Below are 68,396 nucleotides of genomic sequence, written 5' to 3'. Positions count from 1 at the left end.
AATTACACGAGGATAAACTTGGCCATTCCTGGTCGTCATCTGGGTGTCCACAGGCTTAGCGGGGTGTGGTTTATTCACTTTCGAACAACCTGGCTTAATTATAGCTGCAAGAATTGAGTTAGCTGGTAAGTGGAAATCTGTGGAGGGGCCTGGGCCAGAAGATTGGCTAAACCTGACATGGGAAGCAGTCTATATGGTGAGCTGGGGAGAAGATAGATCAGGGATGGGGAGGGAGCCTCCCCAGAGGTTGTTGGCAGAGGTGTTCCATGGCTTCCTTGCACCCTTGGCAAGGAAGGAACTGTACTGGCACAAACACACATGCCGTCCCATGTGCCCTTGGAGGCCCAATGGGCGCTTGGGTGATTGGGGAGGGGCCCTGCAGGGTTGCTGAAACGGCCCACATCAGCAGCCACATTCCTCTGCCAAGGTGCCCAGAGGAGCCTGCATGCCTCACCTGGCTGTCCAGAGCAGTGGAGGAGTGATCCAGGGAGCGTGCTGGTGTGCTCCTAGCCACTCCAAGCCAGAGTGATTTTTTGCACACACACACCTGGACCTGCACCCTTTGCAGGTACCAACCTGACCAACCCCTAGGTGCGCCCTTGGTTGTTGGGTTCCAACTCTCAGCAGGACCAGTTGTCAGGGATGGTCAGAACTGGAGTCAACAACATCTGAAGGACTTCCCAGTCCATGAGGTAGAGTGCATTTGTAGAGTCAAAATTTATTGATCTTAATGATGTAAGAAATCTGAATATGGCCGTAAATAAAAGCTTGCTGCAGCTGTAACAAGAGGTTTAAATCTGAACATGTATGAATTGCACGCATTAGGGACATCCCTCTGGCCCCCCAATTCATAGCTCCCTTTGTAAGATTCATTTTGTGCCATCCAAGTACTGTGTACTGTAGCTCTTTCTGGAGTCCGAAACAAATCTACAGCATTTCAGAGGTTTGCTCCTTCTTGGGAAAATAATGACTGTGCAGAGGACTACTGAGGAGCAAAGGTTCAACATAATACAATGGCCCGTCATTTGGAACAGCATAATTATTACTTTTTTGTTGTTTGTTTACCATATTCCCCCAGCTGTCCTGCAAACTATCTTCCTTTCTCGCTGGGCAAACACCAACACCTCAAACTGCTCTCCCCTTCAGAGGAAATATATACACATAAGCCCTCCTCTTTTCCCCCTCTCTCGTTCTTGCCGTCCTTTTATTTGTTGCTCTTTCTCTTCCATTGAGTACAGGGGTTGGCACAGAGCCATCTTGGCAACAACCTGCTTTCACTTGCTAATCATTCTAAATATTGAAAATCAACGCCTAGAATAAACAGCTCTGCAATGGGGCCCAGTCTTTGCTCAGTTTGGAAATGCTAATCTGCCCAGCTTTTGTTTCCTTCAGGAGGATTTGACGCCTTGCCTTCTGAGCAGGTCACAGCTGATGGTTCCCCAGCCCCTACCCCCCCTTTACATTTTTTTTTCTCATCCTGAAAATTCGTCCCCTTCTAACATTACTCACTAGGGTGGGAAAAAATAAGGAATGGTGCAGGGGAGCAGAAGGGCTGGACACATGGTGCATAGTAATGAAGAAGTGTCCAAAGTTGAGGAATCCAGCTTCCACTGCGGAGAAGAATCCAGAAATTCAGATATGTTGTTCAAATGTCCCTTTGCTTGGCAAAACGAAGCCAGAGATTTCATGGGAATTGGCTCTTTTCTTTTCTTCATTCCCCTTTGTTCTTTTTGGGAGTACTTATGCCTGTTCTCATCCGTTGGATAGTCGAAATTTTAGGCTCTTAAAAAAAGCAGCAAGTGTCTTGGACTACAATTCTAATCCAGGATCAAACGGGAAATGTTGAAGCTTAATAGCTTCATTGTTCAGTTTTGGTTGGTGGGGCGTTCTAGCCCAGCCTGCCCGCCCGCAACTGCCATAGGATTTACTAGATAAGAATTGCTCTCATATCTGAAGCTGAAGGCCATTTCACACATTATGCAGAAGCAAACTCAGGTTGGCCACTAAATGTGCGCTCAACAGATTGCTGCAGGCAGAACTCCCCAACAAGTACACCTGCAAGATAATGTACTGGTTACATCTTAACTTAGGGGAGGTGGCTATGGAAGGAATCCAACCTAGCACTAAGGAGATTGTTCCAGCAGCATAAGGATTTCAGCTTGCAAGCGGAATGATCTCCTGTCTACTCACGTGCTGTGTTCTGGGGGTTTCCTTGACCCATACACTGAGCCAATGGGGAAGTGCAATGGGGAAGTGCAGGGGTGGGAGAAGAGATGGGAAAGCCCCATTGCACTAGGAGAAGTCCTTGCATTGGCTTCTGCTAGTGGGACTCATTAGTTGACTCTAGCTGAGGCAGGGTCCGAATGGAATCTATCTTCCCCAACTCCTGTAGCTCAGTGGTAGAGCCCATGCCTTGCATGCACCTGGTTCCAGCTTCAATCCTCCCTGGCATCTCCAGATAGGACTGAGGAAGACGTCTGTCTGGATCTGGAACCCTGGAGAACTGCTGCCAGTTCGTACTGGGCAAGATGGACCAATGATCTGACTTGATATAGAACAGCATACAGCTACAAAATGAAACTGGGTCTGTAAAGCAACAATATAGCTTGCCTCGGATACAACATACATTTGACTTATTTTCGGTGTTGTATCAGCTCACAACGTTTGCAAGTGACACAATTAGCGCAAGAGACAGACAGTGCAATCCTAAGTCTGTCTACTCAGAAGTACAAGTCCTAAGAGTTCAGTGGGTTTGTTCCCAGGCAAGTGTGTGCAGTGTTGCAGCCTCAGTGACCTGTCTTGGTGTCTGATTTGAAAATAATCTACCACTGAACCATGTTTATTATCCTGCCACTTCTAAAAAAGACCCAGCACTGAAAAAGATCTCGTGACTTCCCCAGGCCATTCATACTGTTGTCAGAGCTGGAGAGCGGATCTAGGAAGGATCTATTAGTGTTTTCTATGTTATTATCAATTGCTTAAGGTGGTGGTTAATGACATGTTAAGATTACAGGTGTTGGTCTGCCGTAGTTAAAACAAAATTAAAAAATTCCTTCCAGTAGCACCTTAGAGACCAACTAAGTTTGTCATTGGTGTGAGCTTTCGTGTGGAAGTGTGCATGCACACGAAAACTCATACCAATGACAAACTTAGTTGGTCTCTAAGGTGCTACTGGAAGGAATTTTTTTATTTTCTTTTGACATGTTAAGATATATGCCCAAATAGCAGCTTGTTTTGTTACAATGCATCCAAAGCCTAAAACAACAAGTCATCTATTAAAATGAAGATGGAGCACACACATGCATGGGTAGGGTTAGTAACTTTTAATTTGCCCTTGCCTTGCCTTTAACAGCAGCTTGCTGTATAGATATCAGCAGGGGGTGGTGCTTATCCGTATAGTGTTGTGAAAAGTGTCACCTGTTGATTTCTGCAGTTAAAGCTGTTAAGCACCAGAGAACAGACCAGTATGGTCAGCTGGCAACCTTTCAGATAGGTAGCTTCAAAATTTCTAGGCCCTCTTTCCTCCAAGAAGGATTCAAATCATAGCTGTAAATACGCATACTGATCCAGGGCATTGGAAAACAAAATCAGACGTCCCACAGCTGCTTTGGAGAAAATACTTTGACCCGAAACACTGCTCTCTATAGGGACAAAAAAAAGCCTAGCACACAAGCACTGGCACAGTGTATTCTCTGCAAATCCCCTGGGTTGGAAACTCCCTATCTGGAGACAGTGCTCTGAGCTAATGATGTTGAGATTGGGTCGAGCACACACGCTTGCCACAGCAGATGGTGTTATTTCTCGTGCTCAAGTTTGCTAGGCTCTGTAAACTGCAGATCTGAAGCACACTTGAACCTAAGCTGCAGGTTAGCAGCTTTGATTTGAAGGGCCAAATTAAAATGAAATGCCACCAGCATGGGGCACTTGTGGAGGCCATTGTAAGCATTCAGACATACATGTATAACATGATGTCGGAAAATAATTATCATGCATACATACCTGAATTTTAAAAGAATCAGGTTGGGGTTTCTCATTTGGGGGGCTAAGGCTTCTATTATGATTTTGGGACTAGTGACAGACTGTGTAAGGTCATGGGTTGCCCCTGAATTTGTATGAAGTGGGGATGGAGCCAATTTAAAGCAAATAAACAGGTATGTGTGCATGTGGAAAATCAGGAACTTCCATTGTTCCCTTGAGAGGCTGCAACAGAAGTAATATTATGTGGGAACTAGCAACTGGGAAAGTATCCCTCTTGTTAGGAAGATTTTGTTAATGCCATCCAACAGAGGAGAAATAGACATAAAGAGTGAAGAGGACAAGACTGATTTACTGTCACAGCCTGATCTAGGATTTAATGCATGACAGTGTTCTGGAAAAGAAGCCAGCTGTGAGCTGATAGGCTCTGGATGCAGGGAACCTCCGTCTGGTTCCTAGCTCTGCCAACTCAGTCTCTATGCAACACCAGAGGACATTAGCCCTTTGATTCCCAGATGGCAGTCTAGGACCATCTAGGCTTCCTATACTGAAGTTCTCTTGCGTAGCCAAGGGCAGTGCTAAATTTTGTGGGCAACAAGACATCTCTAGAAGTTCACTCCATTCAAATACAAAGCACCAGACACTTCCAAAAGGCCCACCAAGATTGCTCCTGTGACAATGGCAAAAAAAAAAACCATTTAAGTGGGTGAAAAGAAATTCATGGCAAGTGATAGGCACAGTTACGGTACCTGCTAATGACTGCAAACCAAACCTCTTTAAAAGCACAGAAGCTTCCCCCCCCCCACTGTTGGCAACTCAATATGGAGGTATTGCCTTCAAGCCTGTGAGAGATCTCTCCTGTTTGTGGCACACCAAACTACGTAGATTATCATTGGCTGTATTCCGTATTCTGATTATACATGGGAGGCAACACTCAGGGCTAGGGGGCTAGGGGGCCTTCTGTTCACGATAGCAAATAAAAACCACTCAAGTTATTGGCTTCTTGGCACCCCTCATTCCTAAGTATCCATTATAGCACCTGTCTTCTCATGCTATTCGCCAGTGTAATTATTATCCTTTGCAGACTTTCAGCACTGCCGCACAGCCTTCCTTATTTATGGTCTGTTTGTGAGCACCCTGGATTCAACAAGTGAAGGGCAAATGTGACTCGAATGCTTCCTGCATCAACTGCTGAGCGTAGGGGCTAAAACCAAGGTGGGTTGAGAGACAGATAGCCAGGTGAGGTTCCGCCACGTCACTGTGCTCTGCTGGCCTGCTTGGCGGTAGTTGTGATGCACGTCCTGCAGAGTGACCTGCCCTAGGGAGCCTGGCTCCTTAATTACTTCGCCTCCTTCCTTCCGCGCACCTTTGGGAGGCCAGAGAGGTAAACAAATATAAACAACATCCATGGCACCCGACGTGCTTCTCGGCAGAGGCAAATGTGTGGCACAATGAGGCTGGCAGGCCAGGGCATGCCCATGAAAGGAAGAAGGGGCTGGGGAGAATGAGGCTACCAATGACCTGAAGCCACAGGTGCAGCCTGTCCCTTTCACAGCCAGCATGCCAGAAGAACAATTCCTGTCAGCTTCAGCTCCCTCTGCCCACACCCTGGTAGACACAGTTGTAGTGAACATCTCATGCACCTGTTGGCTCAGTAGGTGTGTGTGTGGCGGCCAGTGTATTATCAGATCCTCTAGAGAAGGGTTCAGCAACCTTTTTCAGCCGTGGGCCGGTCCACCATCCCTCAGACCATGTGGTGGGCCGGACTATATTTTGAAAAAAATAATAATGAACGAATTCCTATGCCCCACAAATAACCCAGAGATGCATTTTAAATAAAAAGACACATTCCACTCATGTAAAAACATGCTGATTCCCAGACTGTCCGCAGGCCAGATTGAGACGGCGATTGGGCCACATCTGGCACGCGGCCCTTAGGTTGCCTACCCCTGCTCTAGAGGAGGGTCTCAAGCTATCCCTCCCTCCCTCCCTCCCCCTTGCCTTGTACACTGGCAACACCCTGACGGGTTCCTCCATTTATTTACTTATGAGATTTATAAACTGCCCACTGTTTTGAAATATTGTGGTGGTATGCCAAAAGAGAAATAATAAATGCGAAGTTAAAACAATAAGGTAAAGGGGCCCCTGACCATCAGGTCCAGTCATGTCCGACTCTGGGGTTGCAGCGCTCATCTCGCTAAGAATGCATTAAATCTGTCTGTACTCTGTCTTTGTGGTATAGCCACTTTCAGCAGTTCTATGGTGAGAACTGTTAGCTGTCTACTGGGTGCCCCTTCAGGATAACGGTAGTTCCTAGGGGGCGAGGGAGGAAATCCTTTGACCCGACAGATAAATTAGTACTGAATTTTAGTGAATGTTAATTCTGGAACAGTATTTTTCACCACCAGTCCCAGGAAAATATTTTCCCCACTTCCAAAATGTGCCCCGACGTCACTGTCTGTCACTGCATTTGTAGGTGGGAAGGCCCTTCTTCATAAAGGACAAATGGTCTTCCTCGTGGAGCCCCCCCCCCTATCCAAAGGAGTGTTACATATAGAATGCCAGAACGAAAGAGAGATGAAATGTGATAATTTGTGTGAAAGATGGACTTTCTTTGGAACTGCCCATCTTGAGATTGAGGAACACTCAAGGTGAAAAAGTCTGCTTGCTGGTGGTTCCTATCTTTCCACACACCCCGCAAAATGGGTTCTGGTACATTATTATATGCTCAGCATGGATGTATTAACATCTGCCCTGCAGGGTTTCAAAGATGAAAATAGAAACACTTGTGTGTGTGTTGGTATTCTCACTTCAAGGATTATTGCTTGAGCCCCCACTGCGTTACACGTTGCTGAAGGCACTTCTCGGCTCGTGGTTTATGCTGTGTTTATTTAATCTGCAATATTGCCTGACCTTCCCCAGCTTCCAAAGGAAGTCTCTTTAAATGCATGCACTTTCTTAAGAATGTTTAATCTTGCAGTGGATCTGCTTGTATTTATGACACAATAGCAGGCACTCAAAACACATTTACCAACATTTGCTATCTGGGTAAGTAGCAATGGAGAATACAGAAGGAAAATGGTGAACTGACATTTTTAGTTCATGCAGGGTTTGAAGGATGAGGAGATGTCACAACTTGTGAAACTTTATGGTCGTCCACATGGTGCCAGTGTGCAGTTTCCATCATTCCTGACCATTGGCCATACTGGCTGGGGCTGACAGGAGTTGGAATACAACAACATCTGAAGAGCCACTGGTTCCCACCCCTGTTCTAAGGCAGGGGGTTGAAGAGGGGTCTCTGTGAATGAGTAAGTGTGCCTATTCCTCTGCTCACTAGCAAAGCCGACAAAGGATAAGTGTGCAATAGAGGGTCACTGCAGGGATTCGGCTACAGGAATCTGTAAGGCATGCATGCCTCATTTGCTTGGTTTGCAGGAGGCAATGCTTTGCTGCGGCAACTTTCGCCATGAGACACATTAACAAGGAAGAGTGTATAAATATCCAAAGGTCACTTTGCTCCACTGTATCAGAATATGATGAGCAGCTGCTTTGATCCATTCGCAATTTATGAATGATCTGGCCACACACTCAGGTTGTGCAGGGCACGAGCTGGAAAAACCTGGGGAAATTGCACGCAGATATCGCACTGCAGTAAATAAATGCTCAACCAATCATCATCCATTTACTCATACAAGTTGTCCATTTTTTTTGTTTTGGTTGGTTGACAATTGTTTGTAAATTGCAAAATCGGAAAATTATTTTTTAAAAAATTATAAAAAAGAGAGGGAGAAAAACTTCCTTCTGTCTACTTTCTCCAAAACAAACGAACAAAAAACCCCCAAACAAGTGAGTTTAATGTGGGCAGGTGGGCTGCTGTCAGGAATACTTCCCACCACATGGCAGTTTACTGGTGGAACCAAGTTGGAACAATAGAGATGCCGCAAGAGGTTCTTTGAAGAGATGCTTTAGTTGAGATTTTTGCATTGCAGAGGATTGGACTAGATGACCCCCAGGGTCCCTGTCCAACTCTAAGATTATATGATTCTGTAAGCTAGGTGTTTTGACAGCTCTGTCCACTTCTCCATGATAGTCTGGAGGACCAGCAACAGAAACAGTACAACTCCAGCAAACGTAATCCCTAGTGTTCAATAAACATTCGTATTTCCCATTCTGTTGCAAGTTGTTATCCAAAACATTTAGTGTGTACCAGGCTGGTGAAGGATGATCTAGTATTTATCATAACAAGAGGGATAAAATTCTGTATTATATTGGTGTGGCTTTTGAACTCTGAGCATTGTTTCTTTTCCCTCCCTTAAATCAGGGATGCTGTTATTGTCCACATGGGAGAGAAGAACTGAAATTTTCCAATGTTTTGAAAACCTTGAGCTCATGATTTTCTGGGTAAAGAGTAATTGCCCTAAAAGATGATGACCCAGGTGAGGTGGATAAGATTAGATTGCATGGGGGGGGGGAGATGGGAAAGTGGCACAGTGGGCTCTCAGGCAGCCTGTTCTCACGCTTTGTATCACTGGGGGAGGCGTCATGAGGTCACGGAAGGAGCGGGGATTGCAGGGAGACTGATGTGTCCTTGCTTGCAGCCCAATAATGAAGGTTTTGTGATTTTATGTTAAGCCACGTGAGGTTTAAATAGTTCTTGAGCTTCTCTCCCTCCTATTTGTCAAGCCCAATCATTGTTAATGCAAAAAGAGGAAGAGGCATTTGCAAAGCAAATGAGCATGCTGGTCAATTTAGGTTTTCACAAGTTAGAAGACAATTAACGAAGGTTCTGCTGTATAAGCTGTAGCTATAAGTGAAAATGCCCTAAGTTTCAGGCAGCAAAAAGTCTTGATCGGGCCCTGGACCATGTGCAGAGCTGAGGTAGAAAATGACAACCGTACAGGTTGGGAGATAGAAAACTGCTCTAGGTGCTAGTTGCACAGGAAGAGAACAGGACCCTGTGTATTGTGGAAGACCCAGATCTAAATGACTTGTGGACATTGGTTTCATCTAAATATTCCCAGCTTCAGATATGAACTGCTATGGTTTCATCTTGAAATGCAAAGTTATCTGCTAGCTTTGGATAGGAATGGAAGGCAAAGAAAGCATCTTTCAATTTCTGCATTACTCTATTTGTCACAACAAAGTGGAATACGGTGACATATCAGCTGTGCCTTCACCATTGTGTGCCCATCAATCTCAGCTGCGTCAATTAACTGGGGGAAATTCTCAATCTGTGATTATATGCTTTAGTTGATCTACTAATTATCTTGATTAAATCTTGCCTCCATAATTATTTCATTTTGCAGCAAAATAGGATCCCAAATGTGAGGATCAAATGGTTGTGGCTATTTTTAGCCACACAATAAGATCAAAGTGAATGAGTCAGCCAGAAAGGCCCCCTTGTCCTCCGACAACATGTGGGGATTCGTCACACGCAATCCTGATCTGAAGACGCAGCATCGCCCACAAATGACAAGAGTCTCAGTAAACACCCCAACGATATTATTTTCTTTCTTGCACAACGCAGTGCCTTTTGGCCAAACAGTACTGACAAACAGGTTCCCTAGTCATTGTATAGATGTGGTGGCATGCAAATACACTTGCCTACAATTCACTTCTCATGGTGGCAAATGAAACTGCTGCTCTTTGAATGAGAACCAAAGAAGTACAGGCACACCCTAATAGATATTCATCAGGCATGCCCTTCCTTGGCTCTCTGAAACAATATGAAGTATGCTTTGGCCTCTCTGTAAGGCTGTCTGGTGGTCTAACAAATTTATTCGCTTCATGCTGTGAAAGGAACTGAAAAGCTCCACCCTACTTTCATATTCCCTCTAAAAACCTTGAGCCTAATGAATAAAATTATAATTATTTATTAAATTTGTATCCCACCCTTCATCGGAAGATCTCCTGGCAGTTCACAACATAAACGTACAAAATGAGAACACAAAATACAGAATAAAACAAGCCAATAGACCTCCCTCCTGCAAGCACCTTTTAAAAGGCCATAGAATGTTAAAAGGCCTGGTTCTAGAGAAATGTTTCTGCCTAAATATATATTGTTGTTGTTTTTTATATAAAGAGGGCGTGTTCTGAATCCACGTCCTCTGGGCTCCATTGTGATTCCCGTGGCATCATTGGGGCGCGTGTCACAGTGGGGTGTTTACGGCCCTCTGAAAACCTCCGGACCCTCCAAACCACTTTGGCTGCTTACTGGAGGCAGAGGGAAAGCAGAGAGGGTCCTACCGATATTTGTGAAGTGCTATGGGTGTGTGGACAAGGCCATAGGCTCTGGATGCTGTCAAGCTGGTAACATGTTCTGAAAGGGTCTCCCTGAGCAAGACTTTCTCAGTGGGATTATCTTCTCCTTGTTCCCATTGGTGGCATCTGCACGAAGCAACTGTTCCTCTCCCTCCGAGCCCAATCCTCACCAATGCTTAGAGGGAGAAAGGTAGTCATGAGAGCAAATAAGGACAGCAGCAACAAGGAGGAGGAGAAGTGGACGTACTGGGATCAAACTGAATATGAAGCAAGCAGTTCAGACCCAAGATGCTGTGGAATTCTGGAATTCTCTGGAATTCTGGTGAAGGAAGCCCCAGAGCTGTTACGTTTTCAACATCAGTTGATAGCTTTTCTTGCAAGTCTCCCCAGTTATCTATTTTTTTCCATTTCCAGTCCTCCCCCCATTTATTTTTTATTTTGACAAAGTAATAATCAAGAATACAAATGTGCACCCCACCACCGAGACTATTCCATTGAAACTATCCAACCTCCAAAAATTTCAACACCTCTTGAGTTGGTTTGACCCCTTTCCATTTTAACAGTATATATTCTACAAGCACCTTCCACATCTCCTCAAAATCATTTCTTCTGCGTATATTCCCCGTCTTACCTTAATGGCACGTGTTAATTTATCATTAATAGCTATATCCCACACCTCTTTATACCATTCTTCCATTTTATATTCTGCTTGCCCCTTCCACTTCCTAGCTATCGTAATTTGTGCAGCTGTCAATAAATTTGTGAGCAAGTCCTTCACAGTTTGTGAACCTTTCATCACAACGTAAATAGATAATAATGCTACCTCTGGACTTTCGGTCAGCTTTAACCCAGTGATTTCTGTTATCTCCTTAAACACCCTTTGCCAGAAAAATTGAACATATTTACACCCCCACCACATGTGAACATAATTCCCTGTTTCCTGGCATCCCCTCCAACATAACACCGAATATTCCTTGTTTATTTGATTTAAATCTATTTATTTTCATTCTTGGTTCAATACAGTTTTGTGATCTGTATTATGTTTTATATTCTGTGTCTGTACGTTACTCAGGTATTCTCTGTCTGATTGCGGAGCAGTTTATATGTACAGTGTGGAAAAAGTGAATAGAGAAAGGCTCCCCCCCTCCCCGCCATAACACTAGGACTCAGGGACATCCATTGAAACTGAATGTTGGAAGATTCTGAACAGAAGAAATAAATTCTTCACAGAGTGCAGCTATGGAATTCACTCCCACAAGAGGCAGTGATGGCCACCAACTTGTATAGCTTTTAAAAAAGGATTAGAGAAATTCTTGGGGGATAAGGCTATCAACGGCTGCTAACCCTGATGGCTATATTTCACCTTCACTGTCAGAGGCAGAATGCTTCTGAATACCAGTTGCTGGAAACCATGGAAGGGGAAGAGTGCTGTTTTGCACAAGTCCTGCTTGCAGGCTTTTCTTGGCATCTGGTTGGCCACTATAAGAACAGGAAGCTGGACTTGGAGGCCTGCTGGCCTGATCCAGAAGACTCTTCTTATGTTCGTATAAATTCTGAAATTTAAAAATGAGATTGATGCCCTCAGCAGAGGATGTTGTCTTGCCACAAGTGTCAACTGTCTGGTTCCTTTTGTAAATGGAATGGTGGAGGGGCGCCATTTTGTCCTTTACCTCAGGCAGCAAAATGTATTGGGTTGCATACTATGTTGCAATAGCCCATGTTCTTAGATGGCATTGGTGTGACATGTGAAGCATGATTCAAAAGATTATATTGTGTTAGAATGATATATGATAATTATCGTAGCCACCACATTTGTGGTAGTTGTTACAGCCTGGCATATATAGATGGCCGAAAGGGGGGGGATCTCAGGCCTGGATCTCCCCCTCTGAAAATCCAGGATTTTTGCCAGAGTTATTAGGAGCAGGAGCAGCCCCCTTCTGCCCTAGCAGTTCAGCACCTTCTCTGTGTGGCTTGAAAGAGGCCAGCTGTGGGGTAGCTAATTTCCGCTCTTTTCTAACCCTCCTTCTCCTCTTCCAGCTGTGACTTTGTTGCTGGGCTCCTGTGTGGCAAGAATTTGGCTCTTCACCTTTTATCCTCCAGAGTGTTTCTTTAAGAAGGATGAAATATGTGGTGCTTTGCTCCCTCCCCTCCCTCCTCATGCTTCTCTGGAGTAACAGCCTGGTTTCTTCTCAGGAGATAAAATGCTTTGGCCAGAAATGAAAAAAACTCCGGCCAGTAGCACAACAGTAGCTCCTGCTTCCCTGTTCCAGTCCTGTCCTCACCCTTTCCCTAGTCAAACACTCTGATGCTTATGGTCAGATAGTAACCAGGAAGTCCCTCCCCAAGGGGCTTGAGAACAAGCAGAGAAAAAGAAAAGAATGCAATGTCACAAAAGGAAATGAAGCAGGCATTCCTTGCCTCACAATCTGTGTTCAGGTAAACCTCAACTAGTTGGACACCAGCTAGACAAAAGCACGATACCCAGGAGTAAAGAGGTGTGGGTGTAAAACAGGGCCCACACCTCTTAGTTATGTATGTGGAGTATACAGGAGCGTCTCTACCTCCATCGTTCTGCTCGGACACTGAGGTCCAGTGCTGAGGGCCTTCTGGCAGTTCCCTCGCTGCGAGAGGCCAAGTTACAGGGAACCAGGCAGAGGGCTTCTCGGTAGTGGCACCCGCCCTGTGGAACGCCCTCCCACCAGATGTCAAAGAGAAAAACAACTACCAGACTTTTAGAGGACATCTGAAGGCAGTCCTGTTTAGGGAAGCTTTTAATGTTTAATCAATTATTGTATTTTAATATTTCTGTTGGAAGATGCCCAGAGTGGCTGGGGAAACCCAGCCAGATGGGCGGGGTATAAATATTATTATTATTATTATTATTATTATTATTATTATTATTATTATTATTATCATCATCATCATCATTATGGCCAGGAAAACACCATTAGGCCATTAGGTTGGTTTGTACATAACCTAGGGTGATTTGTAGGGCTGAGGGCCCATGTTCCTTCCTTTTGCCCCTTATGCAGGGGTGCCATCTCCTAGGGGCTGAACTATTTTGCCCCCCCCATTTTTGGCCCCCCTCAATGGCAGCAGTGGCAGCAGCAAGGGGAGCTGTCAGCCACTGAGGCCATGCTGGCGCTGTGTTTGGCTCCGCCCTTGACGCCTCCTGACATTGTAGGTGGAGCCACATATGTAAATTTTACCTTTGTGCAGTAAGCTAGTTTACACACACACACATGTCTCTTTATCCTCCATCCATGCAAGTGAAAGGCATCAGAGATCAGGGACACATCCCAAGGGCAGGGCCGTCTTAAGCATGTCGGGCGCCCTGGCGCCATGGTGCGGAGATCGCTCCGGTGCCCCAGCCCCGCCCCGTTTTTTGCCGCGGCTGGCGCCCTGCACCACCCAGCCTACCCCTAGAGCCGGCCCTGCCCAAGGGCACATTCCAGCCAGGCAAAAACACTCAAGGAGGGTGCGAAGAAGAGATGGAGAGGATTGTTACCTGGGAGTGAGAGTGTGAGGTGAAGGGAATCCCATGAGTCAAATCAAGAGGACTGGGGGGTTGCATTTGGCCCCCAGGCCTGAGCTTCTTCACCCCTGCTGTGCATGTTTACTCAGAAGGCAGTCCCACTCTGTGCAGTTGGGCTTACTCCCCGATAAGTGGGCATAGAATAATAGAATTGCGGAGTTGGAAGGGACCACAAGGGCTGCCTAGTTCAACCCCCTGCAATGCATGAATCTTTTTGCCCAACATAGGGTTTGAACCCACGACCCTGAGATTAAGAGTCTCATGCTCTACCAACTGAGCTATTCCAGCCTCCAGCGTCTTGTGTGCTGTTAAATAACAGTTAAAAACACAATGGCAAAAAGTTGGTGCCAAGTGGAGCTTTCCCTTTCTCATACCTGCATTGGTGGGAGACAATGTTCGACCGGATTGCAGCCAGGGAGGGAAGGGATAACCCCCATTCCTTGTGCCCCTCCACATCTATAACAGAATAAAGAAAAACTAGGTGTAGCTGTAAACTACACATTTAATGCAATGTGAACCTTGGCTCTCATCACTCCACCTCATGATAGGGCCAGTTCTATTCCAGCTGATACCTTTCCTTGCAATTGCTTTCTCACATTGTGTCCCTAACCAGTTATGGGGAAAGCTGCCTTCTGAACAAACCCCAAAATACATGTATGGTATAAAATGGAGTCTGAGTAACTGACACCTCTAGCAAAAAGTTTTCTAGTATAAGTTGGTACACTGTTGAGTGCACAGTATATGAAACAATTGTACAGTGAATAGGATTACTGGCTTATTTCACAGAGGCCTAATCTTGAATAACTTTCCGCTTGTAACATCTCCATCTGAAAGAGTCAATGAACTCCCTGCCAGGTAGTGTATTTCCCCATTCTCCAACACATTTTTGCAGTGTGTGTTCTGCTGTTTGCTAAGTGGATTAGGAGTCAGGACATAGTATTTACTTTTATCTGAGTTGCATCAAAAATAGCTTGCCCCCTACCTGAAAGGAATGTCCCAATTAAATTACAAATGGCATATCCTAAGTGTAAGGACTGAAGTTTGATTGATTGGTTGAAACAAACAAAGCATTCAACCCTCACTATTCCCTCTCCAAAACTGGTACATAGGGGACACCTAGTGGAAAAGACATGTTGGTTGAGTTACATTAAAAAACAAACAAACCCCCGGTTTTAGCATGTCACTAATTTCTTGTTGCCTTTGCAATATCACTAAAGTGGCATCTAATTTTTGTTCCAAAAGGTTGCAAAAGGCTATATGTTGTTACCCATTTGAATGCCTGAAGATTTGTGTCAACCCGCCCCCCGCCCCCCATTCAGTGTTTAGAACTTCGATTACAAATAATGCACCCTTGTTTTTTCTCTCTAAGCATCCAAGCATCTTGGCATCTATGAAACAAGAAAACAAGCACAGAAGGAGAATTGTCAAGAGGAAGCTTTTTGAAGTGTACTGATTTGAACTCCTAAAACAAGAGATAAGTGTCTAGGGACTTATTCCCATCTCCATGTGCAGGGATTATAGCGTTCAGCTCTTTTTAATAATAATTGGCTTCACGTGAGTCAGCTATACCTCTGCAGAAAGTTGGGACCCAAATGGTCCTTTAACTGACCATTTTATATCTAGAGCAGAAGAAACAGCTCACAGTGTACAAGAGTAATGAATGTCCTTCTGATTTATTGTGGTGTTTTCCATCCAAGAAATGCAACATATGTAAAGGGTACGTGTTTGTAATGTGTACAACACCCTGTGAGAATCAAACTAATGCAGCAACATCTTTTGCTTTAAAATGGTTTATTTCTATACAACTCCTTATATTTGAGGACATTTTCACAGGTGACCCTTCTGTAAAGGTAGAAGTAGCACTGAATTTGGTGGAACTAAAGTCACCCCAAAACAACTCTGCTCTTATGCATCGTTACCTAAAAGTCCGGTAAGTCCCACTGAGCTCAGAACCACTTACACCCAAATCAATGTGTGCCTAGGAGGATTCCTTTGTTAGTGCAGAATGCAGCTCTTGTAATGGTTAAGCAACACCAAAGAAAGTGGCAGTTAGAACTGTGAGCCTGATAGATACGGTCCAGCATTTGATGGGAGGAAAACAGAAACTTTTATTTAAGGTGAATGGTAACAAGCAAGCTGCATCCTCAAGAGCTAGTAGTATGCTATTCTAGGGAATTGTTGAAAATTAACATTTCTGCAAAGCCGAAGAGCTCGCTTTCACTTTTGGATATTTATGCAATTTTTATTTCCATGCAGCTTACAGGATTTTAAAACCTCCATAATTTCAAAATACAGCACACATGTTTGCCGTGCTCTGACGTCTAGTTCCCAAGTGATACTAGTATCTGTGGCTGGAACACTTTGAAGTTTGCAAAGAGCTTTGCAATTCGGGTCAGAATTTATTTTATTTTATTTTATTTTTACAGTCAACCAAAGGAATTTGAGAACTAAGCAGAATATAGGCAAATCTGTATATAAGGCATGTACACGAGAAAACGGGATGCACCTGTCAAGGTGCTCCATTTAAAGGGTATTCTTAACAATGCAGTCGGTTGAATAATTAAACGAATATGACCAGGTGACTAAACCAAGCTTGCTTTTCTCTGTGGCGTAAAGTGACGTCAAGCTCCACCCGTTTGGACCCCGAACGGATTGCCACGGACTGCCGTCTCGGGGCGGCATTAGCTGCCTCTCCTAACACGGAGGCGGCCCGAGAGGGTCATCGGTTCTCAGCGTCCAACCCCCAACCCCATTCCGCTCGCGCGCGCTTGCGCACTACCGCACCAAGCTCTCATAACTCCTTTCATCTCTCAAAAGTTCCGCGCGTCCCCCCGCCCCCACCACTCGCACGCGCTCGCGGGGCGGGGCTCCGTTCGGTTCCTATCAGGACGTAGCCTCGCCCGCCACTCTCAAGATGGCGACCGTCCCATGCCGGGAGAGGGCGGGGAATGAGGCGGAAGTGAAAGCGGGTTGTGTTGACTGGGAGCTATAGCTATTGAAGCGGCCTTATGCCTGCGGAGTTGCTGAGGGGGAAGAAGCGCCTTGGTGTCAGGATGATTCCGACGGAGGAGGCGTCCGCCCGGAGGAGGGAAATAGAAGAGAAGCTGAAGCAGGTGGGCGGCACCTCACTGTGCACCCCCCCCAGCATTGTCCTCTCAGCCTCGCCCTGGTTGGGCTGAGGCGTCGGGCCCTGCTCTGCCCCCCTTTAAAGTCTCCCCCCTCCAGCCTTCGGTTCCCCCTGCGCGGTTCACTGCCTCCCTCAGAGACCACAGGCCCAAACCCCTCCCCTTAACCTGGGACTCAGTTCCACTGAGCTCAGGGAGACTTCCTTCCAAGTAAATACAGGACTGGGTCGTGAGTGATTCCCTAAAACCAAGTGGGGGTTAGGGGGGTGGTAGGGAAAGCCCACTGCAAGGTACGTTTGCCACTTGATTACTGTACTTCCCCTGTAAACTGCCTGTGTGACACCCTGAAATACAACTATTAAAGCTTTTCTTGGTGCTCTTTGAAGGGAAAATCTTAATTGTTTTCTGTTCTTAGCGGCACAAATAAGCCTGGCTGTTTTGTTTCTTTGTGTCCTTTACACGTTGTCCCAATACTGTAACTGGGTGGCTTCCAATTAAAAATAAAATGTCAAGACAGGATCGCAACACTAAGGAACTGATGCAGCCCAAAACCAGAAGAAAACAAGTGCAACTGAGTTTGCAGCAGCACCAAATTATTGCAGACATTTAAAGTCCTAGAATACTACAAAGATGTAAAAATCAGTAAACGGTATTAAGGCTAAGAAGGTTGACAAGCCAACATTTTTGTGTCGCATGAACGTGATCCAAAATGTTTAGAGGTAGTCCCAAGATCCAGGAGTACAGCCTTCCCCAGCACCCTGGACAAGAGAGTGTTTCTCCAAAGCTCTGTAGGTGTTTAGTTCAGAGAGCGTTGTGCCAAATTGAAAATACTTTAAAATATCATGAAAAGGTATATTGGTTAAAGCTGCTTTTTAAAATTTTGTTTAAATTCATACCCAAATCTTGAAAAATTTCATTTACATTAAAACATATAAAAGCAACACCCTGATACCATTTTTTCAAGTCTGCTAAGCATCTAGAAAAGTAGTTCAAGAGCCGGAGTAATTGGTTGTGTCTTTCCTCCTCTCTTGCAACGACAGGAAGAAGAAACATTGTCTTTCATTAGAGATAGTTTAGAAAAAAGTGACCAGCTCACAAAAAACATGGTAAGTTTGCATAACTTGTGCATTTTATTTTAAAGTGGAGCATAAATATATTATAGTGCAATCCTCTGTGTGTATGTACTGGGAAGTAAGTCCCACTGAATTTAATGGATCTTATTTCCAAGTAAGTGTGCCTTACAGTGCAGTCCTAATACATGTTAACTGAGAAATAAGCTGCATTGAGTTAAATGGAACTTAACTCCCAGGTAAGTGTGCATAAGATTGCAGTGTAAATCTCAGTTCATATTGTTTCACTTGATGGAACTGCAAACTAAAATACAGCAATGCAGGTGGTTATTGTTGAAGGAAATGGACCCCACTGTGTACATGAAATATCTCTGGTTTTGTTTTTTAGGTTTCCATTCTCTCATCTTTTGAAAGCCGTCTGATGAAGCTGGAGAATTCAATAATCCCTGTACATAAGCAGACGGAGAATCTTCAGCGCCTACAGGAGAACGTTGAGAAGACATTGTTCTGTTTGGATCATGTTATAAGTTATTACCATGTAGCAAAAGACACAGAGAAAATTATAAGAGAAGGGTGAGTTGAGTTTCAGGACCCTCAATATCTTTGTGAGGTCTGTTCTTTTTTTCAGTGTCAGTCTCTTCCCCTGTCTTTTACCACCTTGAATAATCTAATTAATTTTAAGAATGGTGGTTGAATTACAGAAGGTAACTGGAGATAGGCATTTTAAGTTATAAGAAACATGGCATCCCCTTTTATTAGGAAAATAAACCTGACAATACTTATGAGCAGGCTTTCCCCAGTTGTCCCATTGGTTTTAGAATAATATCTCTGAGGAGGTACATCAGAGCACACCTCTTTCAGGTTTCAGGGGATGAAAATTCAAGGCACAACTGTTAAATATCAGCTTTCTGATCCAATATAAATTGTGATCATTTTTAAAGCCCTCTGCTGTTTTATGCATGCATTTATTATTGTAGATTTCATCATAGAACCATAGAATTGTAGAGTTGGAAGGGACCCTAAGTGGCATCTAGCAGACGGAGAATCTTGCATTGCAGGAATCTCAGCTAAAGCATCCGTGGCAGATAGCCATCCAACCTCTGCTTAAAAACCTCCAGTGAGGGAGAGTCCACCACCTTCCAAGGGTGTCTGTTCCACTGTATAGCATTAAACATCAGATGAATTGTTTTATATTATTTAGTGTTGGTTTAAAGCACATAGAGCAGAGCATATATTTAGCAGGGCTAAAATATATAAATAAGGTCATTTTATTGGAGCATAGTGAAGTGATAGCCTGGTTTTCCCCCCCATTGAGGACTTCAGATAGATGAAGTTATTTACCCTTTGCCTAAAAATATCCCTACCACTTGTCTAGGCCAATGTCTCAAAGAAAACTGTTCTACTGAAGCTGGTGACCTGGCACCTAATGACAAATCATAGGTCAAAAGGTTATTTGGGCTATAATGTATGTCAGCTATTCTTGTAACTTACATACTTTAATTCCATCAGTGATGCCAGATTTTCCTGTTGGGAAGAAAAATTACAGGATATTATTATTATTATTATTATTATTATTATTATTATTATTATTCTCTGGGAGAAAATGGTAAGCCAACTTCATAGGGATTTTATGGTAAGCAGTTGCCTCTTCGTGTAGCTTTGTTGTTGAACCAGATGTACTTTTAATTGCAGCCCTACAGGAAGATTGGAGGAGTATTTGGCCTGCATGGCTAAAATTCAGAAGGCTGTGGAGTATTTCCAAGACAACAATCCTGACAGCCCAGAGCTTAATAGAGTGGTATGTAAAGCAGTTGCACATGGGACTACTGACTACAGATTCATCTCTCTTCAGAGCGCTCCTTGCTTTCTCCATTTAGTTCACAGTAGGCTTTGCTCCATTTGGAAGCAAATATCAACACATCATAATATCTCTGAAGATAGTTATCCAGAATGACATATGAGCACACCTACATTTTGTTTTTGTGCTTTCCCCAGAGAAGCAGCCTCTGCAGAAGCCCCAAATTGTCTGTGTTTAAACCCTGTGCTTAAAAAAGAAACATGCACAAAAATGTTTTGATACAGGAACTTATAAAATAGGAAATGGTGCTCACTTACATGTAGTACCATATTTCCCTTCTCCTTTACACAGTGGTTTATGCCAAGTATTAAAAATGGATTTTGAGCAGATGATTTTAAAGTGGGGGGAAATACTGTATAGTACTGCTGGGAATCAGAAGTGGGGAATTCAGGCATTGTGGCCATTGTGAGAACAGGATACTGAGCTAAGATGGGCCCTTGGCCTGATCCAGCAAACTTTTTTGAAAAAGTTCTTATGCCAAATCTCTAGCTTAGGAGGTGAAATAGCCACCTGGTAGTCCCGCAGGTGTGTCTTCTGAAAGGAAAACAGACATATTTGGATGCAAATGCACTGTGCAGAAGCCGAACAGTGCTGTTTTACCACCTTAAAACCAATAGTTCTTACATCTAATCTTTTTCATATATGTTATTCCAACCAGAAATTGTTGTTTGAGAAGGGGAAGGAGTCTCTGGAGTCTGAATTTCGTAGCCTTATGGCACGGCACTCTAAACCAGTTCCACCAATCCTTATCCTGGATCTCATCACTTTGGATGATGAACTGGAATCGCAGGAAGATGTGACATTAGAACACCTCCCTGAGAGTGTTCTGCAGGACATTGTCCGTATTTCTGGTTGGCTGGTGGAGTATGGGAGGAACCAAGGTGAGTTGTGAAGTGATTAGTTGTCTTTCTTTTTCTTTCTTTTAAGCTTCAGGCAATCAGCTAAGATCTCCTTATTTTGCTAAACTTTCAGTGTGGGTTAAAGTTTAGTCTTGCTGTTTTTATGCTGAATTAATTTTCTTCTCTTCTTGAGTTTTTTGTATGAAATTGATCTGAATAGTTTGGACAGCCTTACTGCATTTCATGCATTTTAAGACATCAGCAGTGGTTGAGGCTACATTCTTCTATAATACTTGAATTAGTTGTTGTCACCTCATTTATGATACATGAACATGTTCTGATATTTGTTTCCCCAACTGATCATGTTAGCTTTGCATAATCCATGCAACTCCCAGGATTCTGTGGGGGAAACCATGACTGTCAGAGTGGTATAAATGTTCTTTAAATGTAAGGTATGGTTTGTCTGAGCCCCAGTTCAGGCATAATGCAAAGCCCAGGGATCATGGCTCCTGCTCAAGTGGAAGTGGAAGTAAACCATGAACCTTGGCAAATGCAATACCACTGTGTGGCACAAATCTTGTATGTATTATAAAACTTGTCAACCTAATACTAAGATCAATTATGGCTTATGCAGCAAAGGTGCATTTTTTAAAAACCCAGTTTGTGTGTAGTAGGCAAAGATGCACAGCTGGACACCCCTGCCCTGGGACTCATCTGTTTTTTTCCATCTGTAGTTATAATTCTACTGTGTGCACTTGTGCACTGAGCCTGGAATAGGCTCATTGATTCCCCCCCTCCCCACTTCACTAGTCCGCAACCTTTAAAATCCCCTGGGTGTCTGTTTTTTGTCTGCCTTCTGAGCAGAGGGTGGTTATTTTTGTGGTGATATTGCCGGTAGATGCAGGCTAATATGGAATAGAAAATGAAAACATATCCTCTGCCCTGCATAAAACTCCAGGTGGAACATTTTGTGTGCCAGCTTTTAAAAACAATGCTAAGCATTAAAAAGTGTTTTGGAGTTCATCATGCTTCATCTATTCTACACAATCTTGTTGTAATCCTTATAATGACCCTGTTTGATATATTATTATTATTAACATTAATATTAATATTAATATTATTATCATCATTATATTGAGACTGAAAGAATGAGAAAGGGTAGTAGTCTATTGCCTACACAAATTCAGAAAGGTCAGTTTACTTCTAAGGTGTTCCTGCTTCTGTAAAAATTAACTGTCAGGGACGCAGGTGGTGCTGTGGTCTAAACCACAAAGCCTAGGGCTTGCCGATCAGAAGGTTGGTGGTTCAAATCCCCACGACGGGGTGAGCTCCCATTGCTCGGTGCCAGCTCCTGCCCACCTAGCAGTTCGAAAGCACATCAAAGTGCAAGTAGATAAATAGGTACCGCTCCGGCGGGAAGGTAAACAGTGTTTCCGTGCACTGCTCTAGTTCGCCAGAAGCGGCTTAGTCATGCTGGCCACATGACCCGGAAGCTGTCTGCAGACAAATGCCGGCTCCCTCGGCCTATAGAGCGAGATGAGCTCGCAACTTCAGAGTCATCTGTGACTGGACCTAACGGTCAGGGGTACCTTTACCTTTTACTATTCTGAAATTCCTACTGTGAAACTCTAATTGCTCTTTGTAATGTATTATTAAAGTACTATGCGTATAGTATGTATACTCTGACTATTAATTACCACAACCCTAATCTATGAAGGTCTCTTGTAGTCTGAACTAAGCCCTGTGGGCATCAGTTGTATGACATGGTTTTTCTTGTGGTGCAGGATTTAACTGGCTGTGTGAGGAGGAGCATCTGTCTGCAGGAGCCCAGAGAGGAAGCCTAAAGAGGGAGCACAGAACGGGGTCTTACACCAGCATAGCCTCTAGGGAGAGCACTGTAGGGCGAGAATTAGAACACAACTGTAGTAAGTGTAGGAAGCTTAGATTTAGAAAGCATCTGGGAGTGATGTAGAATACAAAACTGCTTTCATGTACACTGAAAAGAATTCTATAGCTTTTTCCCCCCAAAGTAACTAGTAGAAGTGGTCCGATTTTACTATAGTAGTAATATGTTGTGTGTTTTTTTTAACATTGGTGTTAAAATATTTCTATCAACAACTAATGCAATTTTCAAACAAGTTTGCTTTGTTTTTCTTTTTTCAGCAGGATTTTTTACTAACTTAGTATCTACTGGCTAAGCCTCACATTCATATGAATAAACCTTAAGATGCACCAGACATGCATTTTGATGTACTGATGAGGTTTCTTTTAAAATCAAGTTTATTTCAATTAATACAAAATAAGCAAGTTTTATCTGAACACGGAATATAAAATTTATAATTCAAATGTATGGATTATATTGTTTGAAGATTGGCGTTCGTTTTTCTATTAAGCAAGAAATGCTATCAAATTTTAAACAAAATTATTGTTTGATTCCCTCCGTCATGATAGCTTTGATAATATCAAATGTGGTTTGGAACAAAAAAAACTAACTGCTGATACACACTACTTTAAGTGCATGTATATTTCTTCCTAGACTTCATGAATGTTTACTATCAGATCCGATCCAGCCAGTTGGATCGTTCTATCAAAGGACTGAAGGAGCATTTCCGGAAAAATAGCTCTTCCTCGGGGGTCCCATATTCCCCTGCCATTCAGAACAAGAGGAAGGACACACCAACTAAAAAGCCCATCAAAAGACCAGGTTAGTCCAAAAAGTTACATGCCAGTTCCTTGGATTTGTTCTGGAAGCTCCAGGCTTAATTCTCTTGCTTTTTAATCCGTCTGATCATCTGATGGAGTTCTCTTTGTCATGTGATGTTTGGTTTTTCATTAGGTATTTCCTAGATGTTTCCATTTTGGTTGGATGCCTACATAAATTTCCAGGTTACTGTCATTCCCTGGGCCACTTCCAAGACTTGGAGATGCCCATCATATTTCACTGGCCCTAGTAGACATGCTTGCAGATACAGCAAGCATTTTAACACACACTATGAATCTAGACGGAAGATCTGTGAATCTAGACAGAAGATTTTTGTACTGTGTTCCTTGAACCATCAGTCTCAGTAAGAGTGCCTAGGTCTCATTGGGGGCAGATGGGCTCTGCTGTTGTCATTAGTATGAAAAAGCTAGAGTCTGTTATAATTCCTCCATTGTCACAGTGTGTGCTAGCTAAAGAAAATTGTGCTAGCTAAAGAAAATTGCTTTTTTGCCAAACATTCATGTACATATTGCTCAAGTGTAGATGCTAGAGTGATTTCCTTCATGGAACTCTCCACTGCCCACTGTTGGTGATGTGGAGCCTCAATAAAATTGCAAAATAAAAATCCCTTTGCTGAACTTTCACCCACAGCAAGTGCTATGTGGAGCAAAGGGCTTAATTTTAAGGGTTCCTGGATTATAGCAGTTGCTGTAAGTATTTAAAAGATTCTCACAACAAGAGTTATTTTAAATCTCCTGAGTGTTGGCTCTTTGTTATGATTTTCTTGCTATTTGACTGCTCTAGGCTGTTGGCCTTTACATCATGAGCATAGCCAAGTGGGGGTGGCAAGGGGGGCAGCTGCCCGCCTAGATAAAATAAAACAATAGAAATACTTAATTAACTGACCAGTCACGTAGGTTCTGCCCCCCCAAAGTCCTGCCCCCTAACACAAAATCCTGCCCCCTAACACAAAATCCTGACTCCGCCCATGCTTTACATCCAAGCGTAGAGTGTAGCTGTTTTATTGATTAAAAATGATAACTATCTGACAGAGAAAACAATGTTTAAGGAGGTAGGTATTGTATACCAGCATCATCTTCTGTTTATCCAAGATCAATTCAAAGCATTGTGTGTCCAGGGGAAAAGATAATAATTTTACTGGATGAAACTAAGAATTATAAATGTTCTCCCAATCTATAGAAATAATAGACAAGTAGGAGATTTGTAGAACAGTCAGCAATTGAGTTATGAGGCATTACAATGGCATGTTGTAATTGTTCTATGTCTTTGTTTTTGTTTTTATAATCCTTATGTGAATGACAGTCCTCATCCCAGGTAAAGTGTGTGTTCTGTGTGTCTCTTCTGCAGCTTGACAGACCTTAACTAAACATCTATGTGCTAAGATGCCATTGCAGACCTATTACTAGTGCTAGCAAAGTCTGTGCTTGGGTTTTTTCAAGGGGATATTTGCCTATGGAGGGGCATAGTTACAATGCCCTGGAGTTCTTCCTGAAAGCTGACTATGCTAAGAGAGAAGCTGAGGAGGTTTGGGGGTCAGATTTTTAAATTAAAGCCAGGTCCACTGTCCATGTGTACGCATACATTGACTAGACTATCAGACATTTTACCTCTCAGTAAGATGTAAGCAAATGTTAATTTGCTGAGTGCAAGATATCACTTTCCACCAATGATGTTTTTGTTTTCCCAACCCTGAGACTAAAACTGCAGTTTTGTCTGAGACATACCACTTCAGTAGATGCAGTAGATGCAGTGAAGTCATCCTTGTCTGACTGCCTTTGATATTTCCAAACTAGTGGATTGCTACAATTGTGTGAAGTGTAGGGACAATTCAGTGGACCACATGAGACTAATTAACATCCTTAAATAATGTTGTCATGTGTGCTAACCATTTGCCTACAGCACCTATAATACCAAACTGAATGAAACACTTACTTCTGACATGCTGGATGTGCTCAGTCTGCTAGCTTTCTCAATTGGTGATCAACTAGAAGCCTGGAAAATGATGGAGCCAAACTAACAGTGTGTGTTTGAAATAGACCTGCAGAGAAGCAAATCTTAAGAAATAATGACAGATAATTGTGCTATATAATTATTTGGCAGATACTGAATCACTCAGTTTTATTTCCCAAAACTATTCAGCTTTCAAGGGCAGCTCTTCACGTGACATTCTAATGTCTCTGTCAAAATTGTCCCTCTTGGTTTCTTTTGTCGGAATGTAATCATCCCTTATTTTGTCTCTTATCTGTCTTGAATGATGGGCAAAGAAGCAACTGTTCCATTTTCTGTGCTGCTGCTTGAAAAAATCATGTTCACTCCACCCCACCCCCAGCCAATGTTTAGCTTCTAGTTAGTGTTCCATGGCTCTAATGAAGAGTATCTCTGTACTACTTGCCTGTTTTAATCCCATACACTGAATGAGTTAAAACCTTGCCCCTCCCTCCTGAAAAAAGAGAAAGTCTCATGAGCTGGGGAGAATATGTGCTACGAAAATGTTATATGTAAATGATAGAGCCCCATCAAAGTGTAACTCAACTTGAGCTTGTCTTCTCAATATATGGATGTCAATCCTTTTATGTCGTTGCAAATATCTCTACATCATTCCAAACAAAATCTTACACTATTCAAGGATAGTTTAAACAAAACAAAACTAAAAAAAATTCTTTCCAGTAGCACCTTAGAGACCAACTAAGTTTGTCATTGGTATGAGCTTTCATGTGCATGCACACTTCTTCAGATACATGCACACAAAAGCGCATACCAATGACAAACTTAGTTGGTCTCTAAGGTGCTATGGGAATATTTTGTTTTGTTTTGTTTTGTTTCGACTAAGCCAGACCAACACGGCTCCCTACCTGTAACAAGGATAGTTTGTAATGCAAAGAAATTACAAGATGGCATGCTCAGTGAATCCTTGGGACTTCTTAAATGAATCACTATGAATGAATGGTGTTTCCTGCTTGGCAGTGGGATGGACTGGATGGCCCTTGTGGTCTCTTCCAACTCTATGATTCTATGATCACTAATTTGTCGACTTAGGAGAGATGCCGTCATGATGTTTAGACACATTTTTGCTTCATAATAGGAACAAAGCTGATAGTTTGGTCCTAAGCAAAGTGGGGGGCGGGTTTCTGCTGTGGAGTGACTTTTAATAAAAGTCTTTGAAGCTCTTGCACTAACAGAATTATTTATGTTGAAAAGATGTCTCTTCATGGAAAAAGGACCTAAAGTTCCCTCACCACTTGGTTACAAGTAACCTAGATGTCTCCAAGTCCATCCTCTTGTTAGTGGATCCTCACCACCACCACCACCACCCCATACAAGAACCACTGGGTTACTGGCTTCCAGAATGCTTGCAAAGAGATAGTTTTGAGGACAGCTGTGTAAGCTTAGAAGTAACAGCCTGTTTCTCCTCTCTCTGCTTGATCACTGCCTCTACCTTGAATGTGATGCCTTCATTAGTAACCGCCATGCTGTCCCACTTGGTTCAAAAGTGCCTAATCGGGAGAAATAAACCTATAACAAAAGCAGTTGGTTTCCAATAGAATCCATCAAGGCCTAATTAGGATGCTAAGTACTCTGTTCTTCAGTAGCACTGATTTAATACCCAGAAGCACTTGGTGTGTCTGGAGGTAAATATGGCTAATTGTTCTTATGCAAATCAGAGGAAGACACTGAGCCAAGGTCCCTTATCTGTAGAGAGTATGGAAGACTTAACTTTGTAGTTTTGCATAGGGAATAGCTCATACTGATGCTTGCTGAATACATAGTAGCTAGAGTCATATTTACATTCCCAACAAAAATAAGAGTGCTAATTTCAATTATGCACAAACTCCTCAGAGCCTAGAGATGCTTTGCATAATCAGTGGTAAGGCTCATAAATGTAGCATGGGTAACTTCATTCTAGGAAATCAGGAAGCATGGGTCAATTGCACAGTTAAAAAAGCTTAAGAATGGCTTCATACTTTTGCAGGGAAAAGGGATTTTTAAAGTTTGTTCAATATTTATTAAATTTACACCCCACTTTTCCTCCCACAGGAGCCCCGGGTGCCCTGTGCTTCTTTTAGAGATACCGTGTTTCCCCTTTTTTAAGACACCGTCTTATAACTTTTTTCCCTCAAAAAAACACAAGGTGTCTTATTTTCAGGGGATGTCTTAATTTTTTATTAGATTTTTATTATGGACCCACCCTGGGGAGCAACTTCTTTTAAAAAGAGACAAGGGAAAAAGTGCCCTCTGTTTTGCAACACGCTGCCTAGGCTGCAGGAGGGAGGGCACTCTGCACCTGCCCAGAGACCACCACCATCACCCTCACTCCTAGCCACCAGAACGCCAGCCTTGCAAAATACATCCTCCCTGAGAGATGATGTTTATGTAAGGAGCATTCACCGTGCATGTCCAAAGGCAACCAGTGCAAAGGCAGTGGTGAGGGAGGCACTTTGTGCATGCTCAGAGACCACCCCATCCTGAGCTATAAACCCACTCCGGCTTTCCAAGACGCCTTTTCCCTGGCACTGGACTGGGGGATGGGAAGGGGGGTCTCTCTGTGCATGCTCAGAGGCAGCCTCGTTCCGGCGCCGCAATGGAAGGGGAGGGCACCCACCCAACCACGATCCAGATCTCGGCCACAACGAGGTGCCGTGCGCCGGCAGTGGACTGAGCCGGAGCCCCTGGCGCAGGCCGGCGCAGGCCAGCGTGGAGCCCACTACTGGTCCCGCCGAGTGCAGCCACGGGCCTATTGCCCAGCCCGCCTGCCTCCCGCTCCCCTGCCCACAAAATTCCGGCGGCGGCGGCCATGTAGCCCACGATGCTCCGGCGCCGCGAAAGGGGCCAGCAGCGCTCCCGGCGCCGTCTGGCGCCCTGGCAGGGCCAGCGGGCCTCCCGCGGCCGCTCTGCCTCGGGCCATGCAGCCCACAACGTTCCGGCGGTGCGGAAGGGCCAGCGAGCCTCCGGCCGCCGCTCTGCCTCGCCACTCCGGCTGGGTACTCCGCCTGGCGCTGCAGAGCGCTCCGCTCTGCAGCCGCCTGTTCCGGCGGCGGGGAAGCAGGCTTCCTCGGCCGGGTGAGGAAGAGGTCAGGCCGCTGGCTGGGTGCTTCGCCTGGCGCTGCTGGGCGCTCCGAGCTGCGGAGTGCTCCACTTTGCAGCCGCCTGTTCCGGCGGCGGGGAAGCAGGCCTCCTCGGCCGGGCGAGGAAGAGGTCAGGCCGCTGGCTGGGTGCTTCGCCTGGCGCTGCTGGGCGTTCCGAGCTGCGGAGCGCTCCACTTTGCAGCCGCCTGTTCCGGCGGCGGGGAAGAAGGCCTCCGCGGCCGGGCGAGGAAGAGGTCAGGCCACTGGCTGGGTGCTTCGCCTGGTGCTGCTGGGCGCTCCGAGCTGCGGAGCGCTCCACTTTGCAGCCGCCTGTTCCAGCGGCGGGGCAGCAGGCCTCCTCGGCCGGGCGCTCCGCCTGGCGCTGCCGGGCGCTCCGAGCGCTCGGCGCTGCGGAGCGCTCCACTTTGCAGCCGCCTGTTCCGGCAGGTGGCTCGCCGCTGCAGCAGCCGGTTCCAGGCCCCGCTGGCTGGCTGGGTCCCGCTGTACACGGTATGGAGGTATGTCTTATTTTCGGGGTGTGTCTTAAATTTAGCAACTGCTACAAAATGCTGCCATGGCTTACTTTAAAAAAGGGGAAACACGGTACTTGCTGACTGCTAGCATTGCTTTCAGACACAAGGCATGTAAAAATTAGGCATGTGCACACCCGTTTATGATCTTGTATTGCTCTACTTTAATAATACAGAATTTGAGCAAAATTTAAAATTTGCTGTTCTTTGCGAGCACTTGGAAGATAACTTGATCTGGCTTTCTTAATGCAATGATTGGTCTCATTATTTATTCCAGTTACCTTAATTGGAACTGACCCTTGTAAATGAAGTTCAGTATTTACAGCATTGTTGCAAGTTCGCTAATATAGAGGACCTGTGATGATTGCAAGCCATTTGTGGTTTTCTAAAATGTTTTAAAATATACTCTGTAGGTTTAGACAATAAACCTCAGCACAGATTCTGCAGTATTAATGTTCTTGCTGTTAACCAATCAGAGTTTTAAATATCTGGCAGGTGGAGAACAGCTTACTTATCTTCTGCCCTGCTGTCGTCAGCCTACCATATGATGGCATTTGATAAATAATGCAACTATAGTATTGTCACAATGACAACTTTTGAGGAGAGATTTCTACTGCCTTAGTTCTTTCCCTGAATACAATTCCACACATTCAAAGCTAAACTTGCCTTCTTTGATGTATACCGCATTTGTATGCCCTGTTGTATGATCACAAAGTTTTAGGCAGATTGTTAAGTCAAATATTCTCTTGTTTCAGAAAATGCATTCCATTGATACAAGGTGTGCTTAGCATAAATAGAAACGTACAGGCTTGCAGCAGTGGCAAGGGTACTTCTTTCACCATTATTTCGTTACAGCACATAAAGTGCAATTGTACCATGATATCTGCTCTAAGTGGGGTACACAGTACTTGCAGTCTTTTAATCAGCAATAGGGCATATAATATTACAACTCCATGAGATTATGGGTGCTGGGATTGGCTTGTTTGTGTGTGCATCGTAAGCAAAAGTGAAAGGTATTCTTAGTGATTCCATTGTCCATTTTTACCATCATTGGAAAGGTTATAAAGCACTTTATACCTTTCCAGATTTGTTTCTTCTGTATCTAGAGTGTTGTTTGTCTGATGCTGAAAGCATTGCCTGCACTCTGGGTGTATATGTACCAGGGAGGGCGGGGGTTATGCCTATGTGCACTCTTGATTCTGTTGGTATGTTTTGTTGCATGTTCACTAATACATTCTCATGTAAAACTGAGGTTTGTTTGTGGACTGACATTTTAACGCTTTCTCTTGTGCTTTTTTCAGTGTTTCTTAGTTGCAGCATCCTGCTTGAGCTACAGTTTAATGCTTTCTTCTTTTTTTGTTTTACAAAAACGTTCAATTTTTGTGATGTATTTCATTTGCATTTATTCAGAAGTAGAGTCCTAGGGGCTGGGGAGGGGCACAGCTTGATGTTTTGTCCTTTCATTTTGCAGCTAGGCAAGGGGGCTGGAGCAGATCTGAGCTGTGCTGTTAGCTTCTGCCTTCTGTTTTCTACAGCTCTCATGGATGCTTACCCTGTTCTGTAAAGACTTAGCTTTCTCTTTACTTTACCTTTTTTGTCTGTCCATGGTGAGAATGCTCAGAATAACACACAGTCTGTAACTACTTTTGTGGCCAGCTGTTCCTGCGCACAATGCCATGGGTATGCCTTATGTGGCCATTGGAGGCAGGCCTTCCCTGTGGAATCTGGTACCTGCTGTGAAGCCTTGGGGTGCCTGACTGTCATTTGTGACTTACATTTGTGCTGCTTCTGCTAGACTGGTAGGGGATTGGGAAATAATTCCCAGGATTCAGTATATGGTGGTCTCTAGCACAGAGTCATGTGCCTCTCTGTGCAGCTCCCTACCAATTATCCTCGATGTTCTTCCCTCATTTCACAATAGCAAAAAAATATCCAAAAGCTTCTGCTCCCACATGCAGCATTGGAAACTGTGTGAATTGATTTGGTTTGACTTCAGACATTAAGTGCAATGTGGTTGATGCAAACAAAAAACAAAACAAAACCACAATATTTTTGTGTGGCATGGTCTTTCTTGTTTGTAAATGGTAGCCTTGTGGGAAAATGGCAGACCATGCTTGTGCTCACAGACCTCATGGGAGCTACTCTAACCTGATGCAATCCAACTGATGCAAGCAGTTGCTGCTTACATTATTATTATTAAATAATATTTAATAGCAGCAGCAATCTGTTATTAGTTTTAAAATTCTTAATGTCCTGTTTCTCAAGATTCAGAACAGCTGACAAGGTAATAAAAACAATAAAGCCATCACAAAAATTAATAAAAACAAAACAGATAGAAAGGATAAAACAATTAAAGAAAAAGAAATCATCCAAGACTACCAATTAACAGAAACAGCAGAAAATGAGGATTAACCCTCAACAGAGCAACAGAGTTCTCAGCTTTCCCACAAAAGCTTCCCTGAAAAACCACATAGAGATGGGATTTAAAATATAGATGGTGATTTAAAATTAAAGAAAGGACAAGGCTGTCTTCCACAGTTTAGGCCCTGACCCTTGTATACACCTGCTTAACCTTAGCTGGTTGGGAAACTCAAGCAGGAACTCTGACTATCAGTGTGCACAGGAACTAACACTGCAAAGAAATGGTCCTCTCCTTGTGGTGCTCATGCATAATCTGTAATAAGTGAAGCCATTTAGGGCTTTATCCACTAGTACTAGCACCTTGAATTGGGTCTGGTGGCACACGGTCCCATCAGGCTGCCCAACTTGCCAACCTAGCAGCTGCATTCTTCACTAACTGCAGCTTGTGGACCATTTTCAAGGCAAGCGCCACATAGAGCACACTGCAGTAGTTCTTCAGTCTCTCTAAGGGGATTGGTGGCAGTATTAAAGGGCACATAACTGGTCATTCCTGAGTCTGTGTATGTGTATATGCAGAGCATTCTCACTGTTGGCCAGCACTGCCATGCTAGGTTTGGTTGGCAAGGCACTGGTGGAGGGTTGCTTTGTGTTTTGTTTCTCATTCATTTCCAAGGTCTCTTTGTCTCTCCTCTCTTGTGGCTCTGGTGACAGGCACGATCCGTAAGGCTCAGAATCTTCTGAAACAGTATTCTCAGCAATGTCTAGATGGGAAAAAGGGGGCCTCTAACCTCATTCCTATGGAAGGTAATCGCTTCTCTCACTTTTCACTCTTGAAGGGGGGCGTCTAACTTGGGTATTGGCCTTTCTTCCGCCTTCAAGGCTTCTGTTAGTCTTTAGCCCCACTGCCCAATACAATGAGGTTGCTCAATAAATATCCTGGCTTCTTTGGGACACAAAAACAGCATGAAGAGCAAAGAGACCAATACAAAAAGATAGGGCAGCAGGTTACTCTTTGCAACACTCTAAAGAGTTGCAGGCCACATAAATTTAGAGAAGTCCAATCTGTGATGCAGTTTGACTGGCTAACAGAAGTTCTGTTGTAGCTTGGTGTGACCTTTTCTCTCCATGATCTATCCTTGTTCACTTCATCTGGAAAGGTAGCAGCCCTTTCAACCTTGATCAAATTGGAATCGTTAATTCAAAGTACAATGCCTTGCTGTCTCTAAATGAATTTTAGGGACTACATATAGAAACAAAGGCAGACAGCTGTGTCAAAATAACAGTGGCACTTGCTTTTAACTATGAACCATGCATTATGACATATTCTTGATCATGTTTGAAACTGCTACTACCGCTATGGTATTGGAAAAAGGGGTCATAGACCAGGTTGCCAGGAAAACACTTGTAAATGTCTGAGACAAGCAAATAAAACCTGAAGAGACAAGCACTGTGATGGCCTGGATAAACCACTCCTTCTGTTAATGCCCGCTGACATCTCGCTAGGTCATGAGCATGATTTACGAGTTAAACACCTTTCCGACACCCTGAGTGACAAGCATGGGCCAGCTGCTGGTAAGTACCATATTAAAAATTAAGCTGGCTAATTTAATACTTTTATTTTTAGTGTTTCTTGAGGTATTTTCTTAGGACAGTTCCAGGTGAATTTCCTCTCCCACCCCAAATCGGAGTATCTGACTTTTTCAAGCCGCACCGGATTGTGCTGATCTCTGCCAGTCTGAAAGACAACATGGGCACAAGAAGGGTTGACATGGATGGATCCGTCCAAAAGAGTGGCCGCAGCAAGCTCCTATACTAGCTGGAACCTCTTTCCTTTAGCACTCTTATCCACAACCCCCGAATAGTTTAATCTTATAGTGCTAAGCCACCCATATCAGAGATGACTGTCTGGGCTGTTCTTTCTCATTTATTCAAGTCTTCAGTTCAGTAGAACTCGTCCCTGGTATTTTTACGCATAATTATCTCTGCTGTGCAAGTTCTCCAAACATCCATCTTCAGCTGAATGGTGGGTGGGTGGGTGGGTGTCCTCAGTGGACATAAAACTGAGCAGATTATATGATGTCACAGTGCCAGTAGCAAGATATAAGAAGACATGGAATAAAATAACATCGTCTTGGCTAATGTCTTCAAAACCCCTATTTTAATAGTATTTGCGAGCATTTCTTTTTAAACCCGAGTTGCAACTTTCCTAAGAATTGCAGAATACCTTCACATGCTCTGGTGATAGGTGTGTATAATGGCAAAATAGCTGTGTCAGCTTCTCCCCACATCATAGCAGACATCATGGCACAAGGGTTTTGTAATATATTGGATACCTATTCCATTATTCAAGACAGAAGAATTGGCTTCCAGGGGGGAAGATCTTGTAGAAATAATGGGGAAAAGAAGCCAATAGGAAAAGCCAGTAGCATCATGGGGAGAGGCACTGTTCCAAGTAGAGAGACGTGGAATATGTTCCTGGCCCATCAAGGGCCTTATTCTGCTATTTTTGGCATCAAGAACTTATTGGCATTATTTATTCACTTAAAAGCATTTTTGTCTCACTCTCAGCTGAAAGATTATTCTAGCATATTGGAGATATACTGATGTCTTGTGGCATTAGGGTTTTTTAACGGCATTACCCTAGTTTTATCAGCTAAAGTGTTTTTTATGTTCCTGTACTTTGTTGGGCATAAATGTTTTAGGAACTGAATGTGCTACTAAATCAAGGCAAGGCAAGCCCCTCCTTTTGTATCAATGATGCTGTTGCAAATAGGATAGATCCTTTGTAGGATGGAATTCTTCAGGATAAATTCTGTTTCATAAAGGCACAAGTCAATCAACACTACAGACTGTTGTACAAATTTAAGGTGCTTTTAAGGTGTGAGTGAATGTATTGAATCATTCACATTTGGGCTCCCTTTACATGCTTGCACTTAGCTGCTTAAAACATTGTATCCTGTCAAGAAAAACATGAAATATTCACCTCCCACCCCTAGATGCACCCTATGGGCTGGCATGTAACAAAATTTGGGTTATTGGTATAGTTTGAAGTCTCTGGTGGTGCTAAACAAACTGCTCCAATACAAATGAAAATATATGCTAATATTATCAGATTCCCACAGAAAACTGACATCTTCTATGCTTGTGCAATCCCTACAGGGAGAGATGACATGTTGGACATGGAGATTGATGCTTACATCCACTGTGTTAGCGCCTTCATCAAACTGGCCCAAAGCGAGTATCAGCTACTGACAGAAATCATCCCAGAACACCACCAGAAGAAGACATTTGACTCCCTTATCCAGGTCTTCTTGAAACTTAACATGGTTCCTTCCTTTCTTGTGGAAAAAGCTCATTTCTCTAATTCACGCAGGATTTGTTTTGCTGTAGGAGTCTTTAGAGAACCTGATGATAGAGGGGGACAACATTGTCTCTGCAGCCCGAAAGGCCATCATACGTCATGATTACTCAGCTGTGCTGACTATCTTCCCCATCCTAAGGCACTTGAAGCAGACGAAGCCAGAATTTGATCAAGTTTTGCAGGTAACTGCCTATCAATAAAACTCACTACAGTATTGCAAAGCAAGGTAATGTACAATTGGGATGCAGGATCCAGTTATTCATAGCAGGATCAGGACTCCAAACAGGATTTTGTAACAGTTGAGAACTGTGGTAGGGTGAAGGCCAATTCACAGCACAGATGTCTCTTCTCCTTTGGGAATTGCTGCCTGTATGCAGCCCAGGACCCAAATATTTAAAGGAACACATATCCCAATTTATGGTAGCCCATGCTGTGTGATCAGAGGGAATAGGCCCTGCTTGTGGTTCCACCTTTGAGTGAGGTACATTCTGTAATGGCACAAAACAGGGCCCTATCTGCTGTAGCTCCCCCTGACTGTGAAACTCGCATTGGAATTTCAACTGTCCCCCTCATTGGTGATGTTCTGATGCCAGCTTAAGGAGGTTTATTCATTCATGCATTTGAGAGATAGTCAGAAGTGTGGGCCACATAGACAGATATCAGAGTTTTGTGGAGTTAATGAAGTTTTCTGCTGCATATATTGCTTTTAACAATGCTTTTAGAAATTTTATTGTATTTTACGTGTTTTATGGAAATGTGTGTTGTAAACCCTTTTGGGGTCTGGCTAGATGAAGAATGGTTATAATTAAAACTAATAAGTATATAAAATTTCTAGAAACCAAGTGAAAGAGAAGTAGCTAGGACTGAAGCACAAATGTACATTTAAGACTAGTAGGCTTGTTCCCTCTTTCAAGAGCCAGAAGAGCCATAACTGCAGTAGAGCATCTCCTTTGCAGGCAGAAGGGCCCAGGTTCAATCCCTAGCCTCTCCAGGTATGGTAGGGAAAGATTCCTGCCTGAAACCATGGAGAGCAGATGCCAATCAGTGCAGACAATCCTGAACTAGATTGGCCAACAGTCTGACTTGGTAGAAGGCAGATTCCTATGTTCCGATGAACGCACACCAGGCCTGACAGTGTGTTCCACAGGGAAGCTTGAGTTTTATCTGCTGCTAACAAAGCTTGTGATTGTTTTCTTAGCACCAGCAGAAATGTGAGTGATACACTCTGTGTTCAGTAGATTACAGTAGCCCCCCCCCCCGGAGTTGTCTCATGTGCTGTGCTGGATATTTCAGGGCACTGCAGCCAGCACGAAGAACAAACTCCCCAGCCTCATAACCTCAATGGAAACCACAGGAGCCAAGGCTCTGGAAGATTTCGCAGACAACATCAAGGTAATGAGTACCTTTCTGCTGTTTATCTATTTAGTACGGTAATCCACAGTAGTGCAGGAGATCCATGCAAATGTTCCATTAATTACATTTAGGTGTACTGTAAAATCTTGGAAGTTATAATCGGAGGAGAGGGGGGAAAGCGACTTCCTTTCCTGGAATTTAAAATGTGTATTTATAACTAACTTGATTTTGATGTAGTCTCTTTAACAGGCATCACTGACAGTCAAATGAGGGGAGTCCATAGAAAGTTTTGTAAATGTTCACAGATCTTTTAGCAGAGAGAGAGAGAGAGAGAGAGAAGTGGTTATGGAGGGATCAAATATAATGACAGTGGTGTCTGCTTAAAATCTATTTTTCTCCACACATCCTTTTTACAGTGACCAGTAGATGGTGCACTTGACCCGTAGGGATGTAGAAATAGTTAGGTGGTTCAGGAAATATAACTGCATAATAACAAGAATGGGGTAGTTCTATGCAGTGCACATTTTTATCCATCTTATCAAATATTCTTTGGGTTTTTTCCTCCCTAGAACAATCCAGACAAGGAGTACAACATGCCAAAAGATGGGACAGTTCATGAACTCACCAGCAATGTATGTGAAGCAATTCAGAATGTCCCTTGGTAAAACGAGCTCTGTGACTTCATTCTTCTTTTCTGTTTTTCTTTGTTGCATAAGGGTGATATTCTTGTTGAACCAGGATAAATGGCATGTTTTAAACCTGGGCTTCCATAACTGACAGTGTTAAGGGAAATTGATTGATATTTGGCTGAGCTCATCCGTGTGATGCCCATAGCTGCAGTGGCACCCTTCAGACCTTCCCCTGACATCTGCGAAGCCTTGGAGCCCCTCCCCACTGACTCCTTTGTCATGATCTTCCTGAGATAATGTGTGCTCAAGGCTTGGAGCACTTTTCAGGCACAGAAAGGGTGTGCATTACAGTCTGGCAGGCAATTTGGAGCCTCGCAATTGGGTGACCAGGTATAAATAGTAGATGCCTTACACTCTGCCCTTGCCAGCTCATCAGAGGGGTGCCTTCTGCTTCAGACTCCAGATTCCAGCTTCAAAAAAATGTCCTTGAGATCTCTGGGCTGGCTAATGCATCCTATGAGTGGCCAATGTCAGCCACAACTCTCACCTACCAGGTCTCATCTTCAAGCAATGACCTTCCCTCTCCCTTTGCTTGCAACCTCCATGATCTTTGAAATTAATTACCATAGATTATGCATTTTTCCAGGACAGGATAATTATAGGTTTTCATAAGAATGCCTCCCTGTTTCTTTTTCTTCACAAAGTGGAAAATAACAAATTGACTTTTTTTAAGAACACACCTTCCTTCTTTTTACAGGCCATTCTCTTCCTGCAGCAGTTGCTGGATTTTCAGGAAACTGCAGGTGCCATGCTAGCATCCCAAGGTACTCACACACAGCTCCCGGGATACAAGAAACAACTTCCTTGCACTAATAAAGTCGTTTCCTTTGCTTGCCTTGCAGTAAAACCTCCTTAACGCCTCACCTCATCACCCGTCTAGTTTTATCTAGTACAGCAAAAAAACCAAAACAACCCACAGCCATCTAAGAAGTTATAAGAGATTCTAAGAGAGATGCCTCTGGTTTTTCACATTAGTTTGTTAGTCTGCTACTAGTTCTATAATCCTTGAAGCCTACAGACAAGGGTGAATTTTGAGATAGCCTTTCATCTCCTAAGATAGGTAGCTTTCAGTGAGAATCATGTTGGAGTATTGTTATCGCCACATGAACAAGCTGTTAACTGGTTTTGTGGCTATGTCATAATAATATGGAATAGTCATATGTTTCTGGGTCAGTTTCTGTTAGTGGAAGACAGTGTAAACTCTTGAAATTCAGAGAGTTGTTGCTTCTGGCAGAATGTGAAGCCAAGAATCTGATTTTTAATATGTGTACTTCAGATGTTACATCTGAAACCCAGGGTATATAAAACTGTAGTTGACAATAATTTAGCAAGATATGTTTTTGCCTCAACATTATGTAATTTTTATGTTTCTATGCATATATGGGTTATGCAGTGGTGTATCACTATAAGCCAGTTAAATCTCCTATATGATTGTTTTTGTTTGAAAAAGAGGTGAGGCCATTTTAAAGATTATAACGTTTAAAGGGGACACCAGTTTGTCCATTGAGGTCCATGCTAAGGAGGTTTAACTAAGCAAACTGCACCTTGCATGTGCTCTCCATCATCTGTCCTTTTAACAGGTGCCTGTATAATACTCAAAACAGGATCCATTTCTGTGGCTGACTCACCAAAATCCCTTCCGCGTGCTCCTTTGCCTGCTTAAATTGGTTATGGGCAAAGACAGTTTTGGAGCCAACTCTTTCATGGGCCAAAGGAGTGGCAGTTTATTACCAGTAGAGATAGCTGCAATTCCTTTTTGTGTCTTTTGATCAGGAAAACATAATAATGATTGAGATTGTAGCAGCTGCCCAAGCAGTAAACAGCTTGGGACATGTAAAAGGGTGTTTTTTTTTAAAGTTCTAATGGTTAGCAGAATGTGTCTCTGCTAACCTGGCCAATTATTAGGTTTGGGGCTTAATTGCAATTTCTTTTGCAGGGTCTGATTGCTTATATTGTCATTGTTGTAAAGCAAAATGTAGTAGATAAAGAGCTGGAGATTTTGTTGCTAATTTGAGACCCAGTCAAAGGCTAACCTTGACTGCACAAATCTATGTAAAAGAGCCACAGTGACCTTCATTTTTCAAGCACGTTTAAACAGTTTCATGAGTGGGTGCCTGTGATCTCAAATAGTTGCTTCTTTGGGTCAGGTGCCACCTCTTCAGCATTCAGAATACATATTTATCTTGTGTTTTTGAGCCTTGTCAGGTAAGGGGAAGGGGCAGATAAATGATTTGCAGGGAAACCATTATGCACCCCCCACCTGGCAAAAAAAACACCCCACCACCTTATGGATCTAATTACAGTTATTCAGCTTCCCTCATCAAAGAAAAGGAGTGGGGGGGGATAAGAGCTGTACTATAATGGCAGGTTCAGGCATAATTATAAACAGTGGCTTATTATTACTTGCATGAGCCTTTTGTTCATGCACTTATGGCTTTCCTCCTCTGGCGCAGTCACAACTAGAAGACTGGGAGCTTTCTGTAACCAATTTCTAAGCTGTAGATTATCTTAACAACGGTTAAAACAAACCAGCTTCATAAATTATGATCTGAAGTTGGCTTGTTTCAGCTAATCAAAGTTAAAGCTAATCACTGTTAGTTTGAAATGGAAGTAAATTTCTAAACTCTTCTTCCTAGCTATGCCAGGCACGAGGAAGCTTGATGCAGCTCATTCCTATAACAATAAGACATGCTTTTTTATTGCACCCAAATAAGATGGTAGATAACCCCTTCCCCAAATGATTAGCTTTTCCCCCACAGACATGAGTGCAAATTTCAATTAACCTTTTACGTATTAGTATGCAAGTTGTGACATTCTTCATCTGTAAAGACATGCTAGGTTGCAAGCCTATGCATGCTTTTTGAGAGCAAGCCCTTCTGAAACAATGAGACTGAAATGAGACCAGGGAGATGTAGGTTCAAATCCCCGCTGAGCCATGAAGCACAGTAGATAACCTTGGAATTGTGTAGGGAAAGGAAGTAGAAAGCCACTATCTGTGCCCACTAAAACCCAATAGAGGGCTTCCTTCCTTTTTGAGTCTACAGCTGCTGTTGACACATTATTGTGATTGCAGTTTTTGAAAAAAAACTATGCCCATCAAGGCTAGAAGCCCCTGTTTTCAATGGAAGCTGAGATTTTTGGGGAAGTCAGAAGCCCTTCTGCATAGTGCGCTGAATATAAGCAGCCTTGGCTATAAGTGGTCTCCTTAGAAGGAATGGCATATAAGCTCCCTACTAGAAATAGAGGTTTCCTCAGTTTCCTGTCACATCCATGCTCTAAAAAGGAGTGGCTCCTGCCTGCTGAACCCATGTAATGCTCTGTGTTGGTATCTTCTGCTTGGTTCTTGAAAGTATGGTTGTCTCTAACGTGTCTTTTTGCACTTTGCATTTCTTCCTTTCTCTTTTTTCTTCCTATCCTTTTTATCTCTGCTCTGCCTTAAATTTTATAGTTCTTGGGGACACATACAATATTCCTTTAGATCCCAGAGGTAAGCAGCAGTGGTACTTGTACTACCCACATGCATACATAATACTACCTCTTTTTTGCACCTGGTTACATACGGTATTTCTGCTTGTCTTTAATTGTACCCGATAAAAACCATGTCTTATTCCATTTATCAGAAAATGTATGAATGCAGAGGGTGTTCTCCACCCCAACCCAACCCACCCCATGGGATTTGGAACTGGAAAGCCCATTTTACTCCAGACTGAATGACAACCCCCTCCCCATTGTTTTGCTTCTCATTATGTACCTCCCCTTGCAAACACACAGCTGGGACAACATGAGATGGGAGAAGGGAGCAGCTTGGCAGGGGAAAGTAGCAATGGAAAAATGGTAACCAGGGAAAGGGTTAATTACCCTTCCTGTATTTCTCCCTTCAATAGCCGCCTTCAAGCTATTTTTGTTTTACAAGAACTGGCAGTTAAGACTTTGTTATATATATTTGCATACAACACACAGGCTCAGTTTCCACATAGCAGTAACCCAAATCATGGCTTAGTGTGAACATGCAGCTTCCCAGAGAGGAGAGGAGGTTGTAGCCACTGCATTCCTCTCCGGGTCCTGCTGCTGCCATGCTCTCTGGGGGAATCAGCATGAAGTGAAGGTAAAATCCAGGCATGCTCAAGGTAAGCCTCTTGGAGGAAAGGTGCCTGTTTCCCTCCCAGAGGAGCAGATAACATACAGTGTACCTGCCCTCATGCAACAATAAGCAAACAGGGCCTGTGAAAGGGGCACTTCACCTGCTGCCAACTTCTCCCTTGAGAAATAGCGGCATACGATGTTAGGCAATATCAGGTGAGCCACTTCAGCTGGAAGAACATATTCTACATAGAATGAGCCCTTGTAGGCCACATCACTAGCACCTGCCCATAAGCCGGCTAATAAGTACAAAACCTGGGAGTTGGCTGCAGGCCAAAGACTTCCATGAATGCATAGAAACAGGCTCAGCCCTAGACCCACCATTGGCAAAACTTTTGTCCCCTTCTTCTGTTGGCCTTGGAATATCACCAAGAAGTCATATGTGGTTTCTGGTATCTGGTATCAATTGGCTCTGCCAGTACGAAAAGTTCACATACACTTCAAATAAAGTTGAGCCAGCTGACAGCTTCTCATCAAACTTAACACAGTTTCAGAAGCAAGTACAGCACTGCTTAAAAGTAAGTTGGTCATATTCACAACAACCCCACAGAATATACACTGCTAAAGTTCCAATGAAAATCATGTTTGCGTTCATACAAGCAAAACCTTTTGATAACCTGCCTTGTTCATATGACAGAAACCTTGGCTATTTCCTTGCTAACCTATAAAGTGTCACCTGAAACTTGCTGAAGTCAAACAATTGCTTGCATTAATATGAAATGTTTGCACAGTTTTTGTGGTTCATTAAAACAATGTTTTGTTTTTATCCTAATGAGAATATCTGAGACAAACAGATTTTCGGGGGTGGGTGGGAATGTTTATAACCAGTATCTTTTCTCTGTAACGGTGTTCACTATATCTGAACTTGATAGATTATGGTAAAGTAATTCATAAGGTAGTATAAGCCTGAGGTGACAAAGGTTCTGACTGAATGTAGCTCTATTCTCCATTGCATAAAATGAGCAGAGCCTTGGGTCCTGCAGATGTTTTGGGCAACAACGTCTGGCATCCCCAGTCAGCATGGCTAGGGGTTTTGGGATTTGTAGTCCAGAACCATCTGGAGGGTACTAGGTTAGAGTGAAACTGATCTAGTCTAGAGTTGAAGCAAAGTTGCTGTTTCCATCTCATAGTACACCCAAGATTAAAGTTTTAGCTGAATTTATAGAAATAAAACGTTGCTTGAGGAGGAGAGAAAGTAGCCATCTAAAGAAATAAAATAATTGATTTAATGTTTGCTGCCTTTCAGAGACCAGCTCTTCAGCAAGTAGCTACAGTTCTGAATTCAGTAGACGGCTGCTCAGCACCTACATCTGTAAGTAACTCTTCACCACTTTGCCTACCTTCTTCCTTTTCACGGCCTCCAAACTATGGCTATGATTAGCCCATTTGAATTTAAAAAATGGTGCTGAGTCTCGGCAATCCCTACATTCAGCTGAGGCGGAGACTGATGCCAACCAGTTGTGCAGGAAGGATCCCCACCCCACCCCCGTTTACCCGCAGCCATGCTGGGCTGCAATTGCTGCTCCTGCCAAAATAGTAAGCAGTCTATGAAATGGAGATTAGTTCCCTGTTTCAAGGAAAAATATATATAAAAGACGGCATTTCAATAATGTGTGATTTTTTTTGTTAATTCAAACTTTGCACCTTTCTGTAGATATCTTATGCGTTTATGTAGGTTCCAGTATATGTTGTTGGTGTATTAAGAGTGCACCTTTATAACACATTGCAAAGCAAGTGGGTACATTGTGATAAATAGCACTGCTGCAATCTTGCACAACAAATAATGATTTAAAAACAAACAAATCTTGGACTTCTTTTCCATAAGAAAAATGATGAGAATGACGGCAGTGGGAAGTTCAGAATAACAAACATCCTATAAACTGTGTGCAAATTTTGTATAAAAAGGGGGATTAGGATGACCGCTAAATATATACTTCAGCTGCAAGTGGCATCAATGTTGGTTATCTCATACTGGATGCCAAGATCTTCAAAGAAGCACCTTCACAGAGACTTTGTGTTATATAAATTGGTTAGAATTTAGCCAGCTAGCTAAGTGGCATAGGTAATCTACTTAAGATCTTTACAGTGGTCTCCTTGTCTCCTACTCATGCATCCTTTCTGTTAAGGCAAAGTGCTGGGCAACTTGCAACTAAACCTTCTCAGTAAATCCAAGGTTTATGAGGAATCTTTAAGTGCCATCTTCCTGCTTAACAACTACAATTACATCCTGAAGTCCCTTGAAAAGTAAGTACTTGGATATTGTTTATGTATGTGCTGGAAGACTGGAATTTCTGCCACTATAGCTGAATTTGTGCTTATTAGGTTCTTTCATTAACTCCCTGGCAGAGCACATTTTGTACTCCGGTTTTTCTGCTTCCCTCATGCTTTGCTCCCCTTCAGAAAGGGCCCTTTGATGTCTGTCATTCCTACTGTAACCAATGTCTTACACAAAAGAATGGAAAATAAAAGCAGCCAAAAGGGCTGTGATTGCATCAGGCTCTTTCATCTTGTCAGCCGAAAGGCTCTTGTTTTGGAGAGCACTTCCCAATAAATCTAAGAAATAATTTACTGCTGGTTGCTTTGCGTGACTCAAGAGCAGCTACTCAGACGCATAACTATTAATGTAAGCCCTTTGCAGTTTTACATTCCTGCAGATGATCTAGTCCACTACTCAGTACTCAAGCGTTTATATGTTTAAATATTTCTACCTGACTATGCATACAATAATACAATTAAGTTGGTGGTCATCCAGATTATGGTGTACCAATGGGTGGCACAAAGCACACTGCCATCAGAGAGGACCATAGTATGTTTGGTCACACAAACCCAGTTGGCACATAGAAAGTGAGGAATTCCAGTCATTATAGGGGAAAGTGAAAATTCCAGCTGGTCTGTCCTTGTAATTATGGTGGTGAAATCTTCGTAACCACTAGCCTAGCAATCAGCTTTGTCAGAGTATGACAGCAGATGGCACTGTGGTCTAAATCACTGAGCCTCTTGGGCTTGCCGATTGGGAGGTTGGCAGTTCGAGTCCGTGCGATGGGGTTAGCTCCCATTGTTCCGTCCCAGCTCCTGCCAATCTAGCAGTTCAAAAGCATACCAGTGCAAGTAGATAAATAGGTACCACTGCAGCGGGAAGCTAAACGTCGTTTCCATGCTTTCTGGCTTCCATCATGGTGTTCTGTTGCGCCAGAAGCGATTAAGTTATACTGCCACATGCCCTGGAAAGCTTTCTGCAGACAAACGCCAACTCACTCGGCCTGAAAAGCAATATGAGTGCCACACCCCAAAGTAGCCCTTGACTGGACTTAACCATCCAGGGGTCCTTTACCTTTTTACCTTTGTCAGAGTGCTTAATATTTCTAAGCCGCAGAGCCTTATACAGTATTTCAATTTTTAAATGTGAACACAACACCTATTAGTTCTACATCCCCAACAGCTGCTCTTAATCCCTAGTGCCTCTCTGACCATGAGCTCCAATAGCCCTTGTTGCTATTGCTTCACTTTCATCTTAAAATTGCCACTGATGGAGGCCACCCAGACAAGGGCTCCTTTTCCATCTCCCGGCACCACCACCTCTTAGATTGCTTTGATCCCCAGGGTTTGGAGGACAAAGGGTTAAGGTATGTCTGTTGAGAGTCTAGTACACATGCATGCCTATGCTGGCTTGTTAACTTCTGGTTCTGCTCATTTCCCCAAGATCTGGCTAGAAGCTGTAACTTCACAGGTCTGGCCTCCTGTGAGAGGAAGGGCAATATAGAGATGTAATATATAAATAAACAACATTTTACATGCACCCAGAGCTTGCAGGCAAACCTATCCATAAAACACAGTGCAGGGAAAAGCCCTTAGCAATTCAACATCAGTCTATGGCTATGCTATCCCATCCTATATCTCATCTTTGCTGCTAGTGCTCTGCAGAAGAATGAGGGGAGGGAAGTGTTTTGGGGTTTGATCCTGAGCAACAGCTGCCTGTTATTGAAATGCTGGGTCTAGGCTTGGAAGAAGGAGGGGGAGTCTTTCTTTCTTTCTTTTCTTTTTTAAAATATTTTTATTGGAGAAAAAGAATTTTTAAACAATACAAATTACCAATAACATAGCCAATTATAATTCCCCCCTTTTCCTCCTCTCACCCCTCCCTCCTCCACCCTCTAAGGACTTCCCTCAGCTCCTATCTCTGATTTGTTTGTACATATTGTTTTCTGCATGTTATAAAATTGTACATATCATTACCTTATCTATCATATGTTCTAATAATAAATTGTGGATGTTTATTCAAAACCTGCCAAGGAGTCCAAATCCTTTTGTTGTCTTTTTTAATAGTTTGTAAAAAGTTCCCATTCTTCTTTGAAGTCAGGGTTGTCATCATGTAGTTTGTATGTCATCTTTGCCAACTCCGCATAACTCACCAGTTTTTCTTGCCCTTGTTCTTTCGTTGGGATTTCCTCATTCTTCCATCTTTGTGCTAACAAGACTCTTGCCACTAGGAGGGGAGTCTTTCTGTCCTGGTGCTGAGGCTTGAAATGCAGTGAGACGGATTGTTGCTTTCCAGTCATTTATTAGTCACAGAATGTCAGCTATAAGCTCAAAGCTTGCGCAAGAAGGAGTGGGTACTTACCCCCATAGTTGCGTTGGCTAGCTATCAAGGCTAGCCAACATTTGTGGGGCCCTGTTTCAACTTAAAACTGCAGGTGGACTAAGCATCTGTTTTGAAAAACTTGAAACTCTATCCTCAGAAAGGTGCTAATGCCTTGTGACCTCATTGTTCATCTAGCACTGCTTGTCCTTGTTCTTCCTCCTAGGTCTGAGCTAATTCAGTTGGTGGCTGTGACACAGAAGAATGCGGAAAAATCTTATAGAGAACACATTGAGCAGCAAATCACTGCATACCAGCGCAGGTCAGAAGAATGTGCCTGCCCCTTTCCCATTAGAGTCAGGAGGACCTCAGCACTATAAATAACCTGTAATCATTGTCTATGTGAAGAGGCCTTTCAGTAAAACATTATGAAGTTGGAGAAGGCAATTTGCCCTTCTTGGAAATGTTATTCAAGTAAAAATAATTGGCATAGATCGCAGTTCTGACTCAGCAACAAATTTCATTACTACAGCTTGCATGCAGTAGGGTACATTGCTCTTTCCAGTATTTGCCAAAGGTTAGTTTTGCTGATGAGATGGGAAACCAACATGTGAATGGATGGCACTTAGATATGTTTAATTGAAAAGGTGCTGGCTATCTATACATATGCAGATTGATAAGCAGCTAAGCGGCTGCCTTTCCATATGAAATAGGTATTCAGGAGGTGAGCTGAACTGAAAGCTTCATTTTTATAAGGAGCAACCTGGCTGTGTTAACATGCTAGTCCTGAGATCCAGACATCAGCTAGTACCACAAGCCTTCCTGTCCCAAGTTGTAGTGGGCTTCAAGGAACTGAGTTGGCAAAAGCCAGCCTTGATCCTAATACCCCGTCTCTGGTCTTTTAAAATTATTTTTTTTATATACAGCTTCACACTTCAGCAGAATGTTTCCAAGCTGTGCCTACCTACTCTGTATCTGATATCATATATGGGGCACATAAAGACATGAAGCCCTGTTTCAAGAGCGTTTTCCGGGTGCTGCTGATCATTGGTGCCTGCCAACTTCCTGTACCTTTGCCCAAAGGGTTTGATTTCCCTTGAGGTTTTTAGCAGAAGCTGGATGGCTTTCTGTCATGGATGCTTTAGCTGAGATTCCTGCATGGCAGGGGCTTGGACTAGGAGACCCTTGGGTCCCTTCCAACTTTTAAGATTCTGTGATTTCAGACTGTCAAGGCAAGGCAAAGCAAAATGCTTCATCTGATGCCATGGTGATGCTCACTTGTCAGAATGGCCTGCTGTGGGGGTGTGCGGGTGGAGTTCTCTGTGTAAGGCACAGGTTTATTGGGGGGTAATCAATCAAGTGATTTACCACAGGACCACAGGACCACTGGCGCCAGCCTGTCTGTTTACACATCTTCCTTGTTTGCATGAGTCATGTATAAGTTAAAGGTTAATGTATTTTACGAGGAAAGGATCCTTAATAAAGGAGCTGAGGCTGAGAGGCAGTCAGCGCACTCTGCTCATGCTCTCTATCTGAAACTCTTGACTCTCGTCTCATGATTTCCTCGCACCTAAGAGTCGGCTGGTTCTCCGACAGCCTGCAGGTGCTGGAGAATGTCAAGATGCAGCCCACTGGTCAGATCCATTTTCGTACCCCTAGAGCAGCCTAACAAATATTATTCTTACTTAATTTCTGTATCACTTAATGCCAAAATAACACAAGCTGCTTAAAAGCACATACCGGTACCCTTTTGAGCCCTGGATGTACAGACAGATCCATGTTTGAAGCCAACATGCTGTGATAAAGGTCCGGACCCCCTATTTGGACCCCCTATATATTGGAGCGTATATAGCACATGCATTTGTAATTTGTCACTTATTTTATTCATTTGTTTGTGTGGCAATCACACCCATGTTGCTTTCTCTTCTTTATGTCTGTTTCAGCTGGTTGAAAGTAACTGACTCTTTCTTGGACAGAAACTTGCCTGTCGTCCAACCTGGAGTCAAGGTGAGAACACTTCAGAAGAAGCTTTCTGTGTTGGAAAATGAGGACGTATATTACACACATACACACCTATATAAGAGTTTGTTGTAGAAATCACATTAGAGGCAAACTATTCATGGTATTGAATGTGTTTAGTGTTCCCTCCTGAGGCTCTTATCAGCTTTGTGAGGAAGGCTATTTTGGCAGGACTGTGTCATCCAGGAAAACAAGCCACCACTCCAAATTTGTGATGATCCAGATCTTGTCCCATCATCAAAGATTTTTTAAAAATCAATGACACATGAAATGCTTATATGCAGTATGCATTAAAAGCCAGCTGGAATAAAGAAGTCCTTGCTAACTGCCTACAGATCTCTCATGAGATGATATTTCACAGGCACCACCACAGTAGACAGGACAGAGAACAGGGCCAGCAAGATCAATCTTAAAGGCCAGACAGGTTCATATGGGCACAAGTGGTTTCTCGGGTAATCTGGTCCTAAACTGCCGAAGGCTTTAAAGGTCAACTTCAGCACTGTAAATCAATCCCAGAAAAAAAGGGCATAAGATCAGAGTTATCCTCTCCAGATAATCGGGCTCTAGCGTTTTGCATAAATGAAGTTACTGTACTATTTTCCAAGGCAGCCCCACATAGAGAGCATTGCAGTGAAAGTAACCTGGGCATGGATAACTGACACTAGTTCTTTGAGTGTGGTGGTTGCCAGAGGGAAATATTGCCTGCTTTGTGCTGGGAAAACTCTTAGATTCCTGTCTATAGTGCTCAAACAGAAGTGTGGGGAGCAGCTTTATTGACATGCCATTACACTATACCAAAAGCATAAATACTCATTGAGTGTTAACTGAGTACATGTCTGTAAGGCCTGTATAAAATTATGAATGTATAGGGCCCAGTATGAAGCTAAGTGCTCCCAATTAATCAAGAAGTATTAGAATATCAGCCCTGGAACAAATAGTCTGAGAAGACGAAATAACCAGAAGAGCTCCTTTTCTCAATCTCCCACAGCTCAAAGACAAAGAGAGACAGGCCATCAAGGATCGGTTTAAGGTAATTGGTGATCGGCGCCTAGACAGATGTTCTTGTTCTTGTCTTTGCACCCATTGTGTTTACTTTTCCAACTGCTCTTCAGAACCAAATGCATGCTTAACATTATCATCTCTCTGGGAAAGGGTTTTAATGATTGTCTGGAGGAGCTGTGTAAAATCCAGAAGGCTTGGGCCATCCCTGACACAGAACAGAGGGACAAAATCCGGAAAACCCAGAAAAATATTGTGCTAGAGACCTATTCTGCCTTACTAAGCAGGTAATTATTTGACCCACAAATATGTCTTTGTTCAGAGAGTTTTCATGGGCTTTGAAAATTGTGTTCCTGTGTTCCTATTTTGAAAACTATCATTGTCTGTGATGGTTTTATAGATATGTGCAGAATTAGCCCTTCCCCCCGGTGTCTGAGGGCCCCCAAGTTATTAGTATGCATTGAGAGGATACCTTTGAAACGTGACTATGAATTGCCATTGTTGAATTTAGTATTTTAGCTTGTTGCATTTTTTTCCCACTCTTTTCTTCTCCTACACCCCCAATTGAAATAAATGGATTCTGACCATAAGGGTAGAGGTTACCAACCTGCCACCTGTGAAGGCCAACATTGGCACACCTGAACAGGAACAATTGACTCTGAGCTTTCTTTTCTTTTTTTGGAAAAAAGTCTCTAGCTCTTCTAGAAAGAAAGTTATGAAGCATAATGTACAAGCAACTTTCTAAGCTGGGGATCTAAGCAGAAGGACGGGTATAATACGTCTTCTGGCTCTATAAGCAGCCCAGAGCACTTGTTGGAGTTGGAAAGGCTCCTCCACTTCCAACACCAACGGGCCACAGGTTAACTCCTTTCCTCATTTTTGGAAGAAAGGATTTGCCTAGGCAGTTGTTATGGGAGAAAGATGGTGAGGAGAGTTAGTATAGTTGCCACTCCTTTGTGGGTTTTTGTCTGTGTAACCAAGTAGCTAGCAACATTTGATTGTAGGTGGATCAGGAAGCCAGCATTTTGTGCACCAAATGTATGTAGTTGTAGCTCAGCCTGGATCACATTAAACTCCCAGCACTCAGAATAAACACAGCAATTCTTTTTCTCTTCAGCCTTGCTGTATAACAGATCTTCGACCGCTTGTAGCAATTGTATAACTTCACTGGAATTGAATAGATTGGGGAAATTCAACATAATGCAGTGTTGATTGTTCTGTCAGTTCAGTTGGAGGTTTTGTCACCTTTGTCCCCAAGCCACTTTCAGGGGGCACATGGGAGAGGAAGATGGAAAGCCCCATTGCACCAGCAAATGTTCTTGCACAGGCTTTCGTTAGTGGGACTAGTTAGTTGAATCCTGCCCACTGCATGTTGTTTTGGCATCTGGTGAAGAAGGGGAGGGGAATTGCGAAGTGAGAAATCCTGTCCATGCTTGTCACACCTTTCCCCCCCCCTTGCTTTTCCCTTGGCAGGTATGGCAATGTACCCTTTACCAAGAACCCCGAGAAATACATTAAATACAGGGTGGAGCAGGTGGGAGAGATGATTGAGAAACTGTTCGACACATCAGCATGACCTCCCTGCCTGTATGTCTCAGTACTTTCTCAGCCCAGTATGATGGCCATGAGTTATGCTTGTATTTATCAAATTTATAAATTCCTAATAACATGGTTTACGGGTTGTCTCTTACTTCTTCCAAGATCATTGGTTGAAATCTTGCTTGGCGGGTAAGTGTTCCTAAGATACTAGTAATATGTATAGAATTCTCTTGTCTGCACAGGGCTAAATCCTTCTGTATAGTGTGCACACAAGTGGAACCTATAGCTTAAGGATGAGCTAGTTTCTCCTTCAGAGGCACTGCCCTGGCCATTCCTATGTAAGCTTAAGACCCACCTATCCCTAGTTTTCCTTTTTTAATTTTTTAAAATTTAGTTTCAAAGTACAAGGAACATACAAACACCAACAAACAGTTATCCACAAACAAAAAAATCTACTTGTAGGTGGCATGGTGCTATAAGTGGAAAGATGCTGCCACTCACAAAATACAGCGAAGCCTCAAATTATTTAAAATGTCTACAGAGATGGTCAGACTGAAATGGTAGCTAATTGTCTGGAGGTCACCTGGTACAGCCAGCCCAATAAAGAAAAATCAAGAAAGGCCATCAAGTATCTGCAGGCTTACCCAGCTTAATCAAGCCCTTGCAGAGTCCGCTCTGTTGAGTTATTCTGGCTCAGTTTCTTTATTTCTTTTTTTTAATCTAGAGGTTCTTGCTCTCTTTCCTTGTATGCTCTGTCGAAATGTGAAATCTGTTGAAATGTGAATAATTCCCAGAAGGAAAGGGGGAAATCACTTATTGAGTACTACCAGTGGATATGTAAATGGTAGATAAGTATCCCGAAAGGCCAATAATTGGCAAGAAAATAGGGTAATGGGTACCTTCCCCTTTTTCATGACGGTTGCAATAATCTCTTCCATGCCTGGTTCAGCATTTTATCAGTGAGACAGAAAGTTCAGTGGAAATTTTCCTGACATAAGGTCTGATATAGTGTCAGAGGATCTAGTGCTGACCGTGTATCTTGGTCTCTTTTTTCATTCCCTTCTCCTCTAGGGACAAGTAAGACTTGGGTGTATTTATTTAAAAATTTTCTAAGCTGCTCTTCCTCTAATGGATTCCAGGACAGTGTACAAAGAGATATTAGCATAAAAGCAACACGGTAACATCTTTCATAATAACTTAGCAATGGGGAGGCAATCAGATAATAGAGAAACTAAAAGCAGATTGAGGCAACTTAATGCTTTCAAATGCCAGCGCTCCACCTGCCCACACCACGTTTTATCCTGAACCTGGCAACATTGTACTCTGGGCATTGTACTACTTTGGGGAGGGCATTCCAGAGTTGGAAAGCAGAAAGGCATTTTGTGCTGGCTTGGCACAGAACATATGTAGCCAAATGCAGACATGCCTTAAGATGTATCTGATAGTATATTTACTTGTACTGCTCGAAAGGTATTGAATTGCACTGTTAGCCATTTGGGGATCTCTACATCATAGAATTGTACAGTTGGAAGGGACCCGAAAACTATCTCTATGGATTTCCACTTCAATTAGAGCCCCTAGCTTCAAAGTGTAATTTTTCAGTGGTAGATTCAAGAGCATCATTCCTTTCAAAAGCCTTCCTTGCAGTGCAGTCACTCCAGAGTGCCTGAAGATTTGAAATAATAACTGTTACATGTTGGTTATCTTAATGGCACTCAGTAAAGAGCTGGAAAGGTCTCGTAGCTATTCCCTGCAGCTTTTGAGTGTTTTTCAGTGGTAATGGTAGTGCATCTTCCAAAGATACCTGCAGATATATTGGATTGTTACTTTTCAACCACTGGATCACAGTGTTCTGCTTCTAAAAGAATTGCAATCCAGGCAATTGATTTTTCTAAATTGCAGTACGGGCACAGATTGCAACAACACTTGAGGCATTTTTAACAGAGGTCTGATTTTCCTACTTAAAGTTTTAGGACTGTTTCTCTAGCATTATCTGAGAATAGTTATTATCTAGGCCTATTGAGCTAGAAACAAACTTGTGAGAAAGCATGAGGAAGTGTGCCATATTCTCAAAGCATTGCTAGGAAGTCTGGATGACCTGCTTGTACTCATTGTAGACTTTCACAATTCCCTTGACACAACCAATTTTTTCCTCACCTAACCAAGATCCGAAAAGTTAGGACAAATAGAAAGCCGCTTTAGCTATTTAACACTTAGTTTAACAGCTCCTGTGTTCAATATTATTAAAAACTCAGCATTTGTTTCTTGATGGTAGGTTACCCTCCACCATTTGGTTTTCTTACTAGTGACCCCTACCTTTTATTCCCATTTGCATGTCTGCTTCTTGCAAGACTCCGATTGGACTTTGCTAGGCCAGTTCATATGGCGGATGCTCACTGCTTGAGTCATGCGTTGTTGAATACTCACAGCTGAAGATATGATCAGACTCCATTGAAATGCACTGTGCCTGAGGTGGTAAACAGGTTCTTTTTGCAGTGCTTGATCTCTGGTCCCATTCACACATGCAATTTGTAGCAAGTGCAGCACATGCAGCAAGTGGTGAATGTGTGTTTGTGAGCCAGATAACTAGGATTTGGTACAGTTCTGGCTTTCCACCTGCATGTACCTTGCACCTTTACTCTTCTCTCAGTACTGTATTTGTTTTAGCTAGTTCCTGAGTAATGTCTCTTCTGTTGTCTTTTGGGCAGGTGAACTAAGACTGAATGTTATTCCCTTAATCCATCTGGTTGTTTTATCGTAGCAGCAATGAAAGGCATCACCTGTACTCCTTTTCTTTTTGTGCATTAGTAATTCTACACTTCCTTTTATTGTAAAATGCAGATCCGAGGGAAAGAGGAATAGTACACACAAAGGTTAATCTAGGTGTAATTGGAGAGCCACATTTCAGTAATTGTACGATGCTGGTAGCAGCAATACATTATCAGACAGGTGAGTGTAAACTACCTGGGCTTTCTAGGAGCAGGGTAGCCCCGCCTACTGCTCTGTAGTTGTTTATGTGCAATATTTATCAATTGCAGGTGAATGAATTTCCCCTTCCTATATTTCCCTCCTGCAGACCTGCACACATCCCTAAACCTGCTCCAAACAGTGCCACCACAACTCTCCAAAGCATATTTGGTGGACAGACAAAGGGTTGCAGGAGAGAAGTGAAGAAAAGGAAGCCCTGTTGCGTGAGCAGAACTCTGTTGCAAAAGTGGGCAGACACAACTGGGTATCACTCATTGTTTCGATTGATAAAATGATTGACAGTAATTCAAAAATGCAAATAAACCTAACCTATACACAATAGAAAAATAGTACCACAAAACAAAAATATATAATATCTCCACTAATCCCCAGACCTCCAACAAAATGAAAAGGTTTTCACCTGCCCACAAAATAGTATCAGGGTAAAGCATCTACTGTACTGGAGAACATTTGCTCTGCAACATACATGAACTGGGAAAACTCTTAAACATTTTTTAGGGAAAAGCAATCATTTGTGTCACATCTAAAATACTATTTTCAATGTATTCTTCTTCCTTTTAAAAATTTAATCAGTTCAGAGAATGATCTGAAGGCACAAAATGCATCTCTTGGAAGACTGCTGAATGCACTCCATTTTCCATTAAATCTTTAGATCAAAGCAAATTATGCAGATAGAGGATTGGCAAATATGCATAACTTAGTACAAAGCAAGGCTTTACACAGCTTTAAGGGTGGCACCATTATTTTTGTTCCCATTTGATTCCATCTAAATAGCCTTCTCCTGGAGGCTTCCCAGATTCGCAATTCCAAAAGAGATAGAGTGCTGCAAACAGGAGATGAAACACAACAACCAGTCCCAAGTAGATGGTGAAGAAGAGCCTGTCCACATGGGCAGAAGCTTGCTTGAGATGCGATGACTCTTCAGTTGTCCCACAGTCTGCAAGGTAAAGGAGAAAGACAAGCTGAATGAATGCTCAGCTTGCAAGCTTCATATGACCAAAGCACTTGAGTATCAGTATTCAAGTGATCTCTTATGCAAACCCTTTCGGGTGATTGCCGCAGAAAACAAAATAAGCAGAACCCGAGATGCTGTTGAAAGGTACATTTGAAGTATTATTGATGGATTTTGAGAAAATAAACAGCTGGCATTTGATTAATTTGAATTCAAACCCCTTCGATAGATTCAATACATTCTTATTTCTAGTGTCGATACAAACCCCTTTCCTAAGCACTGGTGTTTGTTTGGGCCCAGATTCTGCAACAAATGCATTTTGCCTCTGATCAGAATTCAGAAAATGATTGGGCTTGTTAAATTCTGAATAAAGAAGGTCTTGTACTTTAAGTGGGTTCTTTTCTCCGCAGGATAGATGCTTGCCTGGGTGCGAGGGAGGACAAAACTGGGACAGAGTTTTCCTGCCTTAAGGCTTCAAGGGTGTGTTGTTGACACAGCTCTCATGTTGCTGCAGCTGTCCATCTCTTGATATTCAGAACCACCTTTCTGTTGCAACACCATAGCAGAGTTTGGGAGAGAGTGGGGTGGCCCCGCTAGCAATTAATTACACTTATGTTTCTTTTCAATCATTCTTTGGCACTACACCATCTTCCTGCCACAAAGCCTTCAGTGGATCCAGAGGCTTGCCTGCATCAGGATGTTGTATTGTTAAGACCAGCTTTCCCCAGCCTGGTGAAATACTGGCTGGAGCTGATGGGAGTTGAGTTCCCCATGTTGGGGAAAGGCACATACTGAAATGTGGCTTGCTACTAGTCACCTTGCTTGGGGAATGCCATTCTGTTGTATTTCCCGTTAGCACCTACCGCTTATCCCAGGATCTTTTGTATGTTCTGGATTATTGCTTTGGTCTTTAGGTAGCATAGTGGTAGCCTTTGCCTTTCCCCGCTGACATCCACAATTCAGCCACAGATTACTCTTGTCAGTAACCAACTTTGTCACCAAAACAGTCTCAATTGTGCTAAGGAATAGTAACACCAGGAGACTGATGTAGTAATAACCTGGAGTTTAGAAAAAAGAGGAAATTAATTGCACAGCTGTTGAGCAAATCATTGGATAATTGTTCTAAACAACTGACTTCAAAAATTGTTTAGCAAAGCTGTAGAATGCCAGAGGGAAACAAGCAGACATGGACTGAAAAACTCAAAATAAGCATCCACATAATTTCCAGTGAAACCATCGTTTTTACAAAACATTATTTTTACTTGGATTGCCAGAAAGGAGGGCTGGAGCTGCCTGCTTGGCCTTGATATTTGGTCTTTGTGATCACTCTTTTGACGGCATTACATTCCTTAGTGAAAATGTGCTGTAAAGTAAGGAATTCTTTATAGTAGTGTGAGCTGAGGCTTAACCAAGAGATTTCAGCCAGGATGAAGAAAACAAGGCAGAGCTAAAAGATTGAGCAGAGGAAAAGCATGAAGTGATTTCAAAAGATGAGGGAAAGGTTTTTGTACTGTACTGCAAAGGGCAAGAGAACCAGGCACAGGGAACAAAAAAGTGACAGGTTTGAAGAGCCACACAATGAAGGCAATCCTTATAGGGTCATTCATTGCAGAAACAGGAACAATAAAGAATAGTGTTTCAGAGAGAATGAGCAAGTGTTTTGGCAGTATCAGAAAATGATGAAGTTGAGCAATAAGTGGAATTGAGTTCCACCTGTATTGACAGTTGCTTACTTGCGCCACTCATTCCTACCATTCATCAGCCTAAACCAGAGAGGGGGAACCTGTGCCCCCCCCAGCTGTTGCTTTACAACTACCATCTTCCTGACTATTGGCCATTCAAAGAGGAAGCTGCTGGGAGTTGGAGTCTAACAACATCTGGAGGGCCAGAGGTTCCCCATCCCTGACCCATGTGTATGCCAAACATGTTGTTAAACACATCATTCTCATGTGTCCCCCCCCCCCGCCCCATTGTAGGAATAGCTAAGGCCTGAATCACACTCACACAGGCCCGCTTAAATTTTGTAAAAGGACATTGATGATGTGTTTAGCATCAGGGGCAGACAGACTTTCAGTTTTGCCCGTTGTATTCTATTAGAACAGGGGTCGGCAAGGTTTACCTCGCCTGGGCTGGTTCACTCCAGCGGAGATCCCTCTGTGGGCCGGATCGCACACGCCCATGATTTTCGACGTCAATTTTCGGTGCCACGGAAGTGAGTCCCCCGTGCCGGTTTAAAGCAGCGTGCGGGGGACTCGCCAAGCGGGCAGCTCGGTTTGGGGGCAGCTTGTGGGCTGGTTAAACGACCCCCTTGTGGCCCACGGGCCTTAGATTGCCTGCCCCTGTATTAGAATGTCAGGATCTACCTACCACTGCCTGTTGCAAAATGGTGTACACTTAGAATTAAATAATTCTGACCCCAGGAATTTGCTTCTCTAAGTTCCAGAACTGGACAGAGCTCCTGGTTCTTTGATACAAAAATCCATACCCAGTTACCCTAAACTTTCTTCATTTCAGCAATATCATTTAGGATAGGTAGTGGGGGTGTCATAGAGCAGAATAATATAATTATAGTGTTGGAAGGGTCCCCATGGGTCATCAAGTCTGATCTCCTACAATGCATGAATCTCAGATTATTGGTGACATTTTGTTGCTATTATTCTTAAACAATAGGGAGTCAGACTCCTTGTCAATACACCACAAATCACCCAAAGATTCATCAGTAGAACCAGATCGACCTTCTGCCTATCTCTATTAATATATTTAGTTTGGCCATGTGCATGCGTGTGGAAAAGAAAGAAACCTTCACTTTGTAGGCTTGTAACAGCCATTAAAACTGGTCTGGGAAGGAGCATATGAGTCATGGCTTTATGATTCATCCTAACAAATGTCTCTTATTCATCAACAAAGTCAACCATGTTTGAAAAGCAAGGGATGTGTGTGTGTGTGTGTGTGTGTGTGTGTGTGTGTGTGTGTGTATTCCTGCCCATGTAAGCAGCATTCCCTTTTGCTCCTCTCTCCTTCCCTGACTCCATGCAAATCCAGAGTTGTGATAAGGCACTACAAATCCTCCCACAAGAGCTGCACAATGACAGCCTTACAATTTTATGTATCTCCTAGGAAGACATGCCCACACACACACACACACACCGCCCTCCCTTTCTGTAAGCAGCTATGCAGTGTGTAAAATGGTGAATGGAATGATATTGCCGTTTGATGTAAGAACCATTTGATTAATCTTAATCAAGACAATCTAGGGTCTTGTTCCACAGCGCTCCGGCTCATTCCTGTGTGCCTCAGAGGCACAACGAAGAATATTCTGAGTTAGGGTGAAGAAATGTGTGCTGGGAGGGGAGCTCTTAACTAAACCAGCACATTGTTTTTCTTATTCACAACAAGTGCTTGGGGAAGCACTGCACAATAGGAAGAACACTCTCCTTCCCATCTCTGTGACCTATAGTTCACTATACTCTGTCTTGATGCTTTCTTCCTTTTAAAAATAAAAATAAATAAAAGTCTGCCTAAAGAAACCCAGGGCTCATCCACACTTACCTTTTGCCCTGCACTTTCTAGGCACAAGTCCAAACTTTAAAGCACCATGTCTGAGCGTTTTTTATTTTGCCCCAGCACTTTCCCTGTGAAAACCTGCTCTTTAATCCTGAATACGGGTTTCTCATGGATTGCCATTTGCTCAGATTCAGCATTAAAGAGTGGGGTTTTTGTGCTCAGACACAATGCTTTAAAAGCATGGACCTGTGCCTAGAAATGCAGCATGACAGGAAGCATGGGTGAGCTCTCGAGGCGACTTACAAAAACTATTAGAACAAAACAATCCCTAACACACTAAAATTGAACAATATCCAATCCCTTTAACAAATCCCAGCAGCTAAAACACAGAACTTAACCAGCAAAAAATAACCAAAGGCACTTTTTTAAAAAAAAATTGACAGGAAAGACTATTGTAAGTAAAGAAATAAAGAGTAGTATTTCAGTGTGATAGGGAAGGTTACCATAAAGTCTGGCACCTCAAGACTGATCATGGCTGGCTTCTCTAAGAGAAGCTTGAGGAGTCTTCAGCTCGCCAGTGCTCTTCCCCTGTCCCTGGCAATCTCCCTGAAGCCATGCAGCCCCCCTCCTCAGGTGACCAGGAGGGCTCAATCCTCATGCTCATTCCCATGTGCTGGGCAGGGGAGTGCACCCTCTCCTCCCCACCTGCCACGGAGGGGATGAAAATCAAGTTCTCCTGGCTTTTCACCGAAGGAGAGGGAAAGGCCTAATCCTGCTACTCATCCTGCTGAAAAAGAGACAGCGTTTGTCCATTGCATCTCCGCTGATCTCCAATAAGCTGCCGGGGGGAGCTTTTGTGTCCATTGTGGTACATCAGGTTTTTTTTGGGGGGAGTAAACCCCCCACTAGCTGCACTCCGTAATGTGTGTTCCTCCATCTAATTGGTTGCCAAGATTGCAGAGAAGTCAAGGGAAATGCGCCAAGGGCTGCTATTTTGGGCTACAGCCCCGTGTGGTTTGCAATACGATTCCGCCTGCAGTTTTGCTGCTAAGTTTTTCCCGGCGTATTCAACTTACTGAGCAGTGGGTTGCAGGAAGACGAGCCTGGCAAGGAGCCAATGAGCGAGGTGTGGAACACCAGGTAAGCCAACAGCAAGGTGATCATGTATGCCAGCCTTTCTTTGAGTGGGATAAGGAAGCCACAGAGATCAGCTACCACAAGTGCCATGCTTGGCACAATTACGGAGAGGATGACTCGCATTCCTGTGTTTTCTAAGTTCACCTAGAAAAGAGGTCAGGGTTTGTGGGTGAAAGGAATGAGCATTTGAGCCTTTCAGCATTTCACAAAACATTAGCATTGGTTGGCAAAGTGGCTTGGATACGTTGTATTCATTTATTTAATCAACCTCCCACTAATAAGTAAATGCCAAAAGAAGAACACAAGCTTTGGCACTTTCCACTATTGTCAGGTACAACGGCATCTAAAGTGGAACTGGCGGAATCAAGCAAAATTTTAAAAGCCGCTTGCCCAAGTTGATCATTCATGCCCTTCTGGCCATTAATGTAGAAAGAAGCAAAGTTACCTAAAAGCAGACGTTCGCCCAAAGGTGCACTGAATCTTCTTAAGTGAACACTTGTCATTAAAAGCGGACTTCGGGGGCACTGGAAACCCCCTCCCTGTGAACTTTTTCTAGACCAGGGGTGGGGAACCTGCAACTCGCCAGGCGCTGCTCAAATACAATTCCCATCACCCCTGACCATTGACCAAGGTGGCTTGGGCTGATGGGAGTTTGAGTCCAACAACAACTGGAGGGCTTCAGTTTCTCCATCCCTGATCTAGTCCTACCTTACAAGGTAGTTGTAAGGATTACAAAAATGTACGCAGAGTGCTTTAAATCCTCTGAAATGCTACATAAAAACCATGTTGCAGCAGCAAACTAAAGATGCTCCTTAAATCCAGGGTGTGGAACCTGTGTCTCTCCAGGTGTTACTGGACTAAAACTCCCATCATCTCTGGCCACTGATTGGCCTTGCTGTCTGAGGCTGATGGGAGTCCGAGTCCAATAGCATAGGTTCCCTGCCGCAAGTACAGTTCACATTTCCAAGAAGAGCATTCCCTGCAGCTCGTCTCCCACTCTGACTCACTTGCCTTCTTTGCCTTCACCAGCAGGGCTGAAGACACATGTTTCAGGGAGGCCCTGCATTGTGACATTCCCATGCGCCCCAATCAGATGAGAGGGCAGGACCCAGCAGAGAAGCCCCTTGCATGCCTTCTCCGAGTTATAGTCCAATTTCATCTCCTTACCATCACTACAAAGCAAGGCTGTGGCAAATTCTTCAGGCTGCTGACTTTCACGTCGGTCACAAGGTATTCACGCTTTAAATTCAGAATCTGGTTTTGAATGGAGACGTTGAATTCCAGCTCATTGACTTGAAAGAGTTAAACACACATATAGACACAAGCTCCTTGGTGGTTATCCCCATTGGAAGCACATGCTGTGAAAAAGCTGAATATGGAAAGACACTGGCCCTCGTATAGACAGTTGATGACAGAACAGAAGACCAAGGGCAATTAAAGTTAAAATCATTCGGGGAGCTAAGGCAACATGTATGTGATTGGCTCCAATACCATCAGTTGAATAGTGTCTTTAAATCAGATATCAAAATAGGTTTTGGTAAAGAAGATTCAAAATTCCAATTGATATTATTAAAAAATAACAAGAAACTTCTATCAAAAATGTATGATTTCCTATTGGAGTGGGACCTGAAGGATGAACTTGTAAAGGAGGTGCAGATAAAATGGGCCCAAAAGACATCGGCAGCACTATCTACAGTGGGAGAGGCTATGGCAAGTAGATATTAACTTCACAGCCTGCTACTCTATTAAAGAAAACTTTATAAAAATGTTCTTTAGGTGGTACATGAAACCAACCAAACTGACAAAAATTCACAAACTAATTTACCGGTAAGTTGGAAATGCAGCTGAAGGAACAATGATCCACGCTTGGTGGAGATGTGAAAAGATTAAAACCACCTGGGTTTTACATGATGAGGTAAAAAAAATGCTCAGGACTTCCATAGAAAAAAAAACCCAGCATATCTACTGGGCATAATAGGGAGTGATATCCCACAGAATAAGAAAAGGATTTTTTTATATATATGCCACAGCAGCAGCTAGAATAGTTCTAGCCAGCAAATGAAAAAGCAAGGCAATACCCACAAAAGAAGAATGGATTTATAAGTGAATACATAGAGTTGGCAAAACCAACAGGAGCCATAAGATCCCAAACAAATCAAAATTTAAAACTAGAATGGGATTGTTTTGAAGAATACATGGAAAAATACTGTTCTATAAAAATATGTTAATATGCATAGATTAAATATGTAAAGGAGATGTGAGAATATGAATATATGCCTAGTATCTATGCTCCCTTCAATAGGAGTTGCATCTAAGTTGGAAAGAGCCCCTAAGACCATAAAGTCAGGCTACCCCAAGACATGTTCCCCTTAAGGCAAACCTCACATGGGCATACCCCCCAACATTTCTCTGAGGAAAATAGGGACGTCCCATTCCATAATGATAATTGTACTATTTATACCCCACACATCTTATTGGGTTGCCCCAGCACTCTGTGCAGCTTCCAACAGGCATAAAAACATAATAAAACATATTTTATTTTAAAAACTTCCCTCTACAGGATTGCCTTCAGACAGCTCGGGGGTCAGATAACTCCATACCCTCCAACATTTCTCCAATGAAAATAGGGACATCCTAAGGGAAAGGGGGATATTCCGGGATCAAATCAGAAACTGGGACGGCTTCTCTAAATCAGGGAACTCCCTGGAAATAGGGATACTTGGAGGGTTGGCATACGGGACTCTTATTTGACTTGGTAATTGCCGGCACAAGCGCATAATGGCGGTGGCAGGTGAAGGGAAGACCACAAGAATAACACAGGAGACTGGTTGTTGTTGTTGTTTAGTCGTTTAGTCGTGTCCGACTCTTCGTGACCCCATGGACCATAGCACGCCAGGCACTCCTGTCTTGCACTGCCTCCCGCAGTTTGGTCAAACTCATGTTCGTAGCCTCGAGAACACTGTCCAACCATCTCGTCCTCTGTCGTCCCCTTCTCCTAGTGCCCTCAATCTTTCCCAGCATCAGGGTCTTTTCCAAGGATTCTTCTCTTCTCATGAGGTGGCCAAAGTATTGGAGCCTCAGCTTCACGATCTGTCCTTCCAGGGAGCACTCAGGGCTGATTTCTTTAAGAATGGATAGGTTTGATCTTCTTGCAGTCCATGGGACTCTCAAGAGTCTCCTCCAGCACCACAATTCAAAAGCATCAATTCTTCGGCGATCAGCCTTCTTTATGGTCCAGCTCTCACTTCTATACATCACTACTGGGAAAACCATAGCTTTAACTATACGGACCTTTGTCGGCAAGGTGATGTCTCTGCTTTTTAAGATGCTGTCTAGGTTTGTCATTGCTTTTCTCCCAAGAAGCAGGCGTCTTTTAATTTCGTGACTGCTGTCACCATCTGCAGTGATCAAGGAGCCCAAGAAGGTGAAATCTCTCACTGCCTCCATTTCTTCCCCTTCTATTTGCCAGGAGGTGATGGGACCAGTGGCCATGATCTTGGTTTTTTTTTTGTTGAGCTTCAGACCATATTTTGCGCTCTCCTCTTTCACCCTCATTAAAAGGTTCTTTAATTCCTCCTCGCTTTCTGCCATCAAGGTTGTGTCATCTGCATATCTGAGGTTGTTGATATTTCTTCCGGCAATCTTAATTCCGGCTTGGGATTCATCTAGTCCAGCCTTTCGCATGATGAATTCTGCATATAAGTTAAATAAGCAGGGAGACAATATACAACCTTGTCGTACTCCTTTCCCAATTTTGAACCACTCAGTTGTTCCATATCCAGTTCTAACTGTAGCTTCTTGTCCCACATAGAGATTTCTCAGGAGACAGATGAGGTGATCAGGCACTCCCATTTCTTTAAGAACTTGCCATAGTTTGCTGTGGTCGACACAGTCAAAGGCTTTTGCATAGTCAATGAAGCAGAAGTAGACGCTTTTCTGGAACTCTCTAGCTTTCTCCATAATCCAGCGCATGTTTGCTGGGTTGAATTAGGCCACAGCTTTATTGATTCCAGGAAAGAGTAGGTTTGGCAAAGGCATTGGGCATGTATCCTGCATCAGGCAGCCTGCCTGCTACCTGATAGGAACCTGGTGGGGTCAAACTTGTGCTGGGGAGTCGCCCCCCAACATGGATTGGATGCCACGACTCCACACAGGCAGCCATTGAGAGAGGAGTAGTGACCCATTGGTCCCCCAGTGGACTCCTGGACAGAGTCATTCCACCTGAACTGAGCGGCAATTTGTCCTTTCTCCTCACTGATTCCTTCACTTTTAGTACTGGGTAACTACTTCCTAAAGTAGATCACATCCTTTCAGGCTTTCTTCCTACTACTTCTCCTAGCTCAGTCAGAATGAGCATGGTCTTCTGTAGACTTCTTGGCTCCATCTTGTAACAACTATACGTAGAATAGGTTTGTTTGCCATGAGTAATCGACCTTTTCTTTAGTTACCCTTTCAACCAGCCGTCTTGCCAGGCTATTTTCTTCTGCACTACATTTACCAGATTCTGACATTTGCATTGCCCAGCATAAGCAGGCATCTCACTTACCCGTGTTGGCTAGAGAGGAGAAGCTCAGAGTGCAGCGAGTGGTGTCTCGTGGGTAGTATAGGAGATCAAAGTTGCAGTTGCTGTCGATGCGCAGAGGGAGCGCGAAGTCCACTTTCCCATCACTGTGAAGCACTACAAGAGGCGACTCTGTCTTCCATTTCACTTCAAACCTTCGGTAAGCAAAAGAAGCTATAAGACAAGGGGGCAGCAGTGGAGAATCCTCAGACCTTCTTTGCTCGCTGCAAAGGCATCTGATGCTATTTTGACATGTAGAATGGCATCTACTAGCAACTCACCCACAAGGTGAGTGTTTGGGTCACCTGGGCAGGTGGATAAGAAAAATGAGCCGGGGTGGTGGTGGTACAGGAAGAGCTGAGTGAAGGGAGGCAACCACTCTGCGGATGAACTTCCTATGAAAAGGTCAGCTTTGTGTTACTAGACCAGCTCCTCACCCAAAGTTTAATAACAGACCCTGTTCCTGTCTTCACACATCGCAACATGAAGATACACAATGGGGAGGAATGAAATCCAGAAAAGGAATTTATGCTTAGCTAAAGTTTCCCATCTGCCGGTATGTTACACTCTTCTATGTTTGTGGAGAATTACTCCTATCAGTTGGTGCATTGGCCAAGAGAGAGATGGTACGGCGCCTTGTCAGATTATTCTGTGTGCAAGGCCGTATAGGTTTCTGCCTTCAAGGGGATGGGTGCTTTACAAAAGGATTGGACAAATTCATGGCAGGTGGGTACATTTCAAAGGAGCGTACCTCTGGGGACCTGATGCCACGGGTTGCGGGAGGGAAGCAATGGGATGGTTGTCATCATCTGGACCTATATGCAACATCCCAGGGACTTTGGGTCTGATACCGTGTTGGATGCCGTTCTCACATTTTCCTATTCCTTTCCACATTCCCTCTTTCAGTGATGCTGGACTCCAGTTCCCGGTGAAGTCCAGAAATAGGAGGAAGATGAATTTCAAGTAAGTCTTCAAAAGGTTTTATTTATGTAATGAGATGAATTCAAATAGGAATCAATTCCAGAATGTACATACTTGGTACACTCTGACCATTAAAACATTGGTGATGAAGAATTGTCGAAACAGGGCCTTGTCCTGGGATTTTTTCACTGGAATCTATTTTTATTTGCCTCGCTAGTATTCTGGAAATGATTCCTATTTGAATTCATCTTATCATTACATAAATAAAACCTTTTGAAGACTTACTTGAAATTCATCTTCCTCCTGGCCTGAGTCCTTGCAATTTACTGTTTATTTCTGGACTCCAGTTCCCAGCATTCCAGAATATTAGTCATGCTGGCTGGGGCTGATTGGGAGCTGCAGTCCAACCGTACCTGGAGGAGGGCTTCAGGGTCCCTATCCTTGTCCTCTGCCTTTTTCAGGAGCAGAGACTGGAGAAACCCTTGGAACATGTGGTATGGCACATGTGTACATTTTTCAAGGCTACTTACGATTCTTGAACTGTGAGGGAAGGAGTCCACACCGAATCCCAGGGCACAGTGATGGTGGCGAAGGGGAACTCTGTCTCATTCCAGGACAGCTGTTCAGCATACCATGACTGAGAATTTCGGTGAAAGGAAACATTAATCTTGACTGTATCCCCTTCCCCACTCACCCACCCTTTCAAACCTAAAATCTGCTTCACTCACCAGCTGTTTCACTTCAGCATCCCATGGATATGATCAAGCTAATTATTTGACCAGGAAATGTGAGCAGACAATGTGAAGAGTGGAGCCCTCTCTATCTCCTATTACTTCCCAGTTCTTTGATAAGAAAGACTAAGCATTACCTGATGGAGCACGAGGACAGATGAGATAGTGTATTTCAGGATGTCCTGGTGGATAAACAATTCAAGGTCAAACACACACAAATACATGCGCGCGCGCACACACACACACACACACACACACACACACACACTGTAAAGTTCATACAAGAGTTTTCAAGAAAACATGGTTCCAAAAAATCTGCCTTTTTATGTTGGCCAAAAAACTCTGTTGTCACTTCCATATAACAGCCCTAGCTTGGGAGGCATCTATATTCAGTTTCTTCTTCATCATCATCATCATCATACTGCCCTATTGGACCCCTGGACGGTTAAGTCCAGTCAAAGGCGACTATGGGGTTGCACCGCTCAACTTGCTTTCAGGCTGAGGGAGCCGGTGTGGGTCCACAGAGAGCTTTCCAGCTCATGCGGCCAGCATGACTAAACCACTTCTGGAGCAACAGAACACTGTGACGGAAACCAGAGCGCATGGAAACGTCATTTACCTTCCCACCACAGTGGTACCTATTTATCTACTTGCACTTTGACGTGCTTTTGAACTGCTAGGTTGGCAGGATCTGGGACAGAGCAATGGGAGCTCACCCCATCGCGGGGATTCGAACCATCTGATCGGCAAGCCCAAGAGGCCCAGTCGTTTAGACCACAGCGCCACCCGCATCCCCTTACCCATATACCCTATACCCCTTACCCTATACCCATGGGTCTCAGGGTGGTTTGAACATACATTAGTTTGAACATGAACATATATACAGTATATGTATTTTAGTATAATCCTTGTTTGCAAGCATGGTATAAGTTGTTATACCTACCACCTGAAGCACGTTGGACATTTTTATGTTGACATCCACCACAAGGGGGCCGGTTCCATTTCTGGGCATCAGGGATGGGGAATAGGTATTCAGTAGTGACTCTAATAACTTCACTTCCAAGGAGTTGATAGAATCTTGCCAAGTCATCTGAGGCAAGGCTGCTAAAAGCAAAACACACAAGTACTCCGTTTCAGAGCTGTTCATCTAATACACTCCATCTCAAATCAAGCATTGATTCTTTTATGTTGGAAATACGGAGGATATTTGCAGAAAATTATTCCACTCACAACTACTAGGCAACAGAACTATCTCGTCCTCTGTCGTCCCCTTCTCCTTGTGCCCTCCATCTTTCCCAACATCAGGGTCGTTTCCAGGGAGTCTTCTCTTCTCCTGAGGTGGCCAAAGCATTGGAGCCCCAAGTGTATGCAGTGTAAAAATAATATAAAAAGGGAAGTTCATCCTACCTAGCACCAAGAGGAAGAGATTCAGGCAGATCCTTGACACCGTCATCTTTTTTTTTTAAGGTCCTGAAATATGAAAGCATGACAGCAGGCTCTAATGCAAGGTAAATTTGATACCAATTCATAGCACAGAGAGCCAAAATGACCATTTGTCACGCACGGTTGGTGGCACAGCTAGAGCATAGGAAGCTGCCAATGAAAAGGAGATGGAGATTTCAGTTTGCTATTTTTGAACTCTGAAGTGGCTTGCAGGTGTGTAGGACTGCCTAACGATACTTTCATGGGTATTCTCACACTACAACGCACGTAATCTTACAAAAATAGGTATCTCTGTTCTCCACTGAGTGAAGGCTACTTGGGCTTCTCCACTCACGGCTTTCTGGAAGTTACCATCTCTAGGTATTGGCTTCTGCCTTATCTTCCCAGGCTCGGAGCAGTCAAACAACACTTATTATTCTGTAACCACATGAACACAGGAAAAGAGATTCAACAACAGCTGCCTTATTCTGCAACTGCAAAATCTACATGCCTCTGGACTCCCCCACAGGATCATTTGCAATCAACACGCACTTATTCATCATACCTGCAGAAGATGCCACACTGTTCACATCAGACATGAGGTAAGGGCTGACCTTACCACCACAGAGCCAGTTTTTATACAGGCCATTTACGACGATATCTCTTTTGGGGGGTGGATTTTAATGACAGCCTGCTAGGCTTCAATTCATGAACAACAAAGCTCTGCAACCCTCAGGTTTTCTTTCTACCAACAGCTGCCCTTTGGGAGGTAGAGTAATTTCCTGGGCTTTCATTGCATTCCCAGCAACAACAACAGTCCATTGTGAAACAACACAATGGAAATATGTGTGTGTGTAGAAAGATGTAAATTGCCATAAAGAGAAGTATGAATTACTTCTCTGCATCACTAACCAAACAAAACCAACACCTTGTTTATTATATGCTTAGATGTTGGTGTGTGTTCTGTTTCATTTCTTTCTGTCCACCAACCAACTACATTTGGGGAAATGAAATATAGTTTATCTCATCATTTATTTCCAGCCAATGAAGAGTTAAACATGGACTCAGTTCTTTGTAAATACCTGCTATTAGAATACATTTTTAAATATTTCACAGAAAGAGGGACAACTCGAGTTTGAAGCGGCTACGCGATCAAAATAAGTGGTGCGTTATTTTTAAAATTTGTAACTGTTTTTCAAAAGTTCAAAGCTGTGAAATAAACCATACAAGGATAAACACCACTCTAAAACAAAACAATAGCAAGTAAAATAAAATAAAATGGCACAACGTAAAATCTAGCCACATATTTGGTTGCTCCAAGCACATAGTGTGTCTTGCTAGCCTATTCTACCCCTTACAACAACCTTCTAAGGTAGGCCAGTATTGCTATCTCCATATTGCAGATGCAGGACTGAGGCCGAGAGCTAGCAATCTACTTGAGGGCCCCTACCGAGTTTGTGGCAGAAGTAAGATGCGAAGCAAGGACCTTTCTGATTGCTAAGCCTCTAAAGCATGAATCCCATGCACACACTTCCCTGGGAGTAAGGTCACCGCAGAGCAATTCTGCACCAAACTTGCACAGAAGGACTGCTGCCAGCCCCTCTGCCACAATAGTTCTGTATGCAGGACAAATCTCTGCAACCCTTGCCTTGCGACAGCCAAACGCAAGCCGAGAGAGCATTTTGCAAAAAGTTGGTTCAAACCCGACACTAACAAATAAATGAGCAGCAGGCTAACCCTCACGATGCAGAACAAAAGCCAAAGGTGCAGGGTCCTTGTCCCAGACAGCAGGCACAGAGCTGCCAGGAAATGAATAATTGGCAAAGCAATTCTGTTGCGTGAGGCAGAGCTCTGGGAGAAAATGGATTTCTGGGGTTCTTCAAGTCGTCCATTAACCAGCTCTAAACAACTGAAAGCTAAAAGGACTCCTATATACATCCTAAAATCCCATTATATGTCTCACTCTCAGGGCACTCACTGTATGCAGCTGCACAAAAATAACATGATTATCTTTTATGAGACTATTGCCAGTTTGTATAAGAGCAGGCAGGTAAGGGCAGCGATATGATTGCTGCTACTGATGCTGTTTATTTTATTTTCAACCCTCCCCCAAAAGCAGCTATTTTATTGAGGGGGGAAGTTCATATTTTATTTCAACGTTTGCA

General features: G+C 43.3%; 2 protein-coding genes across 13 annotated transcripts; one reads left to right on the top strand and one right to left on the bottom strand.

The window, feature by feature from the left end:
- The first annotated feature begins 16,729 nt into the window (after nt 1–16,729).
- On the top strand, nt 16,730–50,147 carry EXOC7 (exocyst complex component 7). Of its 12 annotated transcripts, XM_088661580.1 has the most exons (23): nt 16,730–16,884; nt 17,937–18,002; nt 18,355–18,539; nt 19,659–19,764; nt 20,483–20,705; nt 22,448–22,588; nt 23,200–23,367; nt 24,688–24,699; nt 32,051–32,143; nt 32,843–32,911; nt 34,499–34,644; nt 34,730–34,882; nt 35,994–36,092; nt 36,623–36,685; nt 37,440–37,506; nt 40,191–40,229; nt 42,129–42,194; nt 43,009–43,126; nt 45,685–45,780; nt 47,402–47,465; nt 48,466–48,507; nt 48,630–48,763; nt 49,950–50,147. In XM_088661580.1, exons 1-23 carry the CDS (start codon nt 16,780–16,782, stop codon nt 50,050–50,052), a joined length of 2,358 nt encoding a protein of 785 aa, XP_088517706.1. In that variant the 5' UTR covers nt 16,730–16,779; the 3' UTR covers nt 50,053–50,147. The 12 variants fall into 12 exon arrangements, with proteins under 12 accessions (XP_088517706.1, XP_088517708.1, XP_088517709.1 ...); XM_088661582.1 differs by lacking the exon at nt 22,448–22,588; XM_088661583.1 differs by lacking the exons at nt 22,448–22,588; nt 24,688–24,699.
- On the bottom strand, nt 48,760–66,334 carry ZACN (zinc activated ion channel). Its single transcript, XM_088661585.1, has 10 exons — nt 66,217–66,334; nt 65,753–65,913; nt 64,947–64,991; nt 64,609–64,715; nt 63,143–63,312; nt 59,764–59,888; nt 58,536–58,740; nt 54,819–55,013; nt 52,332–53,940; nt 48,760–49,860 (listed from the first exon to the last, which is right to left on the bottom strand). Exons 1-9 carry the CDS (start codon nt 66,260–66,262, stop codon nt 53,744–53,746), a joined length of 1,251 nt encoding a protein of 416 aa, XP_088517711.1. The 5' UTR covers nt 66,263–66,334; the 3' UTR covers nt 48,760–49,860; nt 52,332–53,743.
- Between the last annotated feature and the right edge of the window lie 2,062 nt (nt 66,335–68,396).

This window comes from Zootoca vivipara, chromosome 2 (assembly GCF_965207765.1).
Source record: "Zootoca vivipara chromosome 2, rZooViv2.hap1.1, whole genome shotgun sequence".
Lineage (NCBI taxonomy): Eukaryota > Metazoa > Chordata > Lepidosauria > Squamata > Lacertidae > Zootoca > Zootoca vivipara.
The sequence above is the reverse complement of the archived record's forward strand: the minus strand, read 5'-3'. Positions and strand labels throughout refer to the sequence as shown.

What these genes read in the sequence shown, in the direction of transcription:
- EXOC7 (XM_088661580.1), top strand. Translation starts at nt 16,780, where the DNA reads ATGCCTGCGGAGTTGCTGAGGGGGAAGAAGCGCCTTGGTGTCAGGATG. An exon ending in GAGAAAATTATAAGAGAAGG is followed by an intron (nt 18,540 to 19,658) that starts GTGAGTTGAGTT and finishes TTTTAATTGCAG; the next exon opens with CCCTACAGGAAGATTGGAGG. An exon ending in TATTCTGCCTTACTAAGCAG is followed by an intron (nt 48,764 to 49,949) that starts GTAATTATTTGA and finishes TTCCCTTGGCAG; the next exon opens with GTATGGCAATGTACCCTTTA.
- ZACN (XM_088661585.1), bottom strand. Translation starts at nt 66,262, where the DNA reads ATGACGGTGTCAAGGATCTGCCTGAATCTCTTCCTCTTGGTGCTAG. An exon ending in CTGTCCTCGTGCTCCATCAG is followed by an intron (nt 64,716 to 64,946) that starts GTAATGCTTAGT and finishes CGAAATTCTCAG; the next exon opens with TCATGGTATGCTGAACAGCT. An exon ending in TCCCTCACAGTTCAAGAATC is followed by an intron (nt 63,313 to 64,608) that starts GTAAGTAGCCTT and finishes TGCTTACCGAAG; the next exon opens with GTTTGAAGTGAAATGGAAGA.